This window comes from Triticum aestivum, chromosome 1B, assembly GCF_018294505.1.
Source record: "Triticum aestivum cultivar Chinese Spring chromosome 1B, IWGSC CS RefSeq v2.1, whole genome shotgun sequence".
Taxonomy (NCBI): domain Eukaryota; kingdom Viridiplantae; phylum Streptophyta; class Magnoliopsida; order Poales; family Poaceae; genus Triticum; species Triticum aestivum.
In genome coordinates, this window is record NC_057795.1 from 292,773,270 (window position 1) to 292,845,358 (window position 72,089).

Genomic DNA, 72,089 nt, shown 5'->3' on the forward strand with positions numbered 1-72,089 from the left:
CGGCGCGGCGGGACCTCTGTGCTGCTACTTCCGCGCGGCGGGACATGTCGGCTGCTCTCGCAGCGAGGCGGGACATCTCTCGTGCTTCCGCTTCCATGCTCGCCTCTCCCTGGTGGCAATCTCTCGACCCAGAACTCACGCTGGCCATGGCAGACGCAAGGGAAGGATGCTGAATGACTTGTTTGTTTTTGTGGATGAGGAGTTGAGGAGGAATGTGCAGTCATCTTGGCATACTAGTATTTATAACCGAGTACTAATACTCTCCTAAGTGGGAAACCGTTTAGGTTGTGATCGGTGTGAACAGGTTTGCAATTCAATATAGCGTGGTACTAATACGCTCCTAAGTGGGAAACCGTTTAGGTTGTGATCGGTGTGAACAGGTTTGCAATTCAATATAGCGTGGAGTAATTTGGAATGTGACGAGACGCAAGCTCAAAATTTATTGACGGTTCTAGTTTCGAAGTGCGGCACTATTCCCGGATGGAGTAGTTCTTTTTCTACTCCCTCCTTTCCGGTTTTATAGGGCTTATCTCAAAATTTTAGTTTTTCCATTTTATAAGGCTCAATTTGGTTGTTCCCCAACACATGTTCAGATTCCAAGGTGCATTAAATCATTGCATGCAAGTATTAAGAGAAAATTGAGCAATGCCTGTACTTTATGCATGCATGCATTGCAATTAATGCATTGATAAACATAATTTTTTGAGAAAAACAAGAGCATTAATTAGGTGCTTTTGCAAACTACAAAAAATATTCCACCACTCACCATCTTGGTTGGTGAGATTTTTGAATTAAGCCCTATAAACCGGAAAGGAGGGAGTACTGCTGTGTACGTGCAATAACTGGCACCGTCGTATACATATCTTACGGTTAATGGGGCGTTCGACAGGAATAGCCGCGTGGCGAGCTCTAGGCTAGTCTTTTTCAGCATTAAACCTATCTCTCGGGACTTCTCGCACGCACCATCGTGCCACCCACAAAAACTTGTACTCTGAGTTTAGTACGTTATACAGGAAGAGAAGAGGTGCACGCACGCACTCGTCCTCTCACACACGCGTCTGTTTTTTCTCGAAAAGGAGGATGATGACCCCCGGCCTCTGCATCTGGGAGTCACACACGCATCTGTAGCTACGAATTGTAGTGTTCTCAACCATCCGATTGGCTCTATCATGGATGTACCTATATACTAAAACATGTCTAGATACATCTATATTTTGACAAATGGAAGGCATGTATTGTGGAACGGAGGGAGTGCTTGTCATCAAAATGGATAAAAAGGGACGTATCTAGAACTAAAATACGTCTACATACATCTCCTTTTATCCATTTTGATGACAAGTAGTACTTCTTACCCAAAGGAACTTTATATCCAACAGACACAAAATATCCGTTCGACTGTTGGAAATTACTGATCTGATGTCGAAGTAATTGCTGCATCGCCACCAAAACCCACCATTTCTTAAGCTAAAGTAGACCAAGGTAATCCCTATATTAGCATATTACTAAGATAAACAGAAGGCACTGTAGAAACATTTAGGACGTGAGCTTGTCAATCTGAATGTGGAGGGACACCAGCTTAGCCCCGGCCAGCAGCTTGGGCGGAACTGTCAAGAAGGTCAGCTCCTGCACGTCGACGTCGCCGGGATCCTTGCTGCTTGTCACCTCCATTTCCACCTTGACGGCGTCGGTCGTGCCTTTGGGCTCCCCCGGCGGGCCGTTCGCCCATAGCTTGGCCACGTAGTGCGGCAGTGGGGATGCCCCCGCTCTGATGTAGACGACCGACACGGTGATAGGCGCGCCGATGTCGAGCACGCCACCGACCAAGAAAAATGCGCGGCCGTCCTCCTCCGCCAACAGCAAGAGCCGTGGCTCCGACAGTGGCACTTGCAGCTGGAGCACCTTGCCGTACTGGATCCTGTGCACGGGCATGGGATGCGCGGTGCTGATGTGGTGGTAGAGCGCCGGCGGCGGGCCTTCGTAGCCGCAGACGGGCACGGGGCATTTGCAGGGCGCGAGCGGACACACGCTTTGGTGATCGGTGAGCTTGTGGTAAGTGACGTAGAGCCCACAGCCTTCGTGCGGGCACTCCACCCTCACCGACGAAAGGACAGAGTCCACCACTGTGTTCAGCATGTCGAAGCTACCGCCGCGCTCGCACTTCTGGCACCGCCGCTAGTTCTCGGGGCGCTCGACGTGGCAGTCCGCGCAGGCCAGGTGCCCTCCCTTGCACTGCAGAAATCAATCGAACAACACATCAATCAAGAAACCTGCACCTTGCTCAATCAGCCAAACGGACGAGGTGTATTCGAACCTCATACACTGGAGGCATCAAGGGGCGGAGGCACAAGGGGCAGTGGAGCACGGTGAGGTCCATCGAGACCTTAGAGAGCTCCATCGTCGGGTCCTATTCGGTCTGCATGATCTCGCCCTCCTCGTGCACAACCATCTCTCGACTTGGGCCGGGGCATTACAAAGCTTTACCGTCACATATTTTATACTACTTCAAGGTGCATTAAATCAACACATGCAAGTATCAAAAGGAGAGTCACGGCATGCATGCATGCGTTGTAATTAATGCATCGGTAAACGCAAATTATTGAAATATATCGAGTGCAGTGCTTTGATGTGTCGCGTCAACTCGTACATCAACGAGAAGTTTGATTATCCTCTCCCTCGCGGACTTAACTGCACCTGCCTTTGGCTGTATGACAGGTTGGCCACACACCTGTCGGGCCCACCTGTCATACACGCAAAGGCAGGAGCGTCCCTCCCTCGCCCATGAGCGTGGTGGCTGGCAAGACTAGGAGAAGCTTTCGCTACACGCTCTCCCTCCCGCACGCGGTGGACATGCAGCAGTTCAATCGGTGTCAGATGGCCAGAAGCATACTGTAGTACTCCTCCAGTGCAGTAGTACTCCATCATTGTTCGACTTCCCGAAGAGGCGAAGAGCCAAGCGCAGCCCGGACGCTCGTGTGGCAGTTTCATGTGTAGAGTAGTCTAGGATAGCGTGTACCGTGCCTGTAAGCTTAAAATCGTTGGGGTCGGCTCCATGCTATGTGGCCGTCTCGAAGTTTTAAAAAAAATTAAAATAGTCTTCTGGCCCTACCTGTCACCCTGGTGATTGTAGTTTGCACGCTCATCTGGTCAAGACAGGAATATATATTTTAATTTGTTTTTTTCGAAAAGGGGGGACTCCCCGGCCTCTGCATCAGAACGATGCATACGGCCACATATATTTTAATTTGTGGTGGGTAAATGTTAGAGGTTGCAGCAAATATATTGTACACTGCGGGTCTTTCAGCCAAGTTTAGAGGCAAGCATGTGGGGCCAGTGCTATGATGTGTCGCGTCAACTCGTACAATGAGGAGAAGCTTGATTTTACTACACGCCTTCTCCCTCGCCCATGCGCACGGTTGCTCGCAAATGAGGACAGGCTTTTGCTTAGTAGTACTTCTACAACAAGCTATATGTCCCGCTCGCGGTGGACGGACATGCAGCAGTGGATTCGACACTGTAGAAGCAGTAGTAGTAACATCATTGTTCGTCTTCTCGAAGAGGCGAAGAGCCAAGCGCAAACCGAACGTTGCAGTTGCGAACATTGGAGCACGCATATAGCCAGGCTCTTGCATGAGACAAAATTGCTATGTGAGCCCACTATTGTACTAGTACGTACAACTACTTGCTAGTATAGCCCTGTAAACCAGAAAGGAGTATTTGCCCTTCTAGAGATTTCAACAAGTGACTAGACTACACCGAGACGGAGTACATATGGAGCAAAATGAGTGAATCTGCACCGTAAATAAATACGTACTAGTTCTATCGTTTTCCTCTCCGAGGTGCACAATATTGAGTATACTGACTAGTCTCTTTTTGACACGCATTTACGTTTTTTTTGACACAGTACAGACGCAAGCGCTCATATACACGCGCATACACTCGCCCCTATGAACGCACACACGCACGACACTATCGTCTTGAAATTTACGAAGTCACCATAGACACCTCGTCGTCGACGGGTCCATAGGTTCTTGAATGCCAAGGAGGGAGAGGGTAGCGGTTCCCGAGACATTGAACGGTCAATGATGCATCCTCAATTACATGCAGAGGGAATTAATTGCGGAAGTAGAATAGGGCCAACACGATGTGAATGCAACAGAGTTTGGACTCTCATATAATAAAGGCGCCCCACCACTCCAATCCATCTACTCCCAAGTCTCTGCGCAACACTGCTCACTCCAATCCAAGACCAAGTGACCAGAAGCCACAAGCACCTATGGAGGCGATGGACGCGAGTGGTGGTCTGCTGTGCCAAATTATCCAAGGCACCGGCCTGTGGCCCCGCACCGTGCAGTGTTTCCAGACAGTGCTGGCGACCGCAGGCATCGTGGCCCTCACCGACGCCGGCTTCGCCTCTCGCATGGACGACATGATGGTCAACTCCATCCGCAAGTTCACCGCCGTCAAGAAGCGCGCGGACGACCTTGCCGTACTGCTCCAGCCCGCGCGCCCAGGCTCCTCATTGCCTGCCACCCTCATCGGCCTCCATGGTGACGAACTCTTTCAAGCCCTGGTGGCCCTGCAGGTGCCGGAGGTCGCGACGAAGAATGTGCACCTCGAGGCCGCGCTCGCCGCGTAGCGCCTCGCCATGCAAGAAACCGTCGACCTGCACATCCACGTCTACGAGGAAATCGTCTACATAGGCCACTACAAGGCAAGCGAGGACAGAAAGACGTTGGCCTTCTTCCAGCGGCTGGAATCTTTGGACGCCATTGTTCAGAAGCACGTCGACCTGGCCACGAAAGCCGCTGCTACTTAGGCGTCGTTCGGTGGGCCGGCGCCCTGAGTCGAGGAGGTGGACGTCGTCGATGGATGCATCTCTTCTTCTTGCCTCCTGTAACCAGCACTGCATCGCCTCGTGGCCTTAATGTTTTATTAGTATAGTACTCCCTCCGTTCCCAAATATAAGTCTTTCTAAAGATTCCAGCAAGTGACTACTACATACGGAGCAAAATGAGTGAATCTACACTCTAAACTATGTCTACATACATCTGTATGCTGTATTCCATTTGAAATAGTATCTAAAAAGGCTTATATTTATGAACGGAGGGAGTATATGGCATTTTTATTCCAGTCGTAACGTTTTCACTGTGAGGTGGGGCCGCAGTTGAGCAAACCCACCCCGCCCACCGGGCGTCGGCCGAGTTTAGAATTAGAAGAGAGAAACGAGGGAGGAGAGCTAGCTGTAGCACGGACGCTGTTGTCAGATGGGACTCGTGTTTATAGAATAGGAGTACTAAGCACTCGTGTCTCTTTTTTTTGAGGGAAAAATTAGTCGTATGTCTAGTACCACTAGTTGGGTGCGTGCGACCTATAGCTGTCATCACTTTAGGTCTCCTTTTCGAACCGCGGCTACGCTTCACAGTACATATTTTTTCACGCATTTATCCTCCTATATGTTCTCCTAGGCTATTTCCACGTGCTCCCATTCACCGACATGTGGGACATAGAGCATCTGGGTCATAGTGCATGCACGACTCGGAGCATATGCCGGGGTACTTTACATTTCAGACCTCACGAATTACATGCAAACCCCCCGCAGAAGAATAAATAAATGCATGAATTACTACATGAAACCGGATTATTTTCATGAAAACCGGAGCACGTTCATTAAATTTAGGACATAACACGTTTATAAAAAATGACCGGACCTAAACAAGTCTAAGGGCCTCTTTGATTTTTCCCGCAAAAAAGGGCCTCTTTGATTCGCAGGATACTAAAAACACAGGAATAGGGAAAGTATGATGGCAATCAACCGAGACGAGGAGAACTCTAACTCAGTTAGAGGTTAGAGTTAGATTCTACTCCCTCCGTTCCAAAATAGATGACCCAACTTTGTACTAATTTTAGTACAAAGTTGGGTCATCTATTTTGGAACGGAGGGAGTAACCCTGAACTAACTCTAAACCAAAGAGGTGTATGGATGGCAGGGTTAGATTGACAATAAATGCTCTTTCTCAATCATTTGACTACTTTGGACCCTATTTCCTGCCGGATTTGGTGTGGCCGGCTCTTCTGTGGCCTCCTCCCGCTCACAATTGACATAAACGAACCATCTATACAAATCAAGCATGCAAAACATGATAATTTTTACTTTGTCCATACAAATGAGATATCCCACTTAAACATACAAGTCGTCAATCAAGCTTCACAAATAAAAAAACACTTCATGAAACAAAGCATGAGCTAACTCATCACGGAAGTCATTCACGATAGGGAGGGAGCCCGGAGCCCCTCACGCACCGAGGGAGGAGCTCGCCATCGTCGCTCTGGAGGAAGGCTCTGTAGAGCCCAGGCCCCGGGAACCCCTCCGACGCCGGCCCTTGCGAGTTGAGGTCGACACCGGCATGGGTAGCAGGGCCGCTTGCCGCCGACTGGGAACTTAATCTTTGGGCCTCTAGAAATAATGCAAGCCTGTAACTAAAATACCTAGAAAGGTGAACTGAATCTTTGGGCCTCTAGAAATAATGCAAGCCTGAAACTGAAATACCTAGAAAGGTGAACTGAATCTTTGGGCCTCTAGAAATAATGCAAGCCTGAAATTGAAATACCTAGAAAGGTGAACTGAATCTTTGGGCCTCTAGAAATAATGCAAGCCTGAAACTGAAATACCTAGAAAGGTGAACTGAATCTTTGGGCCTCTAGAAATAATGCAAGCCTGAAATTGAAATACCTAGAAAGGTGAACTGAATCTTTGGGCCTCTAGAAAGATTTATTACCTCCTCAAGCAGCATCAAACAATTCCATGCGTGCACCACAAATCTATACCAAGTTTGATCAGGATCTACTTTTCCAAAACAGTATTAGCGCTAGAGCAAGCAAGATCAATGATATGGCCGTGAGACAGAGAAGGAACGAACAAACTCACCCCTCTTGCGACCTCCCTGGTAGATGCGCCGCTGCCACGCACGACAGAGGGAGAAAAACGACTGGTGAAGGGGGAGCGAGGCGACCTTCGAAGGCCGGAGGGAGAGGGCGGCGGAGGCCGGAAGGAGAGGGCGGCCGGAGGAGAGAGAGGGCGAGTGGCGCTTGGGCGGGCGGCCCTATGGGGAACAGAGAGGAGTCATGCGAGAGGGGGGGGGGAGCGATCTGGTGCGGGCAGGGGAGATTTTTTAGTTCTCTTTTAGTGGGCCCGAGGATAACTAACCCAATTAGAACCTCTCCATCGGGCTAGTTTTTTAGCTGGGTTAGAGAAAACTCGCTCAAACTAACCCCTCTTGTTTCGGTAATTTGAGGCTATTTCAACCCAAACTAGCTCTAACTCAGGGATCCTAACAAAGAGGAGTGTTACTGTACATGCTACAGTGTGGACCGTAGCACATTGTTTTTTATGGACATATCACCACATTGTTTTCTACTGCTGGTTCACTGGGCTACCATGGTTCGCACAGCTGGTTCACTGGGCTGCCGTTGTTCGCACTGCTGGTTCACTCTGCTGCCGTGGTTCGCACTCCTCCGACCTGAGTAGCACTCCCTCCGTTCCTAAATATAAGTCTTCGTAGATATTTCACCGTGGACCACATACGGATGTATATAGATGCATTTTATGTGTAGATTCACTCATTTTTCTCCGTATGTGGTCGATAGTGAAATCTCTCCAAAGACTTATATTTAGGAACAGATGGAGTAGTATAGTACTAGTATATACTGCATCATTCTTTGTTCCTTCTTACTACTCCGACATGTGGGAGAGCCAGCATCCGGGTCGACGTGTCATGCACCCGATTAGAGCGCGGAACGGAAGGGGGGCATCACCCCGGTCGGAGCGCCACTAATTCATGACTATAGTGAGTGGTCATATCACAAGTCTTTCCAGCAGTAACGCGCTGTCAAATCGCACAGCCCGACCTTTCCAGCAGTATGTTTGAGAATCCGCCACTCGCTCACCCTCCTCGCCTCTCTGTCAAACCGCCTACCCAAAAACTGCCGCACGTACTGCCCGGGAAAAGCCCCGCCCTCAACTTTTAGCTATGCGAAAATAGTTCGAGCTTGTTTGTTTTATATAAATATAGTACTTACTATATGTTTATTCACCCGTGGGGTTGTTCAATGAATGGAGGGGCGGGGAGCACAAGTGAACAATACTGTAGTACTACTAGTAGTAAGTAGGAGTCGTACAGTAGTCACCTTAAATAGAGAGTTTCTTTTCTTTAATGCCACGTACACAAATTGAAACGCTTGTTGTGGAGAGAAAAAAGATAATCACTCCACTATATATGGACGCAGGGGCCTGAGCGCTTGCTTTACTAGGGTTGCTCTCTTCATTCTCTCATCCTCTCCAGATATAAACAAGACAGCGGTAGCGACATTTTCTCTCTGCTCACCGCTGGTCACAGATCCGGCCGGATCCCTTCGGCCGGTGTGTGTAGAGGACTAAAAGGTGCATCGTTCACGCGGTCATCGCCGCCGAGGGAGGAAACCCATAGCTGCCGGAGGGGCCCGATCCTCTGCCCGTGCCGTTCTCTCCGACACAGCGCCGGCTCGGGAGGTCCTCCGACCCTTCTTCCTCCCTGCCGTATTGTCCGCAGATCCGACCTGCCGCCGCCGACATCCCGGCGACCCTCAGGTATAAGTTCTTCGAAAGCGGCCTTGCTCTACTGCCCCAGCTCCCCATGTGTCTACATGTGCATCTTTTTCTACTCCCATCAGCTCTTCCAAAGCCACCTACATTTTTAGTATTATTAGAGGTAAAGCTACTTCATGCATTCAAATCTAGGGCTTTGTTCAAACAACGAAGAAAGGGGGAAAGTTGTAGCATGAATCTAGGACTTGATTCAAAGAGGAAATAATATGGTGAAAGTAGTAGAGACCGGATACCCAACCGGTCTCTTGGTTGAAAAGGGAAATAATGGGAAAACGCAGTACAAACTGGATAAGGAACAGATCTATTATTGGTTGAAAAAAGGATAGAAAGTGGCGGCTGGTGGACAAGTCAATAGAGTATGTCTAGGATTAGATTTGCTGCCATCACATAGTAAAAGGTCTCCAGGATTAGATTTGCTGCCCTCATATAGTAAAATGTCTCAGGATTAGATTTGCTGCCCTCACATAGTAAAAGGTCTCAGGATTAGATTTGCTGCCCTCACATAGTAAAGGGTCTCCAGGATTAGATTTGCTACCCTCACATAGTAAAAGGTCTCCAGGATTAGATTTGGTGCCCTCACATAGTAAAAGATCTCCAGGATTAGATTTGCTGCCCTCACATAGCATGAACAAACTCGGCATCACCACTTTATGCCTCCTTGTAGGTACATTTTGCTGATGCGTCCACTGTCGCATGTACTTATACCAACCTTTTGCTGTTGTTAATGTAAGGGCGCATGTAAAAATGAAGCGATCACACTGTTACCCTAGGGACATGTCTAACCAGTGTTATTGTTAATCTAATGCCTCTAGTGATAAGATGCAATTAAACTATCTTACAAATGGCACTCCTGCTGTTTTCCCCAGTATGATAAGTAAGTTGCTCCTTTATGCTGCTGAGTGTCCTGTGTCCCCATGGTCCCATGCCCTTAAACCAACTGTTTAGCTACTGTTGATTTACCGTGTCTGGTAAACAAGCAATGCCACCATTAAAGTAATCCCATATTTGAGGAATCTCATTGTTGATCGTAATGCTTCTGGTAACATGAAGCATTGCTGACGTTTTAAAATTTCTACTGTCCTTGCGTGATTGCCATGAACATAATTAAGATGCTTCTTTTCATTTTGTATATGTTTCGTATATTCTTATTGACCAGCAACTGTTTACTTTCTATCTTTTTGTGCAGATAGGGATATCCATTTCACCTTGTTGCTATTGTGACCTTTTGGTGAACTGCACAAAACACTTTTTTTGGAATGAGTGTCTTGTGCAGTTCAACTAAAATGTCACGTGGGCAACATCTCTCAATTTTGGTGGAACTGCACAAAATGGTGATTGGAGTTTCCAAAATCTTCGTCAAGTTCTGCTGGTAATCTCGTGCAACATTTTATTAGCCTTTGCAAGATGGAGCCGTCACTGTCACCACAATGGCACTTTATTTCAGTGGAACTGCACAAAAGGATAATAAAATTATAGTTGCACCTTACATGAGCCGAACAGCCAACCATAATGTTCCTCAATTTTAGTGCAACTACTAAAGAAGAACCTGCCAGCTCACGAGAGCAAGTACTTCTTGCTAGCTGAATGATGCAATCTTTGCTTCATTTCAGGTGAACTGCAAAAAAAGGCGCATGAATTGAATCATGGAACTCCAGGCAGACCTCATCCTAGTGGAGCTGCAGGTTTGAGTTCGAGGAGGCTGCTATTAAAGTGAAATCATGCTCTCCTGTCTCCTTGTTTGTGCTGTGCAAACAGGAATACTCAACTACAGATGTTGTGACGGTCAATCGCCAAGTTCTTCAATTGTATGACATGGCTAGTCAAGATGGATTTAATCCCGATATTCACTTTATCAAAAGGCTCTAATGGGTTGGTTCTGAATCTTGCAAGTTGGGAATCAATGAGATGTGTAGGCATCTTTGTTGTACTTATTATTTGTTGGTTCTAAATCTTGCAAGCTGGGAATCAATGAGATGTGTAGGCATCTTTGTTGTACTTATTATTTGGATCTTATTTGTTGGTTCTGAATCTTGCAAGCTGGGAATCAATGAGATGTGTAGGCATCTTTGTTGTACTTATTATTTGGATCTTATTTGTTGGTTCTGAATCTTGCAAGCTGGGAAACACGGCATGATGATGCAGAGGACAACAACCATAACAAACAGTTCAAACTTGGTAGTATTATCTTTGTGAAAGTGCGACAAATGTGCTGATCGTGTGCATCCTGAGAATAATAATTCTAATTGTTGTGCATGTTGATCCTGTGGCACTGATAGAACGAGCCAATGCATTGCTTGTTTTAAGTATAAATTTCTATTAAAGCTAATTAAATTTAAGTAAAGTGACCACTAACTCCTGTTATTACAGTACCAATACAGACCCGCTCGTGAACCAACGTGTGGCCGGAGTAGGTTTCTTAATGGAGGCGTTTGAATGCGCCGAGGGTGCATCTTCTGCCGGGCGTGCAACGGACGAGGGAGGGGTAGTAACTGTTGTCGCCTGTACACACTCAGCTTACTGTTGAATCCAGTTCCCCAAGAGCTGAAAAACAAACTGCTGCCGCCGCCTACACACTCGTTCACTCGAAGAGACTCCAATGGCGATCCGAGGGGTGAGCCTGCTGGATATGGACTTCAGCAAGGAGTTCCCCTTTGAGTTCGCCGTTCAGTCCTATGGCTGCACCAAGTTGAATGTGATGTACACCAATGATACGGACTTGGTGAAGCTCAGTCCTATGGCTGCACCAGGTTCTGGAGCATTCGCCTGTTTCATCGGCAGCACCGACTGCACCTTCGCTATGGTGGAGAGAAAGAAGAACGCGACGATTCGGCCATCTGGTGCAACAAGCTTGTCAACATCCAAAAGCAATACAAGATCATCAGCAATGGGCAGGAGAAGGACTCCGTGGTTGACCTCGCTAAGACCATCATCGACCCCTGATACGCCAACATGAAAGAAGACGACCTAAACACGTGGGAGGTACCTCTGAATCTAGCCTACATAACCTACGCGGCCAAGGACGCATATGCATGCTACGGCATGTACAGGCAGATTTTGGACATGAGGGCGTGTCTGCTTCCCATAACCGACGAGTACACGGACAGCCGCAGCGTCATGATCAAGCGTGCCAGGAAGGTCTAGATGTTGTACTTTATCTGTTCTCCCACTTTCTTTTTCGATGTAAACTGAGTTTTCTCCCAGTACTTTTCCCTAGAACCAACTCAACTGTCCCACGTCTAGCCTAAAAAATAATAATACCCCACGTACTATTAACTCATCAAATTAAAATGATATTTTATTTCGTAAGTTGAAAGTTCTTACAAAATAATAATAATAATAATTGTTTATATATAACTTGGCAAGTTAACTCCTAGTGATTGAGTACATAAGCTTGCAAAGATTTTACTGACCAATGCAGTAATAGATGTGCAATCATGTGTTTATGTTTTTATAACATTTCTCCGTCTAGCCCAACATGATATTTTCACCCAGCCAAGCAAGTCCACGGATTTTGAGAAAAATGCAAATGGGATTTAAACGGGCTGCATAGATGCTACATCATTGTTTCACCCAGCCCACCAAATGGACTAAAAAACAAATGGACTGGCTGACATCTGGGCCAGTAGGTCGAAGCCTAAGAAGGCGTTGGATTTACATCCAACGGCCGGCATTCTTCTTCAATCTCTCGTCTTCTTCCCCCAGCGCTGCCGGAACCGCCTGCTCCAGCCTTCGGCATCCAGCAGCGTTGTTTTGCGCTCCTCAGCGAAACGCTACCCCACCGACGGCCAGGCCATCCCTCCACTCCGCACCTCCTGTTATTCTCTGCCGAGTGTAGGCCCACCCCGCACCCTAACCAGTCAAGTTTCCCACTCCTCTCCGTGTGCGACTCCACTTCCGTGTCTTCCCCATCTTCGGGTCGTTCCAGTCTGGGGCCTCGCAGTCATCCACCGGCTCGGTGCACTCGGCACGGCGTGGTCAACATATGAGAGTCATCGGAAGAGGACTGTACATGGAGAGCCTGATGGCTGGGACCCACGAGGTCCATGGTCGCATGCAAGGAAAGTTCCTCCTTATTACGCACTGTACATGGACTGTACGTGGGAAGGACTTCTGTATTTCGTGAAAAAAATGTTCCCCCCGCTGACAGGTCGGACCCACCAACTATATCTTCGCACGCAAGGAAGTGCCTCCTTATTACGCACAAAAAATTGAATACTCCCCCTGTTAGCTGGGACCCAGTATAGTGGCAGGCTGAATTGTGGGCCTACTAAGTTGATGGGGACGGAGGGCTTTGTCAACTTAGTCAATATGCACGATTCTAGCTCCAGTGACCGTACGATGTCCATCCAACGACCGTAGTGCTTCTTCAACCTCTGGTCTTCTTGCTCCAGCCGCCCAAACCAGCGCTGATCGTGCCTCGTGCTCCTGCCTCCCGTGGCCGGCTGCGATGCGGCGGAGGCCTCACCGCCGCCTACTACTCCCACCGCTGGCCAGGCCATCCCTCTACTCACCCACACCCCTGTTATTCTGTGGTGATGGCAGCCTCACACCGCAGCGAACCAGTGAACCCTCGTACTCCTCTAGGCGTGGGCATCCACTACCGCGTCTTCCCCGGCTCCGTGTCGTCCCCTTCCTAGGCCTCGCCGTCGTCCACCGCCCTGGTGCTCTCGGCGCGGCGTGGTCAACGTGGTCAAGGAACGGCTTCCATCGGACGTGGACTGTACGTGGAGAGGCTGACAGCTGGGTCCACGGCCGCAACAAGGAAGTGCCTCCTTATTACGCGCAAAATAATTATTCCTCCACCTGACAGCAGGGACCCACCGGACGGGCCACCGTATCTCGCGAAAAAAACGTTTCCCCCCTGACTGCTGGGACCCACCAGCTACACCTTCGCACGCAAGGAAGTGCGTCCGGGCAAAAAAAAACGATTCGCCCCCTGACTGCTGGGACCCACCAGCTACATCTTCGCACGCAAGGAAGTGCGTCCGGGCAAAAAAAAAACGATTCGCCCCCCTGACTGCTGGGACCCACCAGCTACATCTTCGCAGGCAGGGAAGTGCCTGATAGTCGGGACCCACCTGGTCGAAGCGTAAGTAGCGTTGTCATTCTGGTCACAAACATGTACGTACATACTGGTCATTGTAGAGGCGCGCACGTAGCATGTACACGTACGTACGACGGCCAGGGTGCAAGAAAGAAAATACGACCAGGTATGTGTACATATGGGCGGGGTCTCGAACGCCTACTCGCGCATACGTATGGCCAGGGCTCGTGTACATGGCTGGGTCGGAACGGAGAAATAGCGTCGCCGATGTGTTCATGGGGAGCCAACCGGCTGGGTCAGAACGGAATGCATCGTCGTGTTCATCGGGAGGGCTTGGACGGAACAGCCGATGGAAACGAGGCCTGGCGTACCGCAGAATGGAGGAAACAACCTTGTGTTCGACTGGCCACATTTGAAATGGGATCCTGTTCATTGGGAGGGGTCTGGCGTACCGCAAAACGGAGGAAACAGACCTCCTACGGTCGAAACGGGGGTCATGTTGATCGGGAGGGGTGTGGCGTACCGCAAAACGGAGGAAACGGACCTCCTACGGTCGAAACGGGGGTCCTGTTGATCGGGAGGGGTGTGGCGTACCGCAAAACGGAGGAAACGGACTTGTGTTGGAGAGCTACGGTCGAAATGGGGGTCCTGTTAATCGGGAGGGGTGTGGTGTACCGCAAAACGGATGAAATGGACTTGTGTTGGAGCGCTACAGTCCAAACGGGGGTCCTGTTCATTGGGAGGGGTGTGGCGTACCACAAAACGGGACTCCACGGGATACTGTTCATCTCCACCGTCAACCTCCTCCAGCCTCCAGGGTCTACCGTCGAACTCCTCCAGCCTCCACGGGCTCCTGTTCATCCAGCCTCCACCACGCGCTACTCCACCGGCTACTGTTCAACCACCCCTCCACGGGCACCCCTCCATCATCTACTATTCATCCAGCCCTCTACACCACAGGGTCCTTTTCATCCAGAGGCAACGCCACCGCTCACTGTTCATCCACCCCCCGGCAACACTCACTGTTCATCCAGAGAGGCAGCATCGATCGACTTCAGTTAGCAGCAGTAGCGAAGGAATCGCTCGATCGGGTTCAGTTAACAGCCATCGATCGATCGCTTGGGTTCAGTAACGCGTAGCCTGCAGTGCAATCGCTCGGGTTCAGTTAGAGCCCAACGCCTCGCTCGGGTTCAGTTAGAGCCAACGCCTCGCACACACGCGCGTACGTGTACGAGAGAAACGCGCATCCCTCGGCCCCTGACCTCCCATTGTAACCGGGAACTCCCCGAAATTTTCCCCGCCCTCGCTTCTACCACAGTTTTTTCTGTCTTGGACGGCCCAAAGAATGTCATGCAGCTGCGTTTCCTGCCCGCCCAGGACGAAAAGCCCATTTTGTGTCATGATTTTTTGTCATAGAAGTAGGATCCCACCACATCTATGATGATACCGGGTTTTGTCACAATTATCGTCATAGAAGTGTCATATGTATGACAGCAAAAAATTTCGTTCGGCCAAAAATGTCACGAATGTGTCTTTTTTTGTAGTGTACCCTCTTTCCTCGGGTTCCTGTTCAAGATCTGCTTTTTGAGCACATCACATAGAGTCTGATGCCCTTTGAGGCTTTTGTAAATGCCTGTCACATACAATTTCTTCAGCCCTGCATTATCGTCAATGATACATGTGGTATCCTCAGATGAGGAATTTGTGACCACAGAGACAGTTGAAGAATTTGCAGCAATAGAAGCATTTGAACATTTAGGTGATGAATTAGCAGATTCACACTCAATGCATTTCAGACATGGTGGAATAAATTCCTCCTGAGCAGAACTGATCTGTTGAGCAAGCAATGAATCGTTTTACTTCTGAAGATCTTCATAACTCTCTTTTAACTTCTCAAGATCTTGCTTTCTTTGAATAAATTCCTAAGAAAGCTTTTCATGACCAGTTAAGAGAGTGTTATGATGATTTTGAAGGTTGTCAAACTATGTTTGAAGTCTCTGAAGATTATCTGTCAGAGTCTTAGTTCGATTCAATTCCTCACCCAATAGGTCATCACTTCTGTCTACTTGATTTTGAATCTTTTCTAAAGCCTTCTGCTGTTTAACAACAATTTTAGCAAGTTTTGAATAGCTAGGCTTGAGATTGTCATCAGATTCATCCTCACTAGAGTCAGAGGGGGAATGTTTGAGTACCTTGGCACCTTTTTCCATGAAGCAATAGGTGGGAGCATAGTCATCAAAGCTCTTGTTAGCAGAGTCAGGGAGGTCATTTTCTTCAGTGTAGCGAGGGCTAGGCTAGCCACACCAGAGTCAGATTCCTCAGATTCCTCCTCTTCCACATTATCCTCAGATTCCGCTTCAGAGTCCATTTCCTTGCCAATGAATGCCCGTGCCTTCTTGGAACTGCTCTTCTTGTGAGATGAAGACTTTGAAGATTTTGACGATGAAGACTTTGAAGATTTCTTCTTCTTTGAGTCATGAGAATCATCATCTTTGTACGTATTCTTCTTTTATTCCTTTTCCCACAGAGGACAATCAGACATGTAGTGACCAGGTTTCTTGCATTTGTGGCAAGTTCTCTTCTTGTAGTCACGGGACGAGGAATCATCATTTCTTGAAGACTTTCCAAAGCGACCGCGGCGAGAGAACTTCTGGACATTTCCTCATGAGCATTGCTAGCTCCTGGCTCAATTCTTCAGGATCACCAAGGCTGCTACCAGAATCCTTAGCTTCGGACTCAGATATTGCCTTGGCCTTTAGTGCACGTGATCTTTCATAGCTCGGTCCATAGAGATCTCTCTTCTCAGCAAGCTGGAACTCATGAGTATTTAGCCTCTTGAGGATATCAGCGGGATCAAGTGACTTGTAATCAGCTTGTTCTTGAATCATCAGTGCGAGGGTATCGAATGAGGTGTCAAGTGATCTAAGCAATTTCTTCACCACCTCATGGTCGGTGATATCAGTGGCACCAAGTGCTTGAAGCTCATTTGAGATGTCAGTGAGGCGATCGAAGGTTTGCTGAACATTTTCGTTGTCGAAACTTTTGAAGTGGTTGAAGAGATTGCGAAGAACATCAATTCGGGAGTCACGTTGAGTTGATACTCCTTTGTTGACCTTGGATAGCATGTCCCAAATCAGCTTAGCAGTTTCAAGTGCACTCACTCTACCGTACTGTCCTTTGCTCAGATAGTCACATATGATATTCTTCGCTTGAGAATCGAGTTGCTTGAATCTCTTCATATCAGTAGCAATCAGAGACGGAGTGACAGAGGGAACGCCATTTTCCACAACGTACCAGAGATCGTTACCAATTGCCTCAAGATGCATGTGCATCTTGTTCTCCCAGTAGGGGTAGTTCGTCCCATCAAAGGTAGGACACCCAACCGAGATCTTGATCATACCTGCAGTTGACATAACTAAAACTCCAGGTGGTTAAACAAAAATCACACAGAACAAGGGAGTACCTTGCTCTGATACCAATTGAAAGTGCGTTACATCGACTAGAGGGGGGTGAATAGATGATTTTTATAAATTCTTCAGTGAGGAATTTCAGGGTGAGGAAATTACTAAGTGAAGAACTACTTGCAGCGGAATAAGTACTCAGGTATAAGCATAACAGAGTAATAGCATAGTCATGATGATGAAATGAAAGACAACCACAGAGTACAGAAAGCGTAAACACAGGATAAGCAGGATGAAGACAAAACAGACTGAAGAAATAGGATTGAGGAATTAGAGAAAGTCTTCAGTCAAAGTCTTCAAACAATAATGATAAGGTTCATCAACACATAACTGAGGAAATAAAAGAGTTGAGGAAATAGAACAAGTAGGCTTGGTGAAGACAATGATTTGGTAGACCAGTTCCAACTGCTGTGACAGTTGTACGTCTGGTTGGAGCGGCTGAGTTTTTAAACTCGAGGACACGCAGTCCCGGACACACAGTCCTCATCGTATTCTCCTTGAGCTAACATCACACAGACCTCGCCCAACAATAGTGCTAAGTCTTCACAGGTGACTTCCAAACCTTCACAGACTTGGTCACTCGGCAATCCACAATTCCTCTTGGATGCTCAGACCATGACGCCTAACCCTCTGGAGGATGCACAGTCCTCAAAGGTAACATGCGTCGGTTCCACACAGGAACAATCTCTTTAGTGATGCTCAATCACTTTGGGTTTTGTAGGTTTGGGTTTGGGATTTGGGTTTTCCTCACTTGATGATTTTTTCTCAAAGTCCTCGGAGGATGGGATGCTCTCAAATGACAAGTGTCAGTTTCTCTCGGAGCAGCCAACCCGCTAGTGGTTGTAGGGGCGGCTATTTATAGCCTAGGGAGCAACCTGATATGATAAGACATAAATGCCCTTGTCTGATATGACCTTTAGGTGGTAGGATATTTTGGACAGCTAGCGCGTGGCACAACAACGGTCGGATTTGAGGTTTGAATTCCTCATGGCTATCATGTTCATCACTGTGTAGGCAACTTGCACCGGCGAATTCCTAAGTCCTCAGTCAGAACAAATTCTTTAGAGACCAGAAGATCTTCATCTCTGTCACTGAAAAAATCGACTGAACTGATATGAGGTTTCCAATGGCTTCACTCGAAGGATTCGGTAGGTGTAGTATTTTGAGATGAGCATCACTTGGAAATCAGTTTCCTTAGTATTACCTTGATCCCCTTTAACAGTACGGTGTTTCCTATGACTCAAGAAGAAGAAAATGAAACTACGAAAACAAAAGTCTTCACGCTTCAGATTCCTCGCATGAATATCCAAGTCTTCACGGTCACACCAATTTCTTCACTTTCAAAGTCTTCAGTAGAATCAAAAACTTCAGTCGAAGACATTCATTTTTAGGGGTCGACTTTCACTGTAAATATCAAACTCCTCATTGACTTATAGAGCCTGTGTACACTCACAAACATATTAGTTCCTTAACCTATAAGTCTTCAATACGCCAAAATCACTAAGGGGCACTAGATGCACTTACACATATACTTTGTGAGGTAATCTTCATTGAACTGCTTCGGGAACCACAGCGAACGAAAAAGATTCAGACATTGTTGTCTAACAACTCATCATGGGCAGTAAAAAGAGAAGGCAGCAGAGTTCGTAGTTACCATCCTACAGCGCACTGTTGTGTTGATAGAGCATAAACAAATAATTTGCTTGCCACTGAGGGAGTCCTGGATTAGGGGGTATCCGGACAACTGGACTATATACATCGTCCGAACTACTGGAGCATGAAGATACAAGACTCAAGGCTCCGTCCCGTGTCCGGATGGGACTCTCCTTTGCGTGGAAGACAAGGTTGGCGATCCGGATATTATATTTCCTTCCTTGTAACCGACTCCATGTAAACCCTAGCCCTCTCCGGTGTCTATATAAACCGGAGAGGTTGGTCCTTAGAAGGTCGATCACAATTACAATCATAATCATCATAGGCTAGCTCCTAGGGTTTAGCCTCTATGATCTCATGGTAGATCTACTCTTGTACTACTCGTATCATCAATATTAATCAAGCAGGAAGTAGGGTTTTACCTCCATCGAGAGGGCCCGAACCTGGGTAAACATTGTGTCCCTTGCTTCCTGTTACCATCAGCCTAAGACGCATAGATCGGGACCCCCTACCCGAGATCCGCCGGTTTTGATACCGACATTGGTGCTTTCATTGAGAGTTCCTCTGTGTCGTCGCTGCAAGGCTTGATGGCTTCTTCAATCGTCAACAACATGGTCCAGGGCGAGGCTTTCCTCGCCGGACAGATCTTCTTGTTCGGCGGCTTCGCACTGCGGGCCAATTCGCTTGGCCATCTGGAGCAAATCGACAGCTACGCCCCTGTCCACCAGGTCAGGTTCGGAAACCTGAACTACATGGCCGATATCCGCGGAGACTTGATCTTCGACGGAGTTGGTCCTGTGCTAGGAGCGCCAGACACGATGAGCATGGCTTAGACCTGCTGACGGACAATGCTCGGGATATCACCCCTGCAGCAGCCCTGGACCTAAATCTGGAGCAGACTGCGTGGCCCAAGGACGGGTGGATGGACCCCGCCCCGCAGGTCGCACACTCATCGGCGATGGAGCCGAACATAGGCCTCACCTCCGAAGAAGCCTGTGACACCGGACCCCCGGACTCATATCCGGCTGTAGGTTCCAGTCCGCGCTCTCCGAAGCCCGCCGAATCTGGTTCGGCTCCTGTAAAGGAGTTCACAGCTGCGGATATCTTACAGGATTCGCCCTTTGGCGACGTGCTGAACTCATTAAAGTCTCTCTCTTTGTCAGGAGGCTCGTGGCCGAACTATGTCCGTCTCGAGTGGGAAGCAGGTGACGAAGGAATTAGTTGCCCACCCACCACCCACTTCATTGCCACGGTCGATGATCTAACCGACGTGCTTGACTTTGATTCCGAAGACATCGACGATATGGACGACGATGCAGGAGAAAAACAGGAACCACCGCTCACTGGGCGGTGGACAGCCACCTCCTCCTACGATATATATATATGGTGGACACTCCGAAGGAAACCAATGGCGATGAGGCAACAGAGGATATCCCCTCAGGGAAAAAAGCAAAGCATGGGCATCGTCGGTGTCGCTCCAAGCCCCGCCGCACCAATACCGGCCCAGGAGACGAAAACAATCCGGATGGTGCCGAAGAGGAATACAACCCTGATCAGCCTGCCTTCGAGCAGGCCGAGCAGGAAGACGGGTAGGTCAGCCCAGACGAACATGCGACTGGCGGATACCCAGAGGAGGACAACTACATGCCCCCCTCCGAAGACGAAATTAGCCTTGGCGACGACGAGTTCGGCGTGCCTGAGGACCCCGTCGAGCAGGAACGCTTCAAGCGTTGGCTTATGGCCACTGCGAGGAGCCTGAAAAAGAAGCAGCAACAACTCCAGGCTGATCAAGACTTGCTCACAGATAGATGGACTGAAGTCCTGGCAGCCGAGGAATACGGACTCGAGCACCACACGGCTGACCGGCCACCCCGTGGCCGGGATAAAACGGCATATCAGCCCGAATACCAGCCCACACCCCCACGCCAATACACTACGGCCCGGGGCAACAGGCAAGACCTGCAAGATATACTGGAAAACAAAGCAGGACATCCAAGATCGATCTACGGATCATGGGGGCGCGCCCCAGCACGCGACGATGACTGTCATGCCGGATACATTATGAACAAGTCTGGCTGGGCCGAACACAGCCACCCAGACCAATTCGAACAGCGTAGCCACATAGCACGGCATAGAGGCGCCGCGCACCCCCTCTGCTTCACCGACGAAGTGATGGATCATGAATTTCTAGAAGGGTTCAAACCCGTAAACATTGAATCATACGATGGCACAACAGACCCCGCAGTATGGATCGAAGATTTCCTTCTCCACATTCACATGGCCCGCGAAGATGATCTACACGCCATCAAGTATCTTCCCCTTAAGCTCAAAGGACCCGCCCGACACTGGCTAAACAGCATGCCAGCAAATTCCATTGACAGTTGGGAAAACCTGGAAGACGCATTCCTCGACAACTTCCAGGGCACATATGTGCGACCACCGGACGCCGATGACTTGAGCCACATTACTCAATAGCCCGAAGAGTCAGCCAGGAAATTCTGGACTCGGTTCCTAACTAAAAAAACCAAATAGTCGACTGTTCGGACGCCGAAGCCCTGGCGGCTTTGAAGCATAATATCCGTGACGAGTGGCTCGCCCAACACCTCGGCCAGGAAAAACCCAAGTCCATGGCAGCTCTCATGACACTAATGACCCGCTTTTGCGCGGGCGAGGACAGCTGGTTGGCTCGCAGCAGCACCACGCCACATTCTGGCACTTCGGACGCTCGCGACAATAACGACAAGCCACGGCGCAACAGACACAAGCGACAGAACAACGGTGACAACACCAAAGACACGACAGTCAACGCCGGATTCAGCGCATCCAAATCCGGTCAGCGGAAGAAGTCGTTCAAAAGAAAAAATCAGGGACCGTCCAGTCTGGACCGCATACTTGAGCGCTGGTGCCAAATTCATGGCACCCCAGACAAGCCAGCCAAGCACACCAACAGAGACTGCTGGGTGTTCAAACAGGCCAGCAAAATAAACGCCGAACACAAGGACAAGGGGCTGCACAGCGACGATGACGAGGAGCCCCGGCATCCGATCATGGGGGGACAGAAGAAAATTTCCTCCCTAGGTGAAAACGGTCAACATGATCTACACCACCCACATTCCCAAGCGGGAACGGAAGCGAGCACTACGGGACGTCTATGCGATGGAGCCAGTCGCCCCCAAATTCAACCCATGGTCAGCTTGTCCGATCACCTTTGATCGTAGGGATCACCCTACTAGCATCCATCATGGCGGCTCAGCTGCATTGGTCCTAGACCTAATCATCGATGGATTCCACCTCACGCGAGTCCTTATGGACGGCGGCAGCAGCCTGAACCTACTTTATCAGGACACAATGCGCAAAATGGGCATTGACCCTTCAAGGATCAAGCCCACCAAAACCACCTTTAAATGTGTGATTCCTAGAGTAGAGGCCCGTTGCACGGGCTCTATAACATTGGAAGTGGTCTTTGGATCTCCGGATAACTTCCGAAGCGAAGAGTTAATCTTCGATATCGTCCCCTTCCGAAGTGGTTACCACGCACTGCTGGGACGAGCCGCATTTGCTAGATTCAATGCGGTACCACATTACGCATACCTCAAGCTCAAGATGCCAGGACCGCGCGGGGTCATAACAGTCAACGGAAACATGGACCGCTCTCTCCGAACAGAGGAGCATACTGCAGCCCTCGCAGCGGAAGTACAATGCGGCCTCCTCCGACAAACCAATCCGGCGACAACAACTTCGAGCACCGTAAAGCGAGTTTGGAGCACCCCGCAACAGGATCATCAGGCACGCCAAGAGCGCGACTAGCAATCCGGTGATAACCCACAAGTATAGGGGATCGCAACAACTTTCGAGGGTAGAGTATTCAACCCAAATTTATTGATTCGACACAAGGGGAGCCAAAGAATATTCTTGAGTATTAGTAGTTGAGTTGTCAATTCAACCACACCTGGATAACTTAGTATCTGCAGCAAAGTGTTTAGTAGCAAAAGTGGTATGATAATAAAGGTAACGGTAGCAAAAGTAAAGATAAATGTTTTTGGGTTTTCGTAGTAGTTCTAACAGTAGCAACGGAAAAGTAAATAAGCGAAGAACAATATATGAAAATCTCGTAGGCAATGGATCAGTGATGGAAAAATTATGCCGGATGCGATTCCTCATGCAATAGTTATAACATAGGGTGATATAGAACTAGCTCCAATTCATCAATGTAATGTAGGCATGTATTCCGTAAATAGTCATACGTGCTTATGGAAAAGAACTTGCATGACATCTTTTGTCCTACCCTCCCGTTGAAGCGGGGTCCTAGCGGAAACTAAGGGATATTAAGGCCTCCTTTTGATAGAGAACCAGACCAAAGCATTAACACATAGTGAATACATGAACTCCTCAAACTACAGTCATCACCGAGAAGTATCCCGATTATTGTCACTTCGGGGTTGTCGGATCATAACACATAATAGGTGACTATAGACTTGCAAGATAGGATCAAGAACACACATATATTCGTGAAAACATAATAGGTTCAGATCTGAAATCATGGCACTTGGTCCCTAGTGACAAGCATTAAGCATAGCAAAGTCATAGCAACATCAATCTCAGAACATAGTGGATACTAGGGATCAAACCCTAACAAAACTAACTTGATTACATGGTAAATCTCATCCAACCCATCACCGTCCAGCAAGCCTACGATGGAATTACTCACGCACGGTGGTGAGCATCATGAAGTTGGTGATGGAGGATGGTTGATGATGACGACGGTGACGAATCCCCCTCTCCGGAGCCTCGAACGGACTCCAGATCAGCCCTCCCGAGAGAGATTAGGGCTTGGCGGTGGCTCCGTGTCGTGAAACCCGATGAAACTTTATCTCTGATTTTTTTCTTCCCAAGACAGAATATATGGAGATGGAGTTGAGGTCGGAGGAGGTCCAGGGGGCCCACGAGATAGGGGGCCGCGCCCTAGGGGGGCGCCCCCTGTCTCATGGACAGGCCGTGGGCCCCCTGGCACTAATTCTTTCGCCAAAAATTCTTATTAATTCCAAAAAGTTCCTCCATGGATTTCCAGGACATTCCGAGAACTTTTCTTTTCTACACATAAAACAACATCATGGTAGTTCTGCTGAAAACAGCGTCAGTCCGGGTTAGTTTCATTCAAATCATGCAAGTTAGAGTCCAAAACAAGGGCAAAAGAGTTTGGAAAAGTAGATACGTTGGAGACGTATCAACTCCCCCAAGCTTAAACCTTTGCTTGTCCTCAAGCAATTCAGTTGATAAACTGAAAGTGATAACGAAAAACTTTTACAAACTCTGTTTGCTCTTCTTGTTGTAAACATGAAAAGCCAACATTCAAGTTTCAGCAAATATTATGAACTAACCATACTCACAATAACACATAGGTCTCACAATTACTCATATCAATAGCATAATCAGCTAGCAAGCCATAATAATAAAACTCGGATGACAACACTTTCTCAAAATTATCATAACATGATATAACAAAATGGTATCTCGCTAGCCCTTTCTGAGACCGCAAAACATAAATGCAGAGCACCTTTAAAGATCAAGGACTGACTAAACATTGTAATTCATGGTAAAGGAGATCCAGTCAAGTCATACCCAATATAAACCAATAATAATGAATGCAAATGACAGTGTGCTCTCCAGCGGGTGCTTTTAATAAGAAGGAATGATGACTCAACATAAAAGTAAATAGATAGGCCCTTCGCAGAGGGAAGCAGGGATTGGTAGAGGGGCCAGAGCTCATTTTAAAATAGAGATTGAATAACATTTTGAGCGGCATACTTTCGCTGTCAATGCAACAACTATGAGATGGCTGTATCTTCCATACTACATGCATTATAGGCAGTTCCCAAACGGAATGGTAATGGTTTATACTCCCCCAACCACCAACAAGCATCAATCCATGGCTTGCTCGAAACAACGAGTGCCTCCAACATACAACAGCCCTGGGGGAGTTTTGTCTAATTATTTTGACTTGCTTTGATCTTTTTGGATCATGGGACTGGGCATCCCGGTTACCGGCCCTTTCTCGTGAATGAGGAGCGGAGTCCACTCCTCGTGAGAATAACCCACCTAGCATGGAACATATAGGCAGCCCTAGTTGAAACATGAGCTACTTGAGCATACAAAACAGAATTTCATTTGAAGGTTTGGAGTTTGGCACATACAAATTTACTTGGAACGGCAGGTAAATACCGCATATAGGTAGGTATAGTGGACTCATATGGAACAACTTTGGGGTTTAAGGAGTTTGGATGCACAAGCAGTATTCCCGCTTAGTACAGGCGAAGGCTAGCAAAAGACTGGGAAGCGACCAACTGAGAGAGCGACAACAGTCATAAACATGCATTAAAATTAATTTACACCAAGTACAAGCATGAGTAGGATATAATCCACCATGAAAATAAATATCGTGAAGGCTATGTTGATTTGATTCAACTACATGCGTGAACATGTGCCAAATCGAGTTAGTCAATTCATTCAAAGGAGGATACCATCCCATTATACCACATCATAATCATTCTAATAGCATGTTGGCATGCAAGGTAAACCATTATAACTCATAGCTAATCAAGCATGGCACAAGCAACTATAATCTCTAAATGTCATTGCAAATATGTTTACTTCATAATAGCTGACTCAGGAACGATGAATCATCATATTTACAAAAACAAGAGAGGTCGAGTTCATTCCAGCTTTTCTCATCCCAATAAGTCCATCATATATCGTCATTATTGCCTTTCACTCGCACGACCGAACGATGTGTATAATAATAAGAGTGTATGTGCATTGGACTAAGCTGGAATCTGCAAGCATTCAACTCAAGAGAGAAGACAAGTAATATGGGCTCTAAATTAAATAAACAATCATGCATATGAGAGACACTAAACATTTTCAATATAGTCTTCTCGACCCCCAAAAGAAAGAAAAGAAAATAAAACTATTTACACGGGAAAGTTCCCAACAAGTAAAAGAAGAACGAGAAATCTTTTTGGATTTTCATTTTAATTCCTACTACAAGCAAGGAAATTAAACTAACTAATTTTTTTGGTTTTTCTTAAGATTTATCAAACACACAAGAAGAAAACTAGAAAAAGAAATTTAAACTAGCATGGATAATACAATGAAAGAGTATGAGCACCGACGACTAGTGTGTGAACATGAATGTAAAGTCGGTGAGAAATACGTACTCCCCCAAGCTTAGGCTTTTGGCCTAAGTTGGTTTAATACCAAGGACCGCCGCTACTCTCCCCGGTGTAGTGGGAGGTGTAATCAGGATACCACTGGCTGGTCATCTCCGGATCCCACTGGACAGATGATGCACGATAAGGGTCCAGCTCAGGTTCCGGTTCAGGTTCAGGTTCTAGAGTAAAAGCTTGGGCTAGATGGTTGTTCACCGCTTCCGGCGTAACAAGGCGATTTTCTGCAAGCAAGTCAAATAACATAGGTGCAGGCAAAATAATAAACTCAAAGTGTTTCTTATTGAATCTAAGTCTATACAAGAGCATCTTCTCTTCGTTGTCAACAATAAACTTGTGTGCTACCATGCTCTTGTAATCTAAAATGTGAGGGGGTAATTTTGTATCCTCCTCCTCAAGGTGCCTAATGGGTATCTGAAAATGTTCAGCAAGACGTGCAGCATAGATACCTCCAAATATGGGGCCTTTTGTATGATTCAGGGCTAGCCGTTTAGCAATGACGGCACCCATACTAAAAGTATTGTCTCCCAGCAAAGCATGTTGAAGAATAATAATATCTGGAACGCTCAGATTTCCACTATTTCCACGACCAATCAAGCATCTACTAGCAAATATGGCAAAGTAGCGTAAAACAGGAAAGTGTATGCTAGAGACTTTTGCCTCAGAGCCCTTTGTAGGCTCTTCCAACAATAGTTTTAACAAAGCCATCCACATCTTCACGATGGGGTTCCTCTAATTCTCCCTCATAAGGTATCCTACATACCGCGCAAAAATGACGTAAATACATTTCTTTGAATTCATCATATAAATGAAATGATACTGCAGGCGGTGACTTCTTAGGATAATAGTAAAAGTTTTGCACGAAAGTATTGGTAAGTAAGAGATACTAATCGATTCGGTCGTTGATGAAACCGGTGAGGCATGCAGTCTCAATTAGAGTATAAAAGTCTTCATGAATTCCGGCTTCTTTCAAGAAATCCTCACATGGCCATTCACACGACCGTACTTCCGCTAAGCGAGGATGATTATACTTGGGGTTTTCCTTCTCTTTGTCTTGTTTTTTCTTAGAGCTTTGGCTAGAAGAGCCTTTAAAGAGCCTCCTTAACATTTTCTGAAAATTTCTGAAATTTTAGTAACTTCAAAACAAAAGTGAATAAAACTAAACAAGACTGATAGCAACTACTCCTACAAGTGCCTAGAGCCTATATCATGCATTGGAATTGCTTGGGACCTCAAAAATTTAACTTGCAAGCTCAAGAACATGGTCACCTATGCAGCAAAAAATTGCAATGAATAAAGAACTAGAACAAAAACTAATTGGACCAATGGAGGAGTCACATACCAAGCAACAATCTCCCAAAGCAGTTTTACGAATGGAGCTTTGAGCTAAGAGATCGAAAATCGCAGCAAAACGAGCTAGAACTCGTGCTTGAGCTGGATGGAGACTTTTTTGGGTAGAAGATGAAGTGTGTGGGTGCTGGCATAAGTGGAGGGGAGCCACTAGGGGCCCATGAGACAGGGGCGCGCGCCCTACAGGGGGGCGCCCTCCTCTCTCGTGGCCTGGTGCTTGCCCCTCCTGCAGTGTTTTCACTGCCTAAAATCCTCAAATATTCCAGAAAGAATCATAATATTTGCAGGGCATTTGGAGCACTTTTATTTTTGGACTATTTTTTAATGCACGGATAAATCAGAAAACAGACGAATAATATTATTTTTGCTTTTATTTATTCTAAATAACAGAAAGTAAAAAGAGGGTACAGAAGGTTGTGCCTTCTAGTTTCATCCATCTCGTGATCATCAAAATGAATCCACTAACAAGGTTGATCAATTCTTGTTAACAAACTCATTCCGAATAACATGGAACTGGAGAAATTTCGATAAATTACCTCAACGGGGATATGAAAATCCCCAACAATAAGAATATCATACTTTTTCTTGACAGTAGGGAGAGGAAATTCAAAACCTCCAAAAATGATAGTTGGAACTTTTTCAATAGAATTGATGCTATGAACTTGAGATTGTTTCCTCGGAAAGTGTACCGTATGCTCATTACCATTAACATGAAAAGTGACATTGCCTTTGTTGCAATCAATAACAGCCCCTGCAGTATTAAGAAAAGGTCTACCAAGGATAATAGACATACTATCGTCCTCAGGAATATCAAGAATAACAAAGTCCGTTAAGATAGTGACATTTGCAACCACAACAGGCACATCCTCACAAGTACCGACAGGTATAGCAGTTGATTTATCGGCCATTTGCAAAGATATTTCAGTAGGTGGCAACTTATTCAATTCAAGTCTATGATATAAAGAGAGAGGCATAACACTAACACCGGCTCCAAGATCACATAAAGCAGTTCTAACATAATTTCTTTTAATGGAACATGGTATAGTTGGTACACCCGGATCTCCAAGTTTCTTTGGTATTCCACCCTTAAAAGTGTAATTAGCAAGCATGGTGGAAATTTCAGCTTCCAGTATCTTTCTTTTATTTGTGATGATATCCTTCATATACTTAGCATAAGGATTTACTTTAAGCATATCGGTTAAGCGCATACGTAAGAAAATAGGTCTAATCATTTCATCAAAGCGCTCAAAATCCTCATCATCCTTTGACTTGGATGGTTTAGGAGGATAGGGCATGGGTTTCTAAACCCATGGTTCTCTTTCTTTACCATGCTTCCTAGCAACAAAATCTCTCTTATCATAACATTGATTCTTTGATTGTGGGTTATCAAGATCAACAGCAGGTTCAATTTCTACATTATTGTTTTTGCTAGGTTGAGCATCAACATGAACATTATAATTACCATTATCACTAGGTTCATGTTCATCACCTGATTAAGTTTCAACATTAGAAATAGAAATATCATTGGGATTCTCAGGTGTGTCTACAGTAGGTTCACTAGAAGCATGCGAAGTCCTATCGTTTTTCTTTTTCTTCTTTTTAGAAGAACTAGGTGCCTCTAAATTATTTCTCTGAGAATCTTGCTCGATTCTCTTAGGGTGGACTTTAGGATACAAAGGTTCCTGAGTCATTCTGCCAGTTCTAGTAGCCACTCTAACAGCAAAGTCATTTTTATTATTTAATTCATCAAGCAAGTCATTTTGAGCTTTAAGTACTTGCTCAGCTTGAGTAGCAACCATAGAAGCATATTTGCTAACGCGGTGAAGTTCATCTTTAACTCTAGCCAGATTATCACCTACGCGTCCTATCTCAAAAGCATTATTCTTTAACTTTCTACCAACATAAGCATTAAAACTTTCTTGTCTAGCCATAAAGTCATCAAATTCATCTAAGCATGGGCTATGCAATTTAGTAGAGGGTATTTCAACTTTATCATATCTATAGAGAGAATTTACCTTTACTACCTGTGTCGGGTTATCAAGACAATGTGGTTCTTCAGGCGGTAAATTAAGACCATGTATTTCTTTAATAGGAGGTAAATTCTTAACATCTTCAGCTTTAATACCTTTTTCTTTCATTGATTTCTTTGCCTCTTGCATATCTTCAGGACTGAGAAATAAAACACCTCTCTTCTTTGGAGTGGGTTTAGGAATAGGCTCAGGAGTTGGCTCAATTGGTTTAGGAATTACTTCAGGAATTGGCTCGGGGAGAGTCCAATTATTTTCATTAGTCAACATATTATTCAATAATATTTCAACTTCGTCGACTGTTCTTTCCCTGAAAACACAACCAGCACAACTATCCAAGTAGTCCTTGGAAGCATCAGTTAGTCCATTATAAAAGATATCAAGTATTTCATTTTTCTTAAGAGGATGATTGTCGGTGTCAAAATCGGCGGATCTCGGGTAGGGGGTCCCGAACTGTGCGTCTAGGCGGATGGTAACAGGAGACAAGGGACATGATGTTTTTACCCAGGTTCGGGCCCTCTCGATGGAGGTAAAACCCTACTCCTGCTTGATTGATATTGATGATATGGGTAGTACAAGAGTAGATCTACCACGAGATCAAGGAGGCTAAACCCTAGAAGCTAGCCTATGGTATGATTGTTGTTTGTCCTATGGACTAAAACCCTCCGGTTTATATAGACACCGGAGAGGGCTAGGGTTACACAGAGTCGGTTACAATGGTAGGAGATCTACATATCCGTATTGCCAAGCTTGCCTTCCACGCCAAGGAAAGTCCCATCCGGACACGGGACGGAGTCTTCAATCTTGTATCTTCATAGTCTTGGAGTCCGGCCGATGATGATAGTTCGGCTATCCGGACACCCCCTAGTCCAGGACTCCCTCAGTAGCCCCCGAACCAGGCTTCAATGACGACGAGTCCGGCGCATATATTGTCTTCGGCATTGCAAGGCGGGTTCTCCTCCAAATTCCATGTGCTTGCCGAATAGTGTTCGGCTTCCTTATAAATGTTGCGCTCCTTGGCTTCCACGCCCAATAATGGCCCTCTTCCACATGTCGTACGAATGCGAAAGGCCAGGGTATTTTTACATTTTACCCCCAAGCTGCGCGAATAAGCTGCCTATAAGAGAGGCAAGAATCCAGATCCAAATCACACCATCTTCCTTTCGCGAGTACTCATCGGAGCGCTTCTGACAAAAATCCACTCCATCATGGACCGTTGACGCGTCTCCTCTTCTCGCGCTCCCAGCCCTCAGCCGGGAGATTGGAGGAGATGTTCAGTCCCGCACAGCGAGCTGGTGACGCTCCAAGTGGAGGGATACCTTCCTCCGGCCTTTATGGTCCCGGTTCGAGCCGGGCTGGCCACCTGCAAAGGTGGAAAGCAGGCGGAGAACACCCCTAGTCCCTCCAAAGGAGAGCGGGTGTGCTTCGTCCCTTATCTAATAAGGGGGCTCGGATTTCCCATACATCCGTTCTTTGGGGGCTTCTGGAGTTCTACGGACTCCAGCTTCATCACCTTACGCCCGCCTCCATTCTGCACATTGCGGGTTTCGTAGCTCTTTGCGAGCTGTTCTTGGGCATCGAGCCCCATTTTTCGCTGTGGAAGAGATTGTTTTGCCTCGTACCCCGTTCTCACGAGGGGTCGATATATCAAGTGGGCGGAGCCTAAATATGGCGCATCGCTGGGACCGGATATCTATCCGGAACCCCAAAGAAGGCGTCCGAAGACTGGCCTTCGGAATGGTTTTATGTGGAAGATGCTCCACTGCCGGACCCAGTTCGGATCGGTCTCCCGTAGTTCAGGAACGCTCCTCTGAAGAAACGCCTGAGTTGGCGCCCGCGGAGCCCTCAACGGGAAGTTGACAGGAGCGTTCATTATCTGATGGGCCGGATAAGGTTGCTGGCTCATTCCGGATTGACCATGATTGGAGTCATGGCCACGTGCATTATGCGAGGGGTGTAGCCGCTCCAATATAGGGGTCACCCCATGTGGGATTTCAACAGGGAGAATGACGCCACCCGTCATGGCCGCAAGGGGCCGGGATCGGCCGCAGATCTGGTGAAGATCCTGTCCGGTTTGTACAAGGGGGAGAAGGAGGACTTCCTCCAAACGAGTCCACTGAACGGATTCTCCATGAATAACCCTCGGAGCTGGGTAAGCGGACGTTTATCTACCCGATCCGTGCTTTCAAACTTAAATGTCTTACCTTATGATTTCGATGCAGGAACTGCACCGGGATGTGGAGGGCATACATAGTCCGGCTCCACAACCCGAGGATCTGGGAAGATCCCTTGATCCGGCCTCCGAAGAGGATCCAGACATAAAGGTGGAGCTGATTGACGGGGTGTTCCACCAACTTAGCATGGATAATGCTCTAGTCGCCATTACGGCTGACTACCCCGGTTTATCTCCGGCTTCCCAGGTAACTATGACCGGAGCCTTGACACCATTACTTCGTCCGTGCTTATTTCTGACCGCCGTATACCAACGGTGTCTCGCGGGAGGTGCCTTCAAGGCGGGGAGCTGATCCCGCAGCGTCTGACCAACAAGGGTCAGTTCGGCCCAGCAGGCGGAAGAGGGGTGCGGTGCGAATTGAAACGTCGCCGCAACGGTATGGTATGCCACCGTTTTAAAGGAAAAGACTCCTGTGAGATATATTAATGCTCAAGACTTTTCCAGGAGAAAGAGCGCTCGCCGGACTGTGCCCGGAGAGGTTGCCAACCAAGCCTCCGCCAGCCAGGCTCCAACACCTGGTCCGGAGGGGGAGGCGAGCGCAAGGCGCGAGCCGGATGCTCCTCCAACGGAGGATGCCGACAGGCTGTCCGCCACCAGGTCTGAGGTGGAGAGCGCCATGAATCACAGGCGCCACCGGATAGTTCTTCGTGACGCGTGTTTCTCCCCGGAGGCGTTGAATGCCTTTAATTCGGGAGACGCGCACCTTCGTGCCGCTCAAGATGGTTTAACCAGAGCCACGGAGCAGTATGTGAAGGACATACGGGTAAGGAATTTTAATAGTTATATATGCCAGTAGCCCCCGAGACTTAAAGTAGTGAGAATAACTGATTTAGATCATATGATATGCAGGATCTTATGGAGAAGAATACCCAATTGTCCCAGGAGCTTCAAGAGTGCAAGGCCCAACTTGAGGCCGCACTAGCGCCGCAGGAGGAGACACAGAGACCCCCTCCGGTAACACATATTTCAAAAATATAAGAGGTGTGCGGCGTGCGTATGAGTCTGACAATAATATTGCAGATGTTGCCAGACTTGATCCGGACAATCAACAGCTACTATGCCAGCTGAAGGCCGGCGAGAGGGTGCTTATGAAGGTGCAGCAGGAGAGGAACAAACTCCAAGATGCCCACACCCAGCTGGGAGAAGAGCTAAAAGGTGTTCAGGCCCAGCTGTCTAGCTCCGTGAAAGAGAATCATCGGCTTCGTCGCGGCATTTATAGTAAGTGCTTGAGCAGAGTCATTTGAAAAGAAGAGTCTGGCGAGGAAGTCGATTGACAGAAATGTGTCTGTAGGTGTGGTCACAGGTCGCCCTGCGGAGGAAATGCCCGGTTCAACGGGTGACCAACTTCCCGAGCTGGTGCAACTGCATGAACGTGTTCGGCAGGCGATGAGTGGCGTCGCCCAGGCCTTATGGACGTCCGTCTCCCTACCCGAGGGCCTTGGAGGGCTTGTGGAGAAGCTTCAGGGAGCACGGCAGCGCTTCCGTCTGTGGAAGATATTGGCCTGCCGTCAAGGCGCCAGGAAGGCCTGGGCTATGGTGAAGACGCGGTACAAGAAGGCGGATCCGAACCACATGGCCGAGGTCGGACCTGTGGGGCCCGATGGGAAGGAGATCCCTGTGAGCTTAATGTACGACCAAATAGAGTTGGCCGCTAAGTATTCCCAACGGGACTGTAAATTAGACAGCCTGTTAGACGGGATTGAAGAGGAGTATAGTCAGTCAATTTGACGATGTATTTTAAAATGACATGTAAAATGCCTTCTAGCCGGATTGTAGATCGTTTGTCTTTGCAGACCTTTTCGCTTCAACCTCGGGACCCTAGAGTCTGGAGTGTGTCCGAATACCCTCTCGGTTATGAAAAACCGGGGTATGCATGGAGACCAGGCGTAGGGGTCATTAGTGCTTTATCAGACAAGTGCCCAACTAGTTATGTTATATTACATGGTTAGTAAGAAACCTCTTCCAGGGAGAATAGTTCCGTTAGGTGTTCCTTTCCCTGGGAGGCATGCCCTAAAGTGCATGTACGGACTGCGAAAAGAGCAGAAAAGCATCTGGGGGCAGATAAATAAATAAATAAGAAATCATCTTTCAAGTCACCGACCGAATATTCCCTTAAGAACGCTAGCTTTCGGCTTCACCCAGTCTGAGGTACGCATGCGGCTGACCCGACAGTAACCATCGCAGAGGTGCTCCCTTTACCTCCTAGCCGAACAATCGGGAATGTAGGGGTAAGCACAGGAGCCAGGCAACCCAGCTTGGCCAAAACTTAAGTCATATCGATGCATATAATGGTGAATAAAAGGTACATGCGGAAGTGTGACACATGTGTTGGGCATAAAGCCCGTATAAATAAGCTTCTGTTAAAGAAGCCCCCTGGTATAATGATTGCGGGTAGCACGTCAAGTGTGTGCGAACAATGCGCAGATCATCCCTCAAAGGCTCTTGAAAAAGGGAGGAGAAAAGAGAGGAACAAAAGACAACTAAAGTATAAAATGTGGACGGAGGAAGGAGACGAACTCTGAGTCCGGCGCTAGGCGTAGAATCTTCGGAGGCGTGCTGCGTTCCATGGGTTCGGCTCGAGTTGGTTGTTCGATGCATTTCGCAGACGGTATGCTCCGCCGGCCAAGACTTGGTCGATGATGAAGGGACCTTCCCATTTGGGCTTGAGTTTGTCCTTTTTCTTGTCCGGCAGGCGTAGAACTAGTTCGCCAACATTGTAGGTTTTGGCCCGTGCTTCTCTGCTTTGATATCTTCGAGCCTGCTGCTAATAGAATGCGGAACGAGCCTTTGCCACGTAGCGCTCCTCCTCTAATGCTTCCAAACTGTCCTGCCGATCCAACTCGGCTTCTCTTTCTTCGTACATGCGCACTCGAGGTGAGTCATGAATTATATCGCAGGGCAAGACTGCCTCTGCGTTGTATACCATAAAGAATGGCGTGAATCCGGTAGTACGATTTGGCGTGGTCCGCAACCCCCAGAGTACGGAGTCGAGCTCCTCTACCCAGTGCGTGTTAGATTCCGTGAGGGACCGCACTAACCTGGGTTTGATGCCGCTCATGATTAGACCATTTGCTCGTTTGACCTGACCGTTAGTTTGAGGGTGATAGACTGAAGCATAGTCGAGCTTGATGCCCATATTTTTGCACCAGAGTTTAACCTCGTCGGCCGTGAAGTTCGTGCCGTTATCGGTGATGATGCTGTGGGGGACGCCATAACGGTGTACTACCCCGGATATGAAGTCTATCACAGGTCCGGATTCAGCCGTTTTAACTGGCTTGGCCTCTATCCATTTGGTGAATTTGTCCACCATGAACAATAGGTACTTTTGCTTGTGGGTTCCCCCTTTATGGGGTCCGACCATGTCAAGCCCCCAGACCGCGAATGGCCAGGTGATGGGTATAGTTTTGAGGGCGGTGGGTGGCATGTGGCTCTGATTAGCAAAGAGCTGGCAACCGACGCATCATTGGACTAAGTCTTGAGCATCTACCCGGGCCGTCGGCCAATAAAATACTGTACGGAAGGCCTTGCCTACAAGGGCCCGGGATGCAGCGTGGTGTCCGCCTAGTCCGGCGTGAATTTCAGCCAGAAGATTTCGCCCTTCCTCTTCGGAGATGCACCTTTGAAGGACTCCGGTTGTGCTTTTCTTATAAAGTTCTCCCTCATGGACCTTGTAGGCTTTAGATCGCCGAACTATGCAGCGGGCCTCATTTTGGTCTTCAGGAAGTTCCTGCCTAATTAAGTAGGCTAGGAATGGTTCTGTCCACGGGGCAATTACTGCCATTATTTCGTGGGCTGAAGGTGTTATTTCATTGGCCGAGCCACCGATTATGTTAGATTGTTCTGTGTTGGGTGGTGCGGTTGATTCCGGGTTGTTATGTCCGGACTCCTCTTCCCATAATATGGATGGCTTAAAGAGCCGCTCCAGGAAGATGTTTGGAGGGACGGTGTCGCATTTTGCGCCGATGCGTGCCAACACGTCGGCTACCTGGTTATTATCCTGGGCTACATGGTGGAATTCGAGTCCTTCGAACCGAGCTGACATTTTTAAGATAGCGTTATGATAGGCTACCATTTTTGGATCCTTGGCATCAAAGTATCCATTTACTTGGGATATTGCGAGGTTTGAATCCCTGCGCACCTCTAGGCGTTGAATACCCATGGAGATTGCCATCCGAAGACCATGTAGGAGGGCCTCATATTCGGCTGCATTGTTGGAGTCCGTGTACATTATCTGAAGTACGTATTGGACTGTGTCTCCGGTTGGGACGTCAATACGACGCCAGCCCCCAAGCCAGCCAACATTTTGGAGCCGTCAAAACGCATGATCCAATTGGAGTATGCGCCGTACTCTTTAGGGGGTTCAGCTTCGGTCCATTCAGCGATGAAGTCAGCCAAGACTTGCGACTTTATAGCTCGCTGTGGTTTGTAGGTTATGTCGAATGGTAAGAGCTCGACGGCCCATTTTGCAATCCTACCAGTCGCGTCGCGGTTGTTTATAATGTCGTTGAGGGGTACTTCGGAGGCCACTGTTATCGAACACTCTTGAAAGTAGTGTCGCAGCTTCCGGGATGCCATGAACACCGCGTACACTATCATTTGATAATGCGGGTACAGGGACTTGCATGGAGTTAAGACAGTGGATACGTAGTACACTGGTTTTTGAAGAGGGAATTTGTGCCCTTCTGTTTCTCGTTCGACGACGAGTACCGCGCTTACAACTTGATGTGTTGCCGCGATATATAACAACATTGGTTCGCCCAAGTTGGGCGCGGCCAGGACCAGATTTGTTGCCAATATGGCCTTTATTTCTTCGAGTCCGGCCGTGGCAGCATCCGTCCATTCGAAGTGTTCGGTGCGCCTGAGGAGGCGATATAGGGGCAATGCCTTTTCTCCTAAATGGGAGATGAAGCGGCTTAGAGCCGCCACGCATCCAGTCAGTTTTTGTATTTGTTTGAGGTCTTTTGGGGTATCCAATTGTGACAGAGCTCGGATCTTGGCTGGGTTTGCTTCAATTCCTCTACCGGATACTATGAAGCCCAAGAGCTTTCCGGCTGGTACGCCGAAAACGCATTTTTCCGGGTTGAGCTTGATGTCATATGCTCAGAGGTTGTCGAATGTGAGCCTCAAATCGTCTACTAGAGTTTCGACGTGTTTGGTCTTAACGACCACGTCGTCTACGTATGCCTCCACTATTTTGCCGATCTGGGTAGCCAGACATGTCTGAATCATGCTCTATTATGTTGCGCCGGCGTTTTTGAGTCCGAAGGGCATTGTGTTGAAGCAGAATGGCCCGTATGGAGTAATGAATGCCGTTGCGGCCTCGTCTATTTCCGCCATCTTGATTTGATGGTAGCCGGAGTATGCGTCGAGGAAGCACAATGAAGCGTGCCCTGCGGTAGCATCGATGATTTGATCGATGCGGGGAAGGGGGAAAGGATCCTTTGGACAAGCCTTGTTAAGGTCTTTAAAATCGACGCACAGGCGCCAGGATTTGTCCTTTTTTGGTACCATTACCAAGTTTGCTAGCCAGTTCGGATGTTTGATGTCTCTCATGAATCCGGCTTCTAATTGTTTGGCTAGCTCCTCTCCCATTGCCTGTCTTTTGGGTTCGGAAAATCGCTGAAGAGCCTGTTTGACTGGCTTGAATCCTTTTAGGATGTTTAGGCTGTGTTCTGCCAATCTGCGTGGGATTCCTGGCATATCTGAAGGGTGCCAGGCAAAGATGTCCCAATTTTCCCGAAGGAATTCTCGTAGTGCGACGTCTACATCTGGGTTTAATTGTGTCCCAATGGAGGCCGTCTTTGTGGGGTCCGTTGGATGGATCTGGAATTTGACTATTTCGTCCGCTGGTTTAAAAGAGGTGGAGTTGGATCTTTTATCGAGTATCACATCGTCCCTATTCAACGGAGAGCGCAGCGAAGTGAGTTCCTCTGCCGCTAGGGCTTCGGATAGTGCCTCTAGGGCTAGTGTGGCTGTCTCGTTTTCAGCGCGGAGTGCTATGTCCGGATCACTGACAAGAGTGATGATTCCATTGGGCCCGGGTATTTTAAGCTTCATGTACCCGTAATGGGTATGGCTTGAAAAATTGTGAATGCCTCTCGTCCTAATAAAGCGTGATATCCGCTGCTGAATGGGGCCACTTGGAACGTGACCTCCTCGGACTTGTAATTGTCCGGCGAGCCGAACACCACATCAAGTGTAATTTTTCCTGTGCAGCGTGCTTCCCGACTAGGGATTATTCCTCTAAAGGTTGTGCTGCTTCGCTCAATGCGGCTCCAGTCTATTTCCATTTTACGAAGGGTTTCCTCGTAGATGAGGTTTAATCCGCTGTTGCCATCCATGAGTACCTTGGTAAGACGAAAGCCATCCACTATTGGACTGAGGACCAATGCGGCTGGTGCTCGGGCTGTTCGGAATTTAGGTTCGTCGCTGGCGTTGAAGGTGATAGCCGTGTCGCTCCATGGATTCGTTGTTGCTACTTGGTAGACTTCGGCGAGGCTGCGGATTGTTCGCTTCCGCATATTATTTGATGCGAAAGTCTCGAAGACTGTTAATACCGTACTGGTACTGTTGGGGTGGTTCTCCGGGGCTAGAAGCTCTTCGCCACTTTTGGCCACCTGCCGCAGTATCCAACATGCTCGAAGGCTATGTGTTGGAGTGGCGCTCTCTGTACTATGAATTTTACAGGGTCCGCTGAGCCATCCCTCCAGTACAGTTCCGTGCCCTTTATGGGGTTTTTGCTTTTTGGTTTTTGTCCCGGGTGCCTGAGCATGATGCACCCTTTTGTTTCGGACTAGGGTTGTGTTCGGAGCCGGATTGTCCCAAAACTTAGTTTCGGTTTTCCAGACACTCTCCATCACACAGTACTTTCGTACTATGGACGCCAGGTCGGTGAAGCGTGTGATTTTGTGGCGACTTACGGCGTTAGTGATTACTTTGTCCGTGCAATTGTTGCAGAAAATTGAGATTGCGATTTCCTCACGGCAGTCCTTTATCCTGTCCATAACCAGGAGGAATCTGGCCCAGTAATGATGTACTGTCTCCGTGGGTGTCGGTGTACTAGAGTAGGGGTACCCTAGTATCCCGAAATTGTGCACGGGCAGTCGCAGCACCCCGCGACAAGGCTTGCCGGGTGACCGCCAAGGTCCTCTGTGGTTCCTTTGGAGCCATTCAAGAACAAAGAATTCAAGCCAAGGAGACAAGGCCCCGGCAAGAGGAGCTTGCCGGGAAGGCCAACCAAGGCATCTCAAGGAACTTGCCGCGACACGCCACACGTCCCGACGAGGCCCGGTGAGCGACAAGCTTCCGGACGCGACAAGACAACGACCGCGGCAAGGCGCTTGCCGCGGCAAGCTACCACTCTGTACCCGCGCTCCAGCACATCCACCAACGTATCGCCCTGGGACCTTTCCAGGCGCGCGTGCTAGGAGGCTGTGCAGCCAGCGGTGCGCGGTGGCAAGCGGCGCTGACAAGGTTGCCATCGTGGCAAGCGGTGGCGCCCCTGACGGTCCCTTTTTTGCACTGTTTGGGCGACGCAGACGGGCATTCAATGCCTTTGTCCCCTGCCGTCAGGGTTAGGTATGATACACTGTACAAGTAGTTGTACCAACCGCAACATTTTTCCATTTTTACCCTTGTCTGCGTTGCCACCTGTCGGTGACCCCTTGAGCATATAAAAGGAGGCCCATGCGCAACATAGAGGGGGGGAGTTCGAAAGCAGAAAACACTCACGCTCGGTCTCGTTAGCAGCTACTGTATACTGTAGCACTCAGCGCTCCCGAGCTAGAACTCAATACACTCAGACATGCAGCAGTAGGAGTATTATCTCTCCGGAGAGCTCCGTAGCTGGGTAAACCGCTCGTGTGCTTCGCCTCGATCCGCTCTTCGCACGACCTCCGCCCCCCGCCGAACCGAAAGGGGCTCGGTCCGCCGGCCCCATAGGTGTCCGTGGGCCAGCTTCCCCAGCAGTGGGCTCTTGCCGGATTTGAGATAGATCGCTTATGTTTGGGTGGGCGGATGGAATTGAGTCCGGAACCCTGCCCAACTTGAGGCTCAAGGGCCGAAAAGTTTCCGAATTTGGAAGCTTGGATTGCTAGATGTTGTCCAACGAGTCTGGTCTGCTGCCTACTTTAGGTTCAGTACTTGATTGACGTCCGTCCCTCCGCGGGAATCCGGCATGGAGGGATTAGGAGTCCGGACATAACTACTTTTTAATACAGAAGAAGAGTCGCCGTGTTGTTCCTCTACCACCGCAACATGGTGGGTAACCTGGGGAGAGTTAATCTCTCTCAGATCGGTTTTAAGCCCAATCTGATCGTAGTCTGTAGCGACTCCCAGGGCGGCGATGCGATCCAAGAGCTCGTTTACGGAAGAGAGCTTCATTGGATCCAGCTGCTCGGCGAATTCCGAGATGACGTGAAGATTGCTTTTGATGACCCGAGAGGTCATCGTCGAAGCGGCGGCCGAACAGGCGGTCATAAGAAAACCACCTAGCCGGATAGTTTGGCCGGCGGCCAAAGCTCCTTTGGCAATGGTACCGCCTTTAAATATGGGAAGATGCATCCTTCCTGATCGTGACGGCACAGAGGAACTCTCAATGAAAGCACCAATGTCGGTGTCAAAACCGGCGGATCTCGGGTAGGGGGTCCCGAACTGTGCGTCTAGGCGGATGGTAACAGGAGACAAGGGACACGATGTTTTTACCCAGGTTCGGGCCCTCTCGATGGAGGTAAAACCCTACTCCTGCTTGATTGATATTGATGATATGGGTAGTACAAGAGTAGATATACCACGAGATCAAGGAGGCTAAACCCTAGAAGCTAGCCTATGGTATGATTGTTGTTCGTCCTATGGACTAAAACCCTCCGGTTTATATAGACACCGAAGAGAGCTAGGGTTACACAGAGTCGGTTACAATGGTAGGAGATCTAAATATCCGTATTGCCAAGCTTGCCTTCCACGCCAAGGAAAGTCCCATCCGGACACGGGACAAAGTCTTCAATCTTGTATCTTCATAGTCTTGGAGTCCGGCCGATAGTGATAGTTCGGCTATCCGGACACCCCCTAGTCCAGGACTCCCTCAATGATCAGGCAAAGCATTAAGTAACCGGAGAAGCCTCTCCCAAGCTTGTGGGAGACTCTCTTCTTTGATTTGCACAAAATTATATATTTTCCGCAAGGCAGCTTGTTTCTTATAAGCAGGGAAATATTTAGCAGAGAAGTAATAAATCATATCCTAGGGACTACGCACACAACCAGGAGCAAGAGAATTATACCAAGTCTTAGCATCACCCTTTAATGAGAACGGAAATATCTTAAGGATATATAAATAGCGAGACTTCTCATCACTAGTAAACAAGGTGGCTATATCATTCAACTTGGTAAGATGTGCCACAACAGTTTCAGATTCAAGGCCATAAAAAGGTTTAGATTCAACTAAACTAATAATATCAGGATCAACAGAGAATTCATAATCCTTATCAGTAACACAGATAGGTGAAGTAGCAAAAGCAGGATCGGGTTTCATTTTAGCATTAAGACTGTTGCTTGCATTTAGCCAATAATTTCTTAAGATCATTTCTATCATTGCAAGCAAGGATTTCCATAGCAGCTTTTTCATTCATAACATAACCCTTAGGAACAACAGGTAATACATAATCATTGGGGGAACCTTCATCATCACTATCATCAGTAATAGGTTCTGCAATATTTTCATTCCCCCTAACTCTAGCAAGTTGTTCATCAAGAAATTCACCTAATGGCAAAATAGTATCACGCACAGAAGTAGTTTCATCATGCATAGCAGAAGTGGCATCATCAATAACATGCGACATATCATAATTCATAGCAGTAGTAGGTTTAGGTGTCGCAAGCCTACTAATAACGGAAGGATAATCTAGTGCAGAGCTAGATGGCAGTTCCTTACCTCCCCTCGTAGTTGAGGGCAAAATAGTAGTTCGATTGTCTTTCAAGTTCTTCATAGTGATCAATAGATATAAATCCCAAGTGACTCAGAGAATAGAGCTATGCTCCCCGGCAACGGTGCCAGAAATTAGTCTTGATAACCCACAAGTATAGGGGATCGCAACAACTTTCGAGGGTAGAGTATTCAACCCAAATTTATTGATTCGACACAAGGGGAGCCAAAGAATATTCTTGAGTATTAGCAGTTGAGTTGTCAATTCAACCACACCTGGATAACTTAGTATCTGCAGCAAAGTGTTTAGTAGCAAAAGTGGTATGATAATAAAGGTAACGGTAGCAAAAGTAAAGATAAATGTTTTTGGGTTTTTGTAGTAGTTGTAACAGTAGCAATGGAAAAGTAAATAAGCGAAGAACAATATATGAAAAGCTCGTAGGCAATGGATCAGTGATGGATAATTATGCCGGATGCGATTCCTCATGCAATAGTTATAACATAGGGTGATATAGAACTAGCTCCAATTCATCAATGTAATGTAGGCATGTATTCTGTAAATAGTCATACGTGCTTATGGAAAAGAACTTGCATGACATCTTTTGTCCTACCCTCCCGTTGAAGCGGGGTCCTAGCGAAATCTAAGGGATATTAAGGCCTCCTTTTGATAGAGAACCGGACCAAAGCATTAGCACATAGTGAATACATGAACTCCTCAAACTATGGTCATCACCGAGAAGTATCCCGATTATTGTCACTTCGGGGTTGTCGGATCATAACACATAATAGGTGACTATAGACTTGCAAGATAGGATCAAGAACACACATATATTCATGAAAACATAATAGGTTAAGATCTGAAATCATGGCACTCGGGCCCTAGTGACAAGCATTAAGCATAGCAAAGTCATAGCAACATCAATCTCAGAACGTAGTGGATACTAGGGATCAAACCCTAACAAAACTAACTTGATTACATGGTAAATCTCATCCAACCCATCACCGTCCAGCAAGCCTACGATGGAATTACTCACGCACGGCGGTGAGCATCATGAAATTGGTGATGAAGGATGGTTGATGATGATGACGGCGACGAATCCCCCTCTCCGGAGCCCCGAACAGACTCCAGATCAGCCCTCCCGAGAGAGATTAGGGCTTGGCGGCGGCTCCGTGTCGTGAAACGCGATGAAACTTTCTCTTTGATTTTTTTCTCCCCGAGACGAAATATATGGAGTTGGAGTTGAGGTCGGAGGAGGTCCAGGGGGCCCACGAGATAGGGCGCGCCCTAGGGGGGTGCCCCCCTGTCTCGTGGACAGGCCGTGGGCCCCCTGGCACTAATTCTTTCGCCAAAAATTCTTATTAATTCCAAAAAGTGCCTCCATGGATTTCGAGGACATTCTGAGAACTTTTCTTTTCTACACATAAACATCATGGCAGTTCTGCTGAAAACAGTGTCAGTCCGGGTTAGTTTCATTCAAATCATGCAAGTTAGAGTCCAAAACAAGGGCAAAAGTGTTTGGAAAAGTAGATACGTTGGAGACGTATCATCTGGCCTCCGCTCAAGCCCTATCAAAGCAGCATTCGTGCCACGCGTACACAATTACACAATCAAAATACCATGGGCGTAGGCGGAGGCGCAACAGTGACTCAGTCAGCAGTGCGGTATAACCGCCACATACCTTCATAAACCTCCCTTTTTATTTTTCAGGACATTGCGCTAGAAGCAGTCTCTTCAGAAGAGCCGGATTGTCGGACTTACATAGGAGAGAACACCAAGGAGGAAACAGGCTATGCGCACAAAAGGAAATACCCAGGTGGAATCTGTTCATGATCGTTATACCTGTTTTACTTACCTACATGCAGCCTGCCCTTGGATAGGATATGTTAAATAGTCCTATTTACTTTTGCTTAAATGCAACCATTGTAAACATACGCCTAAAAGTATTATTCATCAATGGGAAATTATATATAGCGTCAGCTTATTATTCCTATTTGCACATTTTTTCTTGCAAATGTTTATTTAATATTGCATCAGTACACCTTGGTACGATTAATTTGCCAGGGGCTTCATATAGCGCCTCATAATACGGCAAAACAAGTCCGAACACTTTCATTAGTGCGGCACCCCGAACTTATAGCACTATACGCATCATCTCTGAATCACGTCTTGGATCAATGGTTGGGTTTGCCCGGCTCCCTTGTTTTGGTACCTTACGTTCTGTTATATCAGCTATGGTAGCGCAGGGAGAACTACTGCAATTGTGTCCCGGATCTTCCGGACGAGCACCTCAGTAGAGAAAGTCGAAAACTGACCGGCATGATGCGGCGAGAGCTGGTCGCTGTTCGAGAGGTATCAAAATCCTTAAAGATTTTCTCCGCTATAGGCGATGAATTGGCCTCGTCCGATTTAGGCGTATATAGCACCCCAATTCGGCCCTCCGAATTCTAGGGGCTTCGCCGAAATTTAAAATTATAGACTTCTATGGCTAAGTGAAAGTTATAAAGCCGCATAGTCCGATTGCCTTGTTCGCTGCGCCGGATACCTCCTTAAGGGACCAAAAATTTGGATAAAGAGTATCCGGGTTTTTCCAGGAACACCCCGGTACTAGTTACGTGGGGGCGGAAGCCGACGACTAGCCTACTTTCAGAATTCTATAAACAACCGCACAGAAGGTAATATTTTAAATCAAACAGTGCTACATAGCACAAGTAACTTTGTCTTTCAATTACAACAACGACAGAGGTACATTTATTCAAAGATCTTGTCCTTGGTACATTCATCGGCCACGAGATGAGCGCCCTTCATAACACCATCGTAATATTTCTCAGGATAGCGATGCGCCTTGCCCTCCGGTGGCCCGTCCTTCACCAGCTTCTCCGCATCCAGCTTGCCCCAATGCACCTTCACGCGGGGAAAGTCCCGGCGGGCACCCTGAATGCAAACGGATCGCTTGATGACTTCAAGCCACGGACAGGCATTCACCATCCGCTTGATCAGGCCGAAGTAGCTAGTGGGCAGGGGCTCACCAGGCCTCATCCGGACTATGAAATCTTTCATAGCCACCTCGGCCGCCCTGTGGAGTTCGACCAACTGCTTCAGTTGGTCACTCAGAGGCATTGGGTGTTCGGCCCCAGCATACTGGGACCAGAACAACTTCTCCGTGGAACTCCCCTCCTCGGCACGGTAGAACTCCACGGCGTCTGAGATGTTGCGTGGCAGATCCGCGAATGCCCCTGGAGAGCTCCGAATTCGGGTAAGTAAAAGAAACGCCTCCTCCACATGTTTGCTCTGCATAAAGAATGTCTTACCTGCCGCTATCTTCTTGGCCGCCTGGATTTCCTATTGTGCCTTCTCGGCTTCAGCCTTGGCGTCTTTCATGCTCACAAGGGCCTTCGCAAGCTCGGACTCTTTCATCTTAATATCAAGCTCCAAGGACTCGAACTTTTTACCGAGTTCCTGGAGCTCTTGCTGTACCTCGCCTACCCTAGCATCTTGCTTCTCGTGCTCTTTGCGCTCTAGAGCCGCCTTGTCCTCGGCCTCGGACAACGCTTTCTTCTGAGACGCCACTTCGGTGGTGGCCCCTGTTGCAAAGTCATGATGCTTTATCGTTAGAATAACCAATTTTGCCTATTCTTCATTATATGAGAGCGGGGAATTACTCACCTTTGTTCTCTTCGAGCTGCCTCTTCGTGAGGTCGAGCTCTCCCTGCACCTACTCCAGGTCCCATTTTAGTCCGGCGACCTTGGCTGTGCGGACAGCAGCGGCAAGCAACACAGCCTGCTTATTGACATACACACTTACTATTAGACTCCTGCGGATTATAATTGACCCTCTGTTTGGCTTTTCCTTCCGAACACCGAATAGAGTATCAGGGGATACTACCTATCGGGTGGTAATTTTACATATTTCCTACTTACCTCGAAGCCCGTCAGGAGTCTTGTGCAGGCTTCGGTTAGTCCACTCTTGGCGGACAGAACCTTTTGAATCACCGCACTCATAAGAGTACGGTGCTCGTCATCCATGGAAGCGCCTCGAAGCGCTTCCACCAGACTATCCGACGCCTCTGGCGTGACGGAAGTCCTCGGCACAGATGGCTCACCCTCCCTAACGAGGGGCTGCCCGCCTGAGTCCAGAACCATTGAAGGTTCTGGAGCAGTGTCCGGTCGAGAGCCCGACTTACTGAGCTCTCATCGACACGATCCGCGGGGATCTTGAACCCCGCGTGTCCGACATCTGGAATTCCGCCTTGGGGCGTCTCCAGAGTAACCCCCCGCTCCGGGAGCCTTTGGGACAACACCTTCGTGTCATTCGCGGGCTGAGGAGTAGTGGCCGTCGGGAGTGAGTTCATCGCTGAATCGCTCAGGGACCCATCCGAAGACGATACCTCAGGATGAACCCTGGCCGGACTGCATATATGTTCGGCGTTATAAAAAGACTGAAGTAAAATCACGATAGAGTGTGGATACTTACGATCGCGCTAGGGGCTTCCCCCGGGGCAGCCACCCCTCCTCGCTATGGGCGACCGTGGCGGAGTAGTCTGGAAGGGACACCTTTCCCTTCTTGGACGTCCCAGCCTCCCCCTCCGGGGTGGCTTTCCTCTTTTTGTCCTCCCCAGTGCGGGGAGGTAGAGTTTCTTCTTGCTTCTCCCCGCCTCCGCGGGAGGAATCTGTCTCGTCATCTTCGGACGACGTGGGTATGACGGACTTGCGCTGAGGGCCTTTCTCGGCCCCCTGGTCTGCTTTCTCAGGCCCCCTTCCTCTCCGGATGGGGTGGCCCCTTCTTCTTCTTTTTCCTCCCCTTCGGGGGAGGAGTGTGCCTCGTCGTCTTCGGACGAGGCTTCCGGTACAACCTTACACCGGAGACCCTTCCTGGTCCCCGGGGCCTTCTTTTCGACCTTCTTCTCCGGTGCCTTGTAGGGCGCCGGGACTAGCATCTCCATCAGGAGAGCATCAGCTGGGCCTTCTGGCAGTGGAGCCGGACAGTCAATCCGCTCCGCTGTCTCCACATAATCCTGATTAAATATGCACAATTACTTAAGACTCCCCCATGAATATATTGGGAAGAGCTGAATCCGGTGGTAGTCAGAAAACTCACCGGATGAGGAAGCCGTGCGGCGTGAAGTCCACGGTCCTCGGATGTGGGAGGAGGTACTTCGGAGGCCTTGAACAACGCCTTCCATGCGTCTTTATGCGTCATGCCGTAGAGCCTCCGAAGCGTCTGGTGTTCTTCCGAGACGAACTCCCACAGATTAAATGCCCGCCTTTGGCACGACAGAATCCGGCGAACGAGCATGACCTGGATCACGTTGACAAGCTTGATGTTCATGTCCTTCATGATCTTGATGCAGTTTTGGAGTCCGATCAGCTCTGTTGGTTCGCCCCAGGCCAGGCCCTTCTTTTCCCAGGAGGTGAGCCGCATGGGGGTTCCGGATCGGAACTCGTGGGCCGCTGCCCAGTTGGCACCGCGCGGCTCGGTGATGTAGAACCACCTCGACTGCCACCCTTTCACGGTCTCTGCAAAGGAGCCGTAACGCCAGGTGACGTTAGGCATCCTGCCCACCATGGCCCCTCCGCACTCCACTTGCTGACCGCTCATGATCTTCGGCTTCACGTAGAAGATTTGCAGCCATAGGCCAAAGTGAGGCCTGATGTGGAGGAAGGCCTCGCATACGACGATGAACGTCGAGATGTTGAGGACGAAATTTGGGGCTAGATCATGGAAATCTAGCCCGTAGTAGAACATGAGCCCGCGAACGAAGGGATGAAGTGGAAATCCCAGTCCACGGACGAAGCGGGCGACAAACACAACCCTCTCGTGAGGTTCCGGGGTTGGAATGGCCTGCCCTTTGTCCGGTAGCCGGTTCGCGATGTCTGCGTCCAAGTGTCCAGCCGCCCGAAGATTTGCGAAATGCTTCTCTTTCACGGCGGAGGCCACCCACTTGCCTCCTGCTCCGGACATGTTTTGCTGTGCAGAGAAGACTTGGACTAGGGCGCTGGAGCTCGAAGGGGCAAGGGTGGGCAAAGGAGGAAGAAGGCGTGGGTAAAAATGGGGAACTCTTATCCCTTTATAGAGGCGACGAAAGGGGTGCGCCTCCCCACTTGCCCGTCGAGAATCGCTTGCTTCCCAAACGTCACAATTGATGGCGCGACGGGATTACCCATACCCATATTGATGAGAATCCCGTGATAAGGGGACACGATCTCTTCTTTGACAAGACGTGTCAAGGAAACCGCCTCGCAATATGCGCTGTGGCTGGTTGTGGGAAAATGGTTCGAATAATGACCCGACCATAATGACATGTCATGTTGTCTAAAAAGTTGTCAGCAGATTGCATTTGTGAAATATCATTCTCTCTACGGTGGTATGTGAAGATCATTTTGCAGATCCGGACATGGTTTAAGTGTTCGATAATTACTTTGGAGTATTCGGAGAAGGAACCCGCCTTGCAATGCCGAAGAGAAGACTGCGCGCCGGACTCATCGTCATTGAAGCCTACTGAGGGAGTCCTGGATTAGGGGGTATCCGAACAGCCGGACTATATACATTATCCGGACTATTGGAGCATGAAGATACAGGACTCAAGACTCTGTCCCGTGTCCGGATGGGACTCTCCTTTGCGTGGAAGACAAGCTTGGTGATTCGGATATTATATTTCCTTCCTTGTAACCGACTCCATGTAAACCCTAGCCCTCTCCGATGTCTATATAAACCGGAGAGGTTGGTCCTTAAAAGGCCGATCACAGTTACAATCATAATCATCATAGGCTAGCTCCTAGGGTTTAGCCTCTACGATCTCGTGGTAGATCTACTCTTGTACTACTCGTATCATCAATATTAATGAAGCAGGAAGTAGGGTTTTACCTCCATCGGGAGGGCCTGAACCTGGGTAAACATTGTGTCCCTTGCTTCCTGTTACCATCAGCCTAAGACGCACAGATCGGGACCCCCTACCCGAGATCCGCCGGTTTTGACACCGACAGCCACCATTCGTATCTTTTTGCTAATAATCCTTATCAGTTTCCTCACTTGATGCTTGTTCATGAATATCTCATTGCCCCATATGCAAAAAGGGTCAGTGCGTGGACCCTTGCCAAGGGCATATGTACCTACAAGCAACAAGTCAATATTAGAAGCTAACAAGTGCCCAGGCCTGGATCTATATGCACTACATTATGGAACGACGGGGGAGTACAAGCCGATGGATGAAGCTAACCTCGGCGGAAAATGGTGGCCACTCCCGTTGTTGTCCTCCATAAGTAGTGGAAAGGCATGATAAGTATAGCAACCTTAACATCAAAAAAATATAGGAAAGGTAAACAATATCATCTCCAAATGATAGCTTGAATGTGTTGGTTTCAGCATGCTATTAAAGCATATATAAAATGGAAGGCAATGTTACCGACAGTAGGCTTAACCGCCATCAAATATTGCAATTCAAACTGATATTGTTGAAAATGAATACAACGTTGATGACCCACAAGTGTAGGGGATCTATCGTAGTCCTTTCGATAAGTAAGAGTGTCGAACCCAACGAGGAGCAGAAGGAAATGACAAGCGGTTTTCAGTAAGGTATTCTCTGCAAGCACTAAAATTGTAGGTAACAGATAGTTTTGTGATAAGATAATTTGTAACGGGTAACAAGCAATGAAAGTAAATAAGGTGCAGCAAGGTGGCCCAATCCTTTTTGTAGCAAAGGACAAGCCTGGACAAGTTCTTATAATGAGAAAAGCGCTCCCGAGGACACATGGGAATTATCGTCAAGCTAGTTTTCATCACGCTCATATGATTCGCGTTCGTTACTTTGAGAATTTGATATGTGGATGGACCGGTGCTTGGGTACTGCCCTTTCTTGGACAAGCATCCCACTTATGATTAACCCTTATTGCAAGCATCCGCAACTATAAAACAAGTATTAAGGTAAACCTAACCATAGCATGAAACATATGGATCCAAATCAGCCCCTTACGAAGCAACTTATAAACTAGGGTTTAATCTTCTGTCACTCTAGCAACCCATCATCTACTTATTACTTCCCAATGCCTTCCTCTAGGCCCAAACAATGGTGAAGTCGACGTTCACATAACACCACTAGAGGAGAGACCACATACATCTCATCAAAATATCGAACGAATACCAAATTCACATGACTACTAATAGCAAGACTTCATCCATGTCCTCAGGAACAAACGTAACTACTCACAAAGCATATTCATGTTCATGATCAGAGGGGTACTAATATGCATTAAGGATCTGAACAAATAATCTTCCACTGGATAAACCAACTAGCATCAACTACAAGGAGTAATCAACACTACTAGTAACCCACAGGTACCAATCCGAGGTTTTGGTACAAAGATTGGATACAAGAGATGAACTAGGGTTTGAGAGGAGATGGTGCTGGTGAAGATGTTGATGGAGATTGACCCCCTCCCAATGAGAGAAGCATTGGTGATGGAGATGGTGATGATTCCCCCCCCCCTCCCGAAGGGAAGTTTCCCCGGCAGAACAGCTCCGCCGGAGCCCTAGATTGGTTCCGCCAAGGTTCCGCCTCGTGGCGGCGGAGTTTCATCCCGTAAGCTTTCTTATTATTTTTTCTAGGGTAAAAGGCTTCATATAGTAGAAGATGGGCACCGGAGGGCTGCCAGGGGGCCCACGAGGCAGGGGGGCGTGCCCTGTAAGGGTGGGGGCGCCCCCACCCTCGTGGCCAGGGTGTGGGCCCCTCTGGTACTTCTTCCGCTCGATAATTATCATTAATACCAAAATTGACTTTTGTAGAGTTTCAGGACTTTTGGAGCTGTGTAGAATAGGTTTCCAATATTTGCTCCTTTTCCATCCCAGAATCCCAGCTGCCGGCATTCTCCCTCTTCATGTTAAACCTTGTAAAATAAGAGAGAATAGCCATAAGTATTATGACATAACGTGCAATAACAGCCCATAATGCAATAAATATCAATATAAAAGCAGGATGCAAAATGGACGTATCAACTCCCCCAAGCTTAGACCTCGCTTGTCCTCAAGCGGAAGCCGATATCGAAGAAAATGTCCACATGGTTAGAGATAGAGGTGTCGATAAAAATAAAATACGGACATGAGGGCATCATGATCATTCTTATAACAGCAACACACACACATATATATATATTGTCATATGATTTCTTATGCTCAAGTAACAATCTTTTCACAATGTCAAGTATGATTCAGAAACTTCATTAAGAACTAACAAACTATAATCTCAGTCACTGAAGCAATTGCAATTTATCATAACATCGGAAAGAGTCAATAATAGAGCTTTTTAGCAAGTCCACATACTCAACTATCATTTAGTCTTCCACAATTGCTAACACTCACGCAATACTTATGGTTCTGGATAATCGTACACAGAGAAAGATAGGGGCTTATTATGTTGCCTCCCAACCTTTTCCCTCAAGGGTAATGTCAACAACAATAGTTCATGCTAACTTACATCCAATTGGATATATATATCAGGATCTTTCCAACACGAGGTGCTTGCCAAAGGATAAAATAAAAAGGGAAAGGTGAAGATCACCTTGACTCTTGCATAATGTAAAAACATAAAGTAAAAGATAGGCCCTTCACAGAGGGAAGCAGAGGTTGTCATGTGCTTTTTTGGTTGGATGCACCAATTCTTAATGCAAAAGAACGTCACTTTATATTGCCACTTGTGATATGAACCCTTATTATGCAGTCTGTCGCTTTTATTACTTCCATATCTCTCGATCATATAAAGCTTATTTTCTCCGCACTAATAAGTCATACATATTTAGAGAGCAATTTTTATTGCTTGCAACATGACAACTTACTTGAAGGATCTTACTCAATACATAGGTAGATATGGTGGACTCTCATGGCAAAACTGGGTTTAAGGATATTTGGAAGCACAAGTAGTATCTCTACTTGGTGCAAGGAATTTGGCTAGCATGAGGGGGAAAGGCAAGCTCAACATGTTTGAATGATCCATGACAATATACTTTAACTGAGATGTGAGAAAGCATAACCCATTACATTGTCTTCCTTGTCCAACATTAACTCTTTAGCATGTCATACTTTAATGAGTGCTCACAATAATAAAAGATGTCCAAGATAGTATATTTATATGTGAAAACCTCTTTTTCTTTACTACTTCCTATTAATTGCAACGATGACCAAAACTATGCCTACCAACTCTCAACAACTTTTATGCCTCATACTCTTTATATGTTAAGTCATTACTACCCATAAGATCAATATGAACTCTTTTATTTCTTTTATTCTTTTATGCACTTAAGATCATAGCAAGATAGCAAAGCCCTTGACTCAACACTAATATTTATTATATATAGCTCACGGACTCGATTACATAGAGGGATCACAAAGCAAAACTCAAAACTAATTCATACCAAAACTTCATTCTACTAGATCAAGATATTACCAAAAGGATCGAACTAAGTAAAATGGTAAAGATAGGAGTGTGATGGTGATACGATACCGGGGCACCTCCCCCAAGCTTGGCAGTTGCCAATGGGAGTGCCCATACCCGTGTGATTATGTCTCCTTCTTCGGGGTTGGTGGTGTGATCTTCTTGGCGATGATGCCCCTCAGGATACGGTTCTCCTCCTCGAGCTTATTGACTTGCTGCTTGAGGTCCATATTTTCGTTGCGGAGCTTGCCCATGACAACTAAAGCTCCTTTTACCCAAGGATGTTGCATAGCTTCTGGAGAACAAGTGACACTCTTTTTCATATTTTCATAAGAAAGAAATTTAACATTGGAAGGGATGACCGAGTTTGGAATAGTTGGGCTTTGTAGTTCCCCCATCATGAATCCTGCTTGGAAGCGAGAGGTACCTTCTTTATCCTCCTCCATGGCATCTATCCTTTTCAAGTCAACCTCCATCTCATCCTCCGTTGATGGCCCAAAGTGATAAGCATCGCTGTTTGCTCCCGGACCTAGCGTCGGGTGAGACACCCGACTCTCCCCGACCGACTCTTGAGAAGACATCTTGCTCTAAATCTGCAACAGAGACAGCTCGAAACAAAAGTAGAGGATTTTTGCATGATACGGTGGTCAAAACCTTCGGTAGATTATATAATGATTTTTACTCACCAAAAGAAGTATCATGCAAGAAAACAGAGTTCGGAGAGCACACGAGGTGCCAACGAGGCAGGGGGGCGCACCCAGTAAGGTAGGGCGCGCCCTCCACCCTCGTGGACGCCTAGTTTCCATCCCGGACTACTTCTTATTTTTCTATTTTCTTAAATATTCCAAAATGGAGAAAAATTGCTATTAGAACTGTTTTGGAGTCGGTTTACTTACCGTACCACATACCTATTTCTTTTCAGAGTCTGAAACATTCTAGAAAGTGTCACTTATGTATTCCTCAGGGGTTACGGTTTCAATAATATTAGTTTCAACATTTATAGGATTACCTGAGATATAATGTTTGATTCTTTGACCGTTCACCACCTTCGGATTTGTGCCTTCGAAGTTGTTGATTTTTATGGCACCAGAATGATAGACCACCTTGATAACGTAAGGACCTTCCCATTTAGAGAGAAGTTTTCCTGCAAAAAATCTTAAACGAGAGTTGAAAAGCAAAACATAATCACCTACGTTAAACTCACGCTTTTGTATCCTTTTGTCATGCCATCTTTTAACTTTTTCTTTAAACAGCTTGGCATTTTCATAGGCTTGGGTTCTCCATTCATCTAGTCAGCTAATATCAAATAACCTCTTCTCACCGGCAAGTTTGAAATCATAATTGAGCTCTTTAATAGCCCAATATGCCTTATGTTCCAGTACGAGAGGCAAGTGACATGCTTTTCCATAAACCATTTTATATGGAGACATACCCATAGGATTTTTATATGCAGTTCTATAGGCCCATAATGCATCATCAAGCTTCTTGGACCAATTCTTTCTAGATCTATTAGCATTCTTTTGAAAAATTAATTTGAGCTCTCTATTACTCAATTCTACTTGACCACTAGACTGTGGGTGATATGGAGATGCAATTCTATGATTAACATCATACTTAGTGAGCATTTTACGAAAGGCACCATGAATAAAATGTGAACCACCATCAGTCATTAGATATCTAGGGACTCCAAACCTCGGAAAAATAACTTCTTTAAGCATCTTAATAGAGGTGTTATGATCAGCACTACTAGTTGGAATAGCTTCTACCCACTTAGTAACGTAATCAACAACAACTAAAATATGTGTATATCCATTAGAGGCAGGAAAAGGTCCCATATAATCGAAGCCCCAAACATCAAATGGTTCAATAACAAGGGAATAATTCATAGGCATTTCTTGACGTCTACTAATATTACCTATTCTTTGACATTCATTGCAAGAGAAGACAAACTTACGGACATCTTTGAAATGAGTAGGCCAATAAAAACCGGATTGCAATACCTTATGTGCAGTTCTATCTCCAGCGTGGTGTCCTCCATATACCTCCGAGTGACACTTGCATAGGATCTGTTCTTGTTCATGCTCAGGTACACAACGTCTAATAGCACCATCTACTCCTTCTTTATAAAGGTGTGGGTCATCCTAGAAGTAATGTCTTAAATCATAAAAGAACTTTTTCTTTTGTTGGTATGTGAAACTAGGTGGTATAAATTTAACAACAATGTAATTAGCATAATCAGCATACCATGGAGTAGTACGAGAAGCATTTATGACAGCTAATTGTTCATCAGGAAAGCTATCATCAATAGGTAGTGGGTCATCAGGAACATTCTCTAACCTAGACAAGTTGTCTGCAACGGGGTTCTCAGCTCCCTTTCTATCAATAATATGCAAATCAAATTCTTGGAGCAGGAGAACCCATCTAATAAGTCTAGGTTTAGCATCTTTCTTTTCCATGAGATATTTAATAGCAGCATGATTAGTGTGAATAGTTACTTTAGAATCAACAATATAAGGTCTGAACTTATCACAAGCAAATACAACTGCTAAGAATTCTTTTTCACTAGTAGCATAATTTCTCTGGGCAGTGTCTAGAGTTTTACTAGCATATTGAATAACATTTAGTTTCTTATCGACTCTTTGCCCTAGAACAGCACCTATAGCATAATCACTAGCATCACACATAACTTAAAAGGGTAAATTCCAATCAGGTGGCTGAACAATAGGTGCAGTGATCAAAGCTTTCTTAAGTATTTCAAATGCTTCTACAATCATCATCAAAGACAAAAGGAATATCTTATTGCAATAGATTAGTCAGAGGCCTAGAGATTTTAGAAAAGTCCTTAATGAACCTCCTATAAAAAATGGCATGACCAAGGAAACTTCTTATACCTTTAATGTCCTTGGGACATGACATCTTTTCAATAGCATCAACCTTAGCTTTATCAACTTCAATACCTTTTTCAGAAATTTTATGCCCCAAGACAATGCCTTTATTAACCATAAAGTGGCGCTTCTCCCAATTCAAAACAAGACTAGTATCTTCGCATCTTTGCAAAACTCGATCAAGGTTGCTCAAGCAATCATCAAAAGAGGATCCATAAACGGAGAAATCATCCATGAATACCTCTCAAATCTTTTCACAAAAGTCAGAGAATATAGCCATCATGCATCTTTGAAAGGTAGCAAGTGCATTACATAAACCAAAAGGCGTACGTCTATAAGCAAAAGTACCGAAAGGGCAAGTAAAAGTGGTCTTTGCTTGATTGTCCGCTGACACAGGTATTTGAGAGAAACCAGAATAACCATCTAGAAAGCAGAAATGTGTATGTTTGGATAGTCTTTCTAGCATTTGATCAATAAAGGGTAAATGGTAATGATCTTTCTTAGTAGCCTTATTTAATTTATGAAAATCAATTACCATCCTATAACCTGTAATAATTCTTTGCGGGATCAATTCATCTTTATCATTAGGAACAACAGTAATACCTCCATTCTTAGGGACACAATGGAAGGACTTACCCAGTGACTATCAGCAACGGGATAAATTATACATGCCTCAAGGAGCTTTAGTATTAACTTTCTTACCACTTCTTTCATCTTAGGATTTAACCATCGTTGATGATATCTAACTGGTTTGGCGTCTTCTTCCAAATTTATTTTGTGTTGGCATAAAGTGGGACTAATGCCCTTAAGATCATCAAGAGTATATCCAATAGCAGCACAGTGCTTCTTCAGAATTTTCAATAATATTTCCTCTTCCTGCTCTGAATGGTTAGCACTAATAATAACGGGATATATCTTATTTTCATCAAGATAAGCATATTTAAGGGTATCAGGTAATGGTTTAAGCTCAAACACGGGATCACCCTTGGGTGGAGGGGGATCCCCTAGGATTTCAACAGGCAAGTTGTGTTTCAGAATAGGACCCTGTTGAAAGAATACTTCATCTATTTCCCTTCTTTCATTCATAAACATATCATTTTCATGGTCTAGCAAATATTGTTCTAAAGGGTCAGTAGGAGGCACGGCAATAGAAGCAAGACCAATTATTTCATCCTTACTAGGCAATTCTTTATCATGGTGTTGTCTATGGAATTTAGCAAAATTAAATTCATGTTTCATATCCCCCAAGCCTATTGTAACAACATCCTTTTCACAATCAATCTTAGCATTTACAGTATTCAAGAAGGGTCTACCAAATATAATGGGACAAAAGCTATGTTGTGGGGAACCAGGATCAAGAAAATTAACAGGATATTTAACTTCCCCACACAAGACTTCAACATCTCCAACAATACCAAATGGCAAAATAGTATCTCTATTGGCAAGCTTAATTGTAAAATCAATATCTTCTAACTCGGCAGGTGCAATATCATGCATAATTTCTTCATATAGGGAAAAAGGTATTGCACTAGCACTAGCACCCATATCACATAAGCCATGATAACAATGATCACCTATTTTAACAGAAATAACAGGCATGCCTACAACAGGTCGATGTATCTTAGCATCGGGTCTAGCAATATTAGCAGCTTCATCACAGAAATAAATAACATGCCCATCAATATTATCGGCCAAGAGATCTTTAACCATAGCAATACTAGGTTCAACTTGAGTTTGTACAGGAGGGGTATATGTTCTAGTATTACTCTTACGAACAACAGTTGAAGCTTTAGCATGATCCTTTATCCTAACAGGGAAAGGTAGTTTCTCAACATAAGTAGCAGGAACAATAGGATCATTATAAGTGATAATGTTTTCTTCAACTGTAATAGGTGCAACTACTTTTACTTCAGTGGGAGGATTATATTTAAACCACTTCTCCTTAGGGAGATCAACATGAGTAGCAAATGATTCACAGAAGGAAGCTACTATCTCAGAGTCAAGTCTATATTTAGTGCTAAATCCACAAAAAGCATCGGTATCCATAAAAGATTTAACACAATCAAACTTAGGTGTCATACCCGACTCCTTACCATCATCGGAACCCCAATCTTCAGAATTGCGTTTAATTCTTTCCAATAAGTCCCACTTGAATTGAATAGTCTTCATCATATAAGAGCCAACACAAGAAGTATTGAGCATGGTGCGATCATTGAGAGAAAGCCGAGCATAAAAGTTTTGAATAATCATTTCTCTTGAGAGCTCATGATTGGGGCATGAATATAACATTGACTTAAGCCTCCCCCAAGCTTGAGCGATACTTTCTCCTTCGTGAGGCCAAAAATTATATATATATAATTACGATAACGATGAACAAGATGCATAGGATAAAACATCTGGTGAAATTCCAATTTCAATCGTTTATAGTCCCAAGATCCATATCATCGCATAGCCTATACCATGTCAATGCATCTCCCTTCAAAGATAAAGGGAAGACCTTCTTCTTAACAACATCATCTGGCATACCTGCAAGCTTAAATAATCCGCAAACTTCATCCACATAGATAAGGTGTAAATCGGGATGCAATGTTCCATCTCCTGCAAAGGGATTAGCTAGTAGTTTCTCTACCATACCCTAAGGAATTTCAGAGTAAACATTTTCAGTAGGTTCAGTAGGTTGAGGAGCAACTCTTTGCTCTACTAGTCGGGGTGAAGATACCCCGAACAAGCCCCTCAAAGGATTAGTTTCCATAGTAACAAGTGACAGTAAATTTCAGCACACTATATAAAATTTTCCTTACCAAGTTCCACTCACCAAAGGCGCTTCACTCCCCGGCAATGGTGCCAGAAAAGAGTCTTGATGACCCACAAGTGTAGGGGATCTATCGTAGTCCTTTCAATAAGTAAGAGTGTCGAACCCAACGAGGAGCAGAAGGAAATGACAAGCGGTTTTCAGTAAGGTATTCTCTGCAAGCACTGGAATTGTAGGTAATAGATAGTTTTGTGATAGGATAATTTGTAACGGGTAACAAGCAATGTAAGTAAATAAGGTGCAGCAAGGTGGCCCAATCCTTTTTGTAGCAAAGGACAAGCCTGGACAAGTTCTTATAATGAGAAAAGCGCTCCCGAGGACACATGGGAATTATCGTCAAGCTAGTTTTCATCACGCTCATATGATTCGCGTTCGTTACTTTGATAATTTGATATGTGGGTGGACCGGTGCTTGGGTACTGCCCTTTCTTGGACAAGCATCCCACTTATGATTAACCCCTATTGCAAGCATCCACAACTATAAAAGAAGTATTAAGGTAAACCTAACCATAGCATGAAACATATGGATCCAAATCAGCCCCTTACGAAGCAACTTATAAACTAGGGTTTAAGCTTCTGTCACTGTAGCAACCCATCATCTACTTATTAATTCCCAATGCCTTCCTCTAGGCCCAAACAATGGTGAAGTGTCATGTAGTCAACATTCACATAACTCCTCTAGAGGAGAGACAACATACATCTCATCAAAATATCGAACGAATACCAAATTCACATGACTACTAATAGCAAGACTTCACCCATGTCCTCAGGAACAAACGTAACTACTCACAAAGCATATTCTTGTTCATGATCAGAGGGGTACTAATATGCATTAAGGATCTGAACAAATAATATTCCATCGGATAAACCAACTAGCATCAACTACAAGGAGTTATCAACACTACTAGCAACCGACAGGTACCAATCTGAGGTTTTGGTACAAAGATTGGATACAAGAGATGAACTAGGGTTTGGAGATGGTGCTGGTGAAGATGTTGATGGAGATTGACCCCCTCCTGATGAGAGGATTGTTGGTGATGACGATGGTGATGATTTCCCCCTCTCAGAGGGAAGTTTCCCCGGTAGAACAGCTCCACCGGAGCCCTAGATTGGTTCCGCCAAGGTTCCGCCTCGTGGCGGCGGAGTTTCATCCCATAAGCTTGCTTATTATTTTTTCCAGGGTAAAAGACTTCATATAGTAGAAGATGGGCATCGGAGGGCTGCTAGGGGGCCCACGAGGCAGGGGCGCGCCCTGTACGGGTGGGCGCGCCCCCCACCCTCATGGCCAGGGTGCGGGCTCCCTATGGTACTTCTTCCGCTCAATAATTATCATTAATTCCAAAAATGACTTTCGTGGAGTTTCAGGACTTTTGGAGCTGTGCAGAATAGGTTTCCAATATTTGCTCCTTTTCCAGCCTAGAATCCCAGCTGTCGGCATTCTCCCTCTTCATATTAAACCTTGTAAAATAAGAGAGAATACCCATAAGTATTGTGACATAACGTGCAATAACAGCCCATAATGCAATAAATATCAATATAAAAGCATGATGCAAAATGGACGTCTCAAACGTAGGTAATGCTTAAGCATCACTCGATAAATGTGTAAAACTGAAATAAAAGGCATGCGTTAACTACACCAGACATAACTGGAACCAAATATAGCCATTCAAACTGGTATTGATGCAATTGAGTGGCACAGTTTCGACTTGCACAGAATGAACAACACATTTTGAATGACTGAAATGAACAAGGCATAAATGATCAGTATAACAACCAAATATAGCCATTGAAAACTGGACAGTCTCACTGCAACCAACCTAGCAAGCAAATACAGATAAACAACGCATATGCTTGAAAACTGGACAAATGCTCACTGCAACCAACCTAACAAGAAAATACAAATAAATAAGGTATCTGCTTGAAAACTGGACAAATGCTAAAAAAGCAACCTAACAACCAAATACAGATAAACAAGGCATCTGCTCGATAACTAGACAAATGCTCACTGCAACTAAACTAAGAACCAAATACATATAAACAAGGCATCGGCTCGATAACTGGAAAAATGCTCACTGCAACCAACCTAACAACCAAACACATATAAACAAGGCATCTACTCACTATAAACAACCAAATATAGCCATTCGTGAAACTGAAGTGGACAATTCATACTTAAACATCACATAGCCCTATTGAACAATATATGTTTGCATAACTGAAATAATTAAACATGGCACAATTATAGCACCGCACGACAAATGCTACTACAACAAAGGGTACGGGTTTGCAAGCTAGAAAAGGTAAGATTTGCTGATAGGATGTTGCCTCACATTCCATGGACGGGATCCTTCCAGTTGGAAGAGCACAAACCCATGGTGCACTCTTTGATGTCACAGATGGGTTGTTTCACCTTGGAAGAACCTTTGTGGGTGCCCTTCTCATGGTCGATGAGATCTGACTTGGCAGTTGAGGATCCCAAGCCGCCGACGTAGAACGTGTCCTTCAGAAATGACAAAATGGGCTCGATGGCGTATAAGGATCAAATCCTTGACTGCTTGGTGGACGAGATCAGCGGCAGGGCCATCGAAGAGATCAACGACGGCTGAACCAGAGGGGTTGGGGATGGACCATGTAACCTGTGACATGGCCCATGTGAAGTCGTCGCTGTCGACGAGCTTGATGTCATAGCCAGCTTTCCCGAGATACAGTAATACGCAAGCCCGATGACATGAAGCCTTTGACATGGCAACGTAGTCAACGTCTTCACCGGCTTCCGCGATGATGTGTTGCTCCGGGATCGACAGGTCAGGGCGAACGGCGGCCACCTCGCGACGTCCGCCGAAGAGGCCATGATAAACCTCTTCTTGGCTAAATGCTCATCAAGATCCCCGGGATACGTGGTCGGGCTTAGGATGCGACATTCTGGAGCAGGGGATGTGGATCTGGCGGGGAGGGACACCGCATGCCTCATCTAAAAACTCAGGGGAGTGGGGCGATGGTATGGGAATCGCTGGGTAACCTGAACATTATTATCTAAGCTAGGAGGAACGGGCAGACCGGCATGGGTTGGCGGCGGCGCGCGAGCTAGGGTTCGAGGAGGGAGGGGCGGATGGGGGGACTATGGAGGTAGGGGGATGGTGGTGTTTGATGATATGCCGCGGCTACTGGAAATTTTAGTAATGGTGGGTGGAGATGGTGGTGGACGAGGGAGGGCGATGGTTCAAATGCCTCGGCTACTGCAATTTTATTATAAGGTCGGTGCTGGAGGAGAGTGGGTGACGATTGAAGTACGGTGGATACTAAAATTTGGGTAAAGGAATTGATGTGGGGCGGGAGTGCCCAAGATGGGACACAGTCCAATAAGAATGTGCACGTATGATAATAAGGAAAAGTGGCGGAACCGCCGATTTTTGAAACGCTCAAGGCGAGTAGTTTGTTTTTATATTTCTAGCTAGCTGGTCTATCGCGCACGTTTGTCCTAATTTCTAAATAAACTTACCCGCCTTTAGCTTTCACAGTCATGGTGATTTTACAGTGCACTTGCATCGCACACGGTTAAGCCAGTACCTGCACCATTTGCTCGCGCTTGCGCAGTCGTGGTGATTTTATAGCACACTTGCATCGCACATGGTTAAGCCAGTACCTGCACCATTTGCTCGCGCTTGCGCAGTCATGGTGATTTCACAGCGCACTTGCATTGCACACAGTTAAGCGAGTACCTGCACCATTTGCTCGCGCTTGCGCAGTCGTGGTGATTTTACAGCAAAAAATAACCAATAAAATTATAGTCTACAAATTAGCAAAACAAGGATCCCAAGGTTTATATAATTGCCATGATAGGTCACTATAGAGATATTTATCTCTATAATGACCGTGTCATGGCATTTAAATGAAATTTGAGATATGCAACTTCCCACTGGGTCACCCATCCTTGGACTACTCCAGCCCGAGCACGCTTAACTTCTGCGTTCTATTCGACTAGGGTAGAGGATGGGAAGCCGCCCTTGCTGATAGGAATTGCCTCCTTGCCATTAAGGCATTTCACACTGGTCACCCTATGGGACCTATACTCTCCTATCACACACTTTTGTGCTTTTAGAAACTGTGTGCGATATTTACATGGCTGGTGTGTCGCCGCCTAGCCTTCAATGAGCACTGACAATGGTAGCAGGAAACCGATGGGAGAAGAGGCAGGAAACCGATGAGAGGAGTGGCAGGAAACGGTAGCCTGTTTAGAAAACGTAGAAGAGAAGGAAGCGTGAGCTAGCACGACGCATGCGCATAGTGCTTAACCATGTATTGCCTTCCCGTCGAAAGGGCTGAGGGTTGCCGTTCGATCTGGGAGCATCCAACGGTGCATATGTACAATCCGTGGGGTTTGGTTTCTGACCAATCAGAACGCACGGCTCAGATCGCGCGCGCAACAGGGGGGAGGGGAGGGCATCGACCATGGTTTGGTAGGCACACAACTTTCGTGAGTGAACCGTATGCTATTAGAAAAAGGTTCATGAGAAGAATCTCAGTTTTTAAATCCCAGTAAATCCAAAACTCACCCGAAAATTGTGAAACTTGGTATGGTGTCACGACATGGCACATATATGTCGAGGATTTTTTCGTCCATTTTGGCGCAAGTTTAATAACAAGCCTCTTACAAACTGGAGCTTCTCACAAAGAAAGCCTCGTGGTTCCGATAGGGAAACGTGTCCCCCTTGTGGGGGAAATGATAATCACTGCCTCTTTTCACCTTGTATTTTCTTCTACCAGCAACATGGAACGACAATATATCCGTGCTAAAATTTAAACTTATTCAGGGTTTGTTTGTCCTTTTTATACACTAATTGAGTTTCATAGGCATTTATTGTCCATAAGTCAAATCTAAACCTTAAATACATGCTCCAGTTCACCAAAATGGCTAGAAAAATTATACATGCATGTGTCCTTGGGTGCATGTTTGGATCTCATGCCAGGAATGGGAACAAATTACAACCATACCGGTGTCCTGGCTCATCCTCAAACATTTGGAATCTCGGTTTTTAAATCTCCATAAATCCAAAACTCGCTAGAAAGTCATGAAAGTAGGCATGGTGTCACGTCATGGCAAATATATGTCATGGTAAAAACATTGTCCAATTTAGGCCAAGCTTTATTACAAACCTCTTAGAATCTAAAGCTTATCTCAAAGAAACCTCATGGTTCTGATAGGGAAACGTGTTCCCCTTGTTGTCAAAACATAATCACTGCCTCTTTTCGCCTTGTATTTTCTTCTACGGGCAAGATTGAACGACATGATATCCATGCTGAAATTTAAACTTATTCAGGGTTCGTTTGGCCTTTTTATACACTAGTTGAGTTTCTTAGGCATTTAATGTCCATAATTCAAATCTAAACTTCAAATGCATGCTCCAGTTCACCAAAATGGGTAGAAAAATTATACACGTGTCCTTGGGTGCATGTTTAGGTCCCATGCCAGGAATGAGAATGAATTACAACCTTACCGGCGTCCTGACTCGTCCTCAAACATTTGGAATTGATACGTGTCCAACGTATCTATAATTTTTGATTGTTCCATGCTGTTATATTATCATTCTTGGATGTTTTACAATCATTTTATAGTCATTTTGCATCATTTTTTGGGTACTAAAATATTGACATAGTGCCCAATGCCAGTTGCTGTTTTCCGCATGTTTTTTACATCACAGGAAATCAATACCAAACGGAGTCCAAATGCAACGAAACTTGTCTACATCATGTCATCGTTCTTATTGCATTACTCCGTTTCTCCATGAACTTAATACACTAGATGCATGCTGGATAGCGGTCGATGTGTGGAGTAATAGTAGTAGATGGAGGCAGGAGTCGGTCTACTAATCTTGGACATGATGCCAATATAATGATCATTGCCTGGATATCGTCATGATTATTTGAAGTTCTATCAATTGCCCAACAGTAATTATTTTCCCACTGTCGGTGTCAAAACCGGCGGATCCTGGGTAGGGGGTCCCGAACTGTGCGTCTAGGCGGATGGTAACAGGAGACAAGGGACACGATGTTTTTACCCAGGTTCGGGCCCTCTCGATGGAGGTAAAACCCTACTCCTGCTTGATTGATATTGATGATATGGGTAGTACAAGAGTGGATCTACCACAAGATCAAGGAGGCTAAACCCTAGAAGCTATCCTATGGTATGATTGTTGTAATGGTTGTTTGTCCTACGGACTAAAACCCTCCGGTTTATATAGTCACCGGAGAGGGCTAGGGTTACACAGAGTCGGTTACAATGGTAGGAGATCTACATATCCGTATCACCAAGCTTGCCTTCCATGCCAAGGAAAGTCCCATCCGGACATGGGACGAAGTCTTCAATCTTGTATCTTCATAGTCTTGGAGGTCGGCCGATGATGATAGTCCGGCTATCCGGACACCCCCTAGTCCAGGACTCCCTCAGTAGCCCCTGAACCAGGCTTCAATGACGATGAGTCCGGCGCGCATATTGTTTGGCATTGCAAGGCGGGTTCCTCCTCCGAATAATTCATAGAAGATTGTGAACACCAGGATAGTGTCCGGCTCTGCAAGATAAATTCCACATTCCACCGTAGAGAGAATAATATGTACACAAGTTCAATCTGCTGACGAATTTTGTGGCATGACGTCATGCCACCACCAAGCCTTTACTTGAATCGTTTTTTTATTATACCACCTCAGCGCGTTTAGCGAAGCAGTTTCCTTGGCACGTCTTGTCGAAGCAGAGATCGTGTTCCCCTTATTCCGGGATTCCCATCAATACGGACGTGGGTAACCCAACTGCGCCATTGATGGTGGCGCTTGGGAGATAAGCGAGTTTTACCAGGCCGGTGGGGACGCATTCGTCCGCCCATATAAGGGGATAAGGATCCACCTTTTTACCTACGCCTTCTTCCCCCTTTGCTTATCCATCTCCGCGCACTCGAGCTCCAGCGCCCAAGTCCGCACATCTCGTCTCGACCTTCTCCAGTCATGTCCGGAGCGGGAGGCAAGTGGTTGGCCTCCTCCGTTACAGAGGGGCACATCGAAAAGCTTCGCGGCGCCGGATACCTTTGCAGCGACATCGCGCACCGGCTGCCCGATGAGGGGCAGCTCATCCCCACCCCCAGGCCCCATGAGAGGGTCGTATTCCTTCCCCACTTCCTCCGCGGACTGGGCTTCCCACTTCATCCCCTCGTCCAGGGGCTCATGTACTACTACGGCCTGGACTTCCATGATCTGGCGGCAAACTTCATCCTCAACATCTCGGCGTTTATCATCGTGTGCGAGGCCTTCCTCTGCATCCAGCCCCACTTCGGCTTGTGGCTCAAGACCTTCAATGTCAAGCCGAAGGTTGTGAAGGGCGTCCAAGCGGAGGTGGGCAAAATGCCCAACGTCACCTGGCTTGAGGGGGCCTTCGTGGAGTCCGTCAAGGGGTGGCAATCGGGGTGGTTCTACATCACCGAGCCGCGCGACCCTAAATGGGCAGTGGCCCCCGAGTTCAGATCTGGTATCCCCATGCAGCTCACCTCCTGGAAAGAGAAGGGCTTGCTATGGGGCAGTTCGGAGGAGCTGACAGGACTCCAGTCCTGTCTCTAGACCTTGGTGAACAAGAAGCTTAGGCTTGTCAATGTGATCCAGGTCATGCTCGTCCGTCGGATTCTCCCCTGCCAACAGCGGGCCTTTAATTTGTGGGAGTTCGATCCAGCACAGCACCAGACCCTGAGCGGGCTCTTCGACACGACGTACGAAGCTGCCTGGAGGGTGCTGTTCAAGGGCGGAGAAGCCCCCGCATCCGCGACGAAAGACCGCGGATTCAGCACCAAGCGCCCGGCCGGCAAGGTAAGCTTTGTTATCCTCTATGGGACACTTATTTTCTTTCATAGTTTGACTCTGTGTGGGATTTAAAACTCCCAATGCCTTTGACAGGACTGGCAGAGGACGTCCGGACAGGTAGACTGTCTGGCTCCCCTTCCCGAAGACCCAGCGGACGCCCGTTTAACGGGGCTGCTAGTCCCGACACTTTATGTGGTGCCAGAGAAGAAGGCCAAGAAGAAGGCCACGGGAACTCGAAGAAGTTCCCGGCGCCAGGTGATATCGGACTCATCATCCGATGGCTCCGAGGCGGACACCTCCCCCGAAGACGAGGAGGAGAAAGAGGACTCTCCGCCGGAGGGGGGAGAGAGGAACAGGAAGGCTTCCCCAACGGGGGAGGCCGAAGGGTCCAAGAGGGAAAGGACCCTTCCCCCGGACAGCTCCGCCAACGCCAACGTTGGCGACGAAGAGTGGCCCTCAAGGGCCAGGCCTCCGGCAAGATCGTAAGTATCCGAATTCCTGAATGATTTATAATTTCTCTTTTGTGTCACATAGTGTCCTTCTAATGCCGCACACTACGTGTAGTCCGGCCGATGATGATCTTCCCGCTTCATCGAGCGGGTCCTTTGCTCCGTCGGACGTGGATTCCATCCCGACCGCCTCCACCCCTCGTGATGCTGACGACGCCGAGGTGGGATCCCAGGAGGGGACCCATCGGGAGGAGGCTCCGAAGGTGCCGCAAGGCAGCCTCCCAGACTTTGTGCCGGACTCCATGCCGGAACCCGCAGTGGTTCCAGAGTCCGGCAGGCGGCCCCTTCGTAAGAAGGGCAAGACTGTGACGCCGGCAGCCTCCGTCCAACCAGAGGCGCCGGACAACTTGTTGGAGGCGCTTAACGGCGCTTCCATCAAGGAAGAACACCGCACTATCATGAGTGCGGTGATTCAGAAGGTTCAGCTTGCCAAGAGCGGGCTGACCGAAGCCTGCAGTAGCCTTCTAACAGGCTTTGAGGTAAGAAGTTTAAAATATGTAATGTGATACCTCATAGACAGTAGCCCATGATGCTCGGTTCGGTGTTCGGAAAGAAAAACCGGACTGAGGATCTAAAAAAGATATACGCAGGAGTGCTAAAAATTATGTCAATATGGGTTTGTAGGCTGCGCTGCTGACCTCTGCCGCACTGACTGTGGAGGTCGGTGCTTTGAAGCAGGACCTCGAGCGGTCCAAGCAAGAGCTCGGCCTTGCCAAGAAGCAGCTCGAGGACAAAGAAGGTGAGTAACACCACTTTTAAATTTGTACCTTACAGAAAAGGATTTTGGTTGCAATAGAAATAACAAGGATAACGTGGGTACTGCAGGGGCCACGAACGAGGTGGCGACCCTGAAGGAGGCCGTGTCCGCGGCCGAACGCAATGCGGCCGCGAAACGAGTGGAGCGAGAGAAGCAGGAGGCGCGGGTGGCGGAGGTGCGGCAAGAGCTCTAGGCTCTCATGGAAAAGCATGAGAGTTTGGAGCGCGACTCGAAGACTCGAGAGTCCGAGCTTGCCTCAGCTCTTGAAAGTGCCAAAGCCGCTAAGGCCGAGGCCCATAAGTCCCTCCAGGAGATTGAGGCGATGAAGAAGATAGCGGCGGGTAAGGCATTTTTCATGCAAAGCAAGCATGTGAATGTAAATTACCTGTTACTTACCCGAATTCGGAGCTCTCCAGGGGCGTTTGCAGATCTGCCTCGCGGCGTGTCCGATGCCGCCGCATTATACCGGGACGAGGAGGGGAGCTCAACGGAGAAGTTCTTCTGGTCTCACTAAGCTGAGGCCGGACATCCGGTGCCCCCTAGCGACCAGCTGAAGCAGCTGGTGGAGCTCCACAAGGTAGCCGAGCAGGCCATGAAGGGCCTCATAGTCCGGCTGTGGCCTATAGAGGCCATGCCTGGGAGCTACTTCGGCCTCGTGCGGCGGCTGGTGGATGCGTGCCCCTGGGTGGAAGTCATCAAGCACTCCGCCTGCATTGAAGGTGCCCGTCGGGCCCTTGCCCGCGCAAAGGTGCATTGGGGCAGGCTGGATGCTAAGAAGCTTATCACGGACGCGCCGCCAGCGGGCAAGGAGTATCGTACGCCCGAAATGTATTATAAGAGTGTCCTGAAGGGTGCCCGCAAGATTGCAGATGAGTGCCCCAAAGATGTAATTTTTGAATAGACTCGCCATGTGTTATCCTGTGCGCTGAAAACTTTGTTCATATGCGCTAAGCAACGCTTGTTAATTTAAAATATTACCTTCTGTGCGGCCGTTTATCAAATCTGAGAGATGGCAAGTCGTCGGCTTCAGCCCCCATACCACGAGTGCTGGGGTGTTCGGGATAAACTTGAGCACTCTTGTTCCCATTTTTGGGTCCGTCTAGGGAGGCGATCAACACAACGAACAAGGCAACCGGATTTATAATGCTTGAACACTCTCACTTAGCCATAGAATTCTATAATTTTAAATTTCGGCGAAGCCCCTAGTATTCGGAAGACCGAGTTTGGGGCGCTATCCACGCCTAGGCCGGACGAAGCCGGTTCCTCGCTCTAAGCGGCATAAGTCTTTAGGGACTCGAAAAGACCTCTCGAACAGCGACCAGCTCTCGCCTTATCATGACAGTCAGTTTTAGCTTTCTCCACTAAGGCGCTCGCCCAGCTCAACCGGGGCGCAATCGCAGTGGTTCTCCCAGTGCTACCTTAGCCGATAGAACGGAACGTAAGTTACCAAAACATGGGAGCCGGGCAAACCCAACTATTGACCCAAGACATGATTCGGAGCCGATGCATATAGTGCTATAAGTTCGGGGTGCCGCACTTGTGAAAGTGTTCGGACTTGCCACACCATAATGCGGGGAACATAAGCCCCTAGTGTATTCGGCCGTACCAAAGTGTACGGATGCAAGATGTCATAGATGAACATATAATAAAAAGAAAGGAATGCAATTATAAACAAAAAGTGATGCATTGTTTATTCCAGGAATTCTGCTATGAGTGCAGAACGATACAAATGGTGCGGTAAGCAAAGGTTTGGACTATTTAATCATGTCCCCCTCTAGGGGTAGGCTGCGGACTGGTGTTTTTAACAAATTTAATGCTCATAATGGAGACCACCTGATTGTTCGTCGTGGCCTTTGTCCCTCCCTGGCTGTTGCATCGTGAGTTCGGCAGGTTTACCGCCGGACTGGGCCTCTGGTGAATGGGGTCTTGTGAAAAAAAATAAAAAAAAGAGTGACACACTTGGGAGCCCCTGGTGTGGTTAAGCTGCACTCTGGGCCTGTCGTGGTCGTGCCCCTCCCCCTATGCCTATGGTATCTCTAGAGCGTAATGATGTACGCGAAGAGCTGGTCTTGCAATCATGCAAGGGCTGGGGTTGGGGCCGCATTGCTACGCGTGCTCGGAACGTGCCAGGTGGTTTTGATTAATGTTACTCCGGGCGCGTTTGGCCATGTCCGGTCGTTTAACGGCCGGACTCAAAAATTGCCTTAAAAGGCTGCTCTGTACTTCTGCCGCGAGAGCCGCTGTGTGTTCCTCCGTTCGGAGGGAGCATTCAGTATTTCCGTCGACCGTGATGACTCCATGAGGGCCTGGCATCTTGAGCTTAAGGTATGCATAATGTGGTACCACGTTGAATTTTGCAAACGCGGTTCGTCCGAGCAGAGCGTGATAGCCACTGCGGAACGGGACTATGTCGAAGATTAACTCCTTGCTTCGGAAATTATCCGGGGATCCGAAGACCACTTCCAGTGTGACTGAGCCTGTACAATTGGCCTCAACACCTGGTATGATGCCTTTGAAGGTCGTCTTTGTAGGTTTAATCCTTGAGGGGTCTATGCCCATCTTGCGCACTGTATCCTGATAAAGCAGGTTCAGGCTGCTGCCGCCGTCCATCAGGACTCTAGTGAGGTGAAATCCGTCGACGATTGGGTCTAAAACCAATGCGGAGAATCCGCCATGGCGGATACTGGTCGGGTGGTCTCTTCGATCGAAAGTGATCGGGGAAGAGGACCATGGATTGAACTTCGGGGCGACTGGCTCCATCGCATATACGTCCCTAAGTGCATGCTTCCGCTCCCTCTTGGGTATATGGGTTGCGTATATCATGTTTACCGTCCGCACTTGTGGGGGGAAACCCTTCTATCCTCTACTGTTCGGCGGCCGAGTCTCTTCCTCGTCGTTGCTGTGCAGCCCCTTGTCATTGTTTTCGGCAATTAACTTGCCTGCCTACTTGAATACCCAACAATCTTTGTTGGTGTGATTAGCTGGCTTTTCGGGGGTGCCATGTATCTGGCAAGAGCGGTCGAGTATTTGGTCCAAATTGGACGGACCCGAAGTAGTTCTTTTGAATGGCTTCTTCCGATGACCGGGTTTAGAGCCTCTGAATCCGGCGTTTACTGCCGTATCCTCATTGTTATCGCCGTTAACGCGGCGTTTGTTTTTGTTTCGACGCGACCTGTCGTTGTGGTCCTTAGTATCCGGACTGCCAGCATTTTTGCTGAGGTTGTTGCTGCGAGCTAGCCAGCTGTCCTCTCCCGCACAGAAGCGGGTCATGAGTGATGTGAGGGCTGCCATGGATTTCGGCTATTCCTATCCTAGGTGCCAGGCCAGCCACTCGTCGCGGATGTTATGTTTGAAGGCTGCGAGGGCCTCTGCATCCGGACAGTCGACAATTTGATTTTTCTTTGTTAAGAACTGTGTCCAGAACTGTCTGGCCGATTCGTCTGGCTGCTGAATTATGTGGCTTTAGTCATCGGCGTCTGGTGGTCGCACATATGTGCCCTGGAAGTTGTCGAGGAATGCGGCTTCCAGGTCCTCCCAACACCCAATTGACTCTGCGGGCAAGCTGTTAAGCCAATGCCGAGCTGGTCCTTTAAGCTTGAGTGGGAGATACTTGATGGCGTGTAGATCGTCGCCGCGGGCCATATGGATATGAAGGAGGTAATCTTCGATCCAAACCGCGGGGGTCTGTTGTGCCATCGTAGGATTCAATGTTCACGGGTTTAAACCCTTTAGGGATTTGATGATCCATTACTTCGTCTGTGAAGCATAGTGGGTGTGCGGCGCCTCTATATTGAGCAATATCACGACGTAGCTCAAGAGAGCGTTGTCTGCTGTGTTCGGCCCGACCGGAGTTGCTATATTCGGCGCGACGGTAGTCGTTGTGGGTCGTGGGGCGCCCACGTGATCCGTAGATAGATCTGGATTGTCTTGCCTTGTCCTCCAATATATCCCACAAGTCCGGCACATTCCCTCGTGGCTTCATACTTTTCGAGCGGTGTCGGGGTACGGTCCTGATGGAGGGCCTAGATGCCTCTCTGTCGCGACCACGGGGTGGTCGGTCTGCCGTATTGTGCGCTGGTGATGAAGGTTTGTATGCTTCCTCCTCTAGTCAGGGGAGCAACTTGCGTTTTGGGTAGCTCTTGGAGGGGCGTTCGAGTTCATACTCTTCGGCCGCGAGGACCTCGGTCCATCTGTCGGCCAGCAGGTCTTGATCAGCTTGAAGCTGTTGCTGCTTTTTCTTTAGGATATTTGCCGTGGCAATAAGCCTGCGTTTAAAATGCTCTTGTTCGACGGGATCCTCTGGCACGACAAATTCGTCGTCGTTGAGGCTTGCCTCATCTCCGGAGGGAGGCATGTAATTGTCATCCTCTATCTCCTCGTCTGCCGCTCTCTCTCGAGGGCTGGCTACTCCATCCTCCTGTGATGAATCTTGCTGGAGGGGGTTGTCTTCGGCACTCTCTGGGGTGTTGTTATCTCCGGTGCCGGAATCTCCATTCTTATTGTGGCGGGATTTAGAGCGGCGTCGCTGACGTTGGCGCTTGGGATGTTTCTTAGAAGAATCTGCCTCCACTGCTTCTTCGCCGTCCCCATCCTTTGGGGTGTCCACCATGTATATGTCGTATGACGAGGTGGTCTTCCAGTGCCCTGTAGGCGCTGGTTCTTGATCGTCTCCGGCGTCGTCGTCCATACCGTGATGTCTTCGGAGTCGTAGTCTAGCATGTCGGTTAGATTGTCGACAGTGGCTACAAAGTGGGTGGTGGGTGGGCTTTGAATTTCTTCGTCGTCCGCATCCCAACCATCCTGACCGCAGTCCGGCTAGGGTTCTCCTGATAACGAGAGATGCTTTAGCAAATTTAGGATGTCGCTAAAGGGCGAGTGCTGAAAGAAGTCCGCGGCGGTGAACTCCATGATCGGCACCCAATCGGATTCGATTGGCAGGGGCGCAAGGTGTTCGGAGTCCGGCAAGGAGTCCGGCGCCTCGGAGTCACGAGCTTTATAAGGGACAAGGTCAGTATTCGGCTCCATCGCCATAGAAGTTGCAGCTCCCGAGGCGGTGTCCAGCCACCTGTCCTCGATCTGCGCGGTCTGCTCCGAACTATGGGTCAGAGCGGACTCGTGTCCGTCCTCCAGGGCACTGTCCGGCGGCAGAGCTAAATCATGTCCCTCGTGACAGTGCGGCACGCTCGGCTGTGGCCCGAATCCATCGAAGATCAAATCTCCGCGGATGTCAGCCGTGAAGTTTAGGCTTCCAAATCTGACCTGATGGCCAGGGGCATAGCTTTCGATCTGCTCCAGATGGCCAAGTGAATTGGCCCACAGTGCGA